The sequence below is a fragment of the Balaenoptera borealis genome (genome assembly GCF_965194805.1).
Source record: "Balaenoptera borealis genome assembly, chromosome: 2".
Taxonomy (NCBI): Eukaryota; Metazoa; Chordata; class Mammalia; order Artiodactyla; family Balaenopteridae; genus Balaenoptera; species Balaenoptera borealis.
Genome location: NC_138867.1, coordinates 23974603 through 24046691, shown reverse-complemented (window position 1 = coordinate 24046691; position 72089 = coordinate 23974603).

Here is a 72089-nt window from a genome sequence, read left to right as displayed (position 1 = left end):
AATGCAAAATGCCTTTTTGTGGGATGAGTCACTTCAAGGAATATGACTAGAGACAACATATTAGCACTGCTTGACAAAGCACCTTATTATTCAAGCACTGAAAGGAACAAGAAATTGTATTTGAGTGAAAGGGAAAGGAGAGGCAGAGGAGGAAAAGCATCAGTACAAACTATAACAACCAGAAAATTGGATGAAAAGAATGAAGTCAAAGTTGTAGGAGGAATACCAAATGCAAGTATAGCCTGCTGCACTACTTATCAGCTGCACACAGGCCAAACTCCTCTAGGAAATCCAATTTGTTTAGAGGAAGTGACCAAAAAGGTAGAGCCAGGCAAATGATCCGATGTGCCCTGTAACAAAACATACCAGAGAAGCGGCTTTCCACAATTTGAAATGTTTCCCACTAGGCTTTGTCATAAGAAACCACCCACTTTAAAAAGGCACAAAGAATCCTTAATTTGGTCAGAGTTATTATTATATATATTTTAAAAAATTTATGTAGTGGGAAAAGGTACTAACCACTGAAATAGTGAATTCACATTTTCTTAAGTACTGAACTTTTTAAAACCTGCAGCATTTTATTCTAAAATATCTGAAAATATATTGATCATTTAAAGAAATCCAAACCTAATTAGGGAAAATACAAATTAAAAAGTTTGGCAAGAGTTATTTCAGATGAAGAGTCAAAAGTCAAAGTAGACAATATGGACCACAGGATAGCATAATCCTAAAAGACAAGTCCTATACTGATGGGAATGTGAGTGATACAGCAATAATCCATAAAGGAATTATCAAAGTTGAAGGAGATGCAAGAAACATTGTCCCAATCATCTTGAACATAAAAAATGAGGTACAACTAAACATGAAAAAATGCAGCCTTAAGGAAATAAAACAGTTTACATCAAGGTGGTAATTAACATAGTACAATAATCTCCAAACTTTGTCATGGAATCACCAAATTTCAAGGCAAGTTCAGCTACAGATATGACACTGGGTTAGTATAACTACTGCAATCCTAGACTGGTATTTATGTGTTGTATAAGCTTTTATCTCTAATTTTATTATTTTGGAAACAAAGGGAATTTGTGCTGTGGATTCACAGTTCGGTCTTCATATATTTACATGCAAACCAGAATGATTTTCCTTTACTCCAAGTTTCTTTCAATTCTAATTTACTTGTTCACCATTTCTGTATTTGCTGTATAACTGCCTGAATGTTGCCACTATGGTTACTAGCTGCCTGTATGCACAGTAGAAATTAATTGCATCACAGTTGTTTAAAAGTACTGCAGCATCAAAAATTCTTGAAAGCATTTGCAGGCTTAATGTTGTGCAAAATGATCTATTAGCTGTAACTATATCTAAGCCTATGTTGTCTTTATGCTGAAATAGTACATATTTCCATCAAGCTGAAAAATTGTTCTAAGTATCCTTAAAGTATCATTTTTTAATGTGTATGAATATTCTGACAATTTTCCTTTATAGCAATTACATAATTTTTCATGGTTTCTTTCATCTATATTTCTACTTAGTCTCATTTCAAATGTGGGAGTGTGTAAAACTACTGAATTTCTCCCCATATAATAGAAATATATTTATAATTTCTAATGTAATGCATTCCTAAGATACTTGAAGTGGTTAGATGGATAAAATAGGTAGGTGTTAGTTTACATGGAGTCCTTCAGTTGTTTCAAAATATTTAGAAACAATTGATTTTATGTGCATGTATCTAATCTACCCTTGTTTATTTGGTTCTATTATATGCCAATCACAGTTTGAAGGTCTGGGAATGCATCTCTGAACAAGACATACAGGTCTCTCTTCCTAGAATGCTGGCATTCTTCTTAGAAGAAGGGACAAATAAAATGAATAACTGATCAAATACCCAATTGAAAAATATGAGTATGATTCATATTCTGCAAATAATATATGGTAAAATGTGGTAAGAGGTAAATGACAAATGTAGATTGGTTGGCAATGGGAGGGGTCTCTGACAACATCACACATATGCTAAGATATAAATAATAAAAATTTTAAAAGCGGTCATAAAAATACCAGAGAGGAGGGCATCTCAAGAAGAAGAAATAGAGACCGCATTCTGTGACCAATATGCCAAGTTGTCTCCAAATCTCAGTTCTGCCTTTCTCCAGAGAACCCCTTATAGGGTATATTCCTTCTCTGAGTAAGAGTCACGTCTCCTCATTTCCTTCTCCCTGAGGCATACACATGTGTCTAAATTTGGGCCAAATATATGTAAATAGAAGTGGTATGTAGTTGATGCCAAGAAACCTCCTTATAAGTAATCAGCTTGTGCCCTTTGCCATATCTTTGTCTCTTCCAGTATCTTTTTGCCAAAAAGATAGAATTTAATTTCAGACATCTCCTCTAACTACCATGCTGTACCATGAAGTTGAGGCTCTATATCTTCATGGTAAAGCATTTAGTAGAAGGAGTTGATCACATCCTCATGAGGACCATAAGAATTTCATGAAACACAAGGCATCATGTCAGCTATGGGCTGGTCACCAAGGAAGTGTTGCAAGAAAAGAGAAGGGGTCATGGTTATCTCAGCTTTTTTCTCAGCAAATTCCTAGTTTATTGTTATATATAGGATTGTTCAACTATAATAGAGAAAATAACTTAGATAATTTTGCATTGAAAAGAGTAAATTAAAAAAAAAAATATTACCTGGCAAAATTAGCAAAGACACTGTACTTCTGGATAAATCACTTAGACAATGTGTCATTGAACCTGCCTTCCATGTAAAAACAAAGAACCCATGCAGCCCAAAATAGGTGGTATTCCTGTTATACCTTTTTTAATTATAGCTGATTTACAATATTATATTAGTTTCAGTTGTACAATATAGTGATTCAGTATTTTTATGCTTTATATCCCATTTAAAGTTATCTATAAACTATTGGCTATATTCCCTGTGCTGCACAATATACCCTTGTATCTTATTTTATACATAGGGGTAGGGATTTAAGAGGCACAAACTATTATCTTGTCTCCCGCCCCCCATCCATTGCCCCATCTGTAACTACTAGTTTGTTCTCTGTATCTGTGAGTCTGTTTGTGTTTTGTTATATTCATTCATTTTACTTTTTAGATTCCACTTGTAAGTGGTAACATACAGTATTTGTCTTCCTCTGCCTTATTTCACTAAGCACAATGCCCTCCAGGTCCATCCATTTTGTTGCAAATGGCAGGACTGCAGTCTTTTTATGGCTGAATAACATTCTATTGTATATATATCCACCACATCTTTATTTATTCATCTGTTGTTGGACACTTAAGTTGCTTTCATTTCTTGGCTATTGTAAATAATGCTGCTATGAAAATTGCGGTGCATGTATCTTTTCAAATTAGTGTTTTCATCTTCTTCCGATATATACCAAGGAGTGGAATTGCTGGATAATATTGTAGCTCTATTTTTAGTTTGAGGAACTTCCATAATGTCTTCCATAGTGGCTGCACCAATTTACATTCCCACCAACAGTTCTCTTTTCTCCATATCCTCGCCAATGTTTGCTATTTGTGGTCTTTTTGACAATAGCCATTCTGACAGGTGTGAGGTGATAGCTCCTAAACTGGAGACAGATGATCTTAAAAATAGAATATTATTTGATTTCAGAGCATAATTTTATGACTACCTTGCAATGAAACTAGTTACTTGTGGGAGTAGATGGTATTGATGACATATTAAGAGGGAAGAAACTGACATTTATTGATCACCTAAAATGTTATAAGAGCATTCATATATTTTATGATACATCAAACATTCTGAGATGTTTCATTTAACCTATTTGTAGCCAAAGTAATCTAAGACAATTTAAGTAAATTTCCCAAAGTGAAAGATTCGGGAACCAGAAAAGAAATTGGAACTGTTTCACATGACTTATTATATACTCCCTATCTGCATAAAACTAACCACAAAATGGTAGTAACCCAGTTCTTTTTCTAGACAATCCAACTACTCTCAGTGAAAAAAAAAAATCATAGTAGTGAAGACTAGTTAGTCAAAGATATATGTGGATATTAAAGAATAGAATGCATACCTGTGATATCAATCACCTACCATGAAAGAATATTCCAATGTGAAATATGTATTTCTTAGTTTCAATGATTCAAAATTTCCTTATCTATAAAATTTAGAAGATAATAGGTTTATTATTATAAGACTAAAGTTTTTAATAAGATTAAATGAAATGTTGAATATACATCAGAATTTGACAAGTATTAACCGTTATTAATTTTATGTAAATAATAAACAATGAATATATACTATTTTAGTTCACTCATAAGGACATAATCATGAAATCAGAATAATCATTTTTCCATTACTGAAATCACTAAGCTAATTATATATTGTATGCATTTATGCAAAAAATTGTTTCATTATTTGTGATCACGTTAAAAATGTATACTGCAATGTTAAACACATGATCCAGCAACCCCACTCCTGGGCATATATCTGGAGAAAAACATAGTTTGAAAGGATACATGCACCCTAATGTTCATTGCAGCACTGTTTACAGTAGCCAAGACATGGAAGCAACCTGAATGTCCATCAACAGATGAATGGATAAAGAAGATGTGGTACATATATACAATGGAATATTACTTAGCCATTAAAAAGAATGAAATAATGCCATTTGCAGCAACATGGATGGACCCCGAGATTATCACATTAAACGAAGTAAGTTAGACAGAGAAAGACAAATATCACATGATATCTCTTATATGCAGAATCTAAAAAAAAATGATACAAATGAACTTATTCACAAAACAGAGAGATTTACAGACTTAGAGAATGAATTTATGATTACCAGGGGTGACTGGTGGGGCAGAGAGACAGATTGGGAGTTTGGGATTGACATGTACACACTGCTATATTTAAAATAGATAACCAACAAGGACCTACTGTAAAACACAGGGAACTCTGCTCAATATTCTGTAATAATCTAAATGGGAAAAGAATTTGAAAAAAAGAATAGATACAAGTATAAGGATAACTGAATCACTTTGTTGTACACTTGAAACACAACATTGTTAATCAACTATACTCCAATATAAAATAAAATCTTAAAAATTTTTAAAAAAATAAAATAAATTCAAAATTGGACAACCTAAAAAAAAAAAGAGAATATATGTAATGGATTGTACCTATCTGGCTATATAAACAGGGTAAGATTTCTTTTGGTCTTTGGAATCTCTTCAGCAGATTACCTGTGATGCACTTTATAATCTACTTTAATGCTTATTAAGGGCTAAAACTCTTTTATTCTTTTTTAAATTTTGTGGATAGGTTTACTTGGTTGGCAGGGTATTTTATTTTTAATTGTATTTTTCTGACAATTTAACAATGAGGACAGGATTAGTGTGGCAGTTCCTGAATTGAGCAGACACAGCTGACGGTCTAGTGGCAACACAAATATCAGGCAAGAGACCCCAACTTACAAAAAGTCTCCCTTCCGGCTCTCCACTTTTTTTTTTTTTTTGGTATAGAGCCAGACAAAACATTCTCTCCAAATTCAAGAGCTTATGGTAGAGTAAGCATTGGCAATGGGCTCTTACATCCTGTAAAGATCACTGTTAGTTTTGATGACATAAAAATATGTAAGCCAGGAATGTATCCTGCAGGTCTTTCTCATAAATGGCTTATATCGCTCCATTATATTTGGAATAGGTATACATACATGAATCTAGTCTTCCAGTAAACCAGAGGATAGTGTCTTAGATGAATAAATAAGGTATTTATAGGGGTTCTTAGAAGGAATTTGTCACAAGTAAATGGAATGTTGCTATTTGTGGAGTGAATATCACTCTAAGAGGAAAGTTAAAAATACATAGCCAGAAGAAAATATTGAGAAAAAATTGAAGAGGAAATATGACTACAGTTACTTTCTTGTTCACAGAACCCTTCTTTCCCTACTGTTTCCTTCCTCTTTCATCCTTCTACATCTCTTAGTCTCTCTATTCCTCAAAATCAACTCCTGGGAAGAGGGAAAGAATGGTCTTTTAGATGCGTGGTCCCCTTCATGTGTGGATTTCCATGCAAAGAGGGACAGGTGCACAATATCTTTAGCTGGTAATGAACCACTTTCTTTGTTGGAGGACACAAGTTTGTGAATCTCATGACCTAGCTGGGATCACTTCATGTATTAGCCTGGATTTAACCTCCAAGAATCCTTTATCATCCACATACCATGTAGCTAGGAAGCAGAAATGAGAGGATAATTGAGAACTTGGATAAAAGGCTGTGTCCCTATGTGAAGGCAATAAGTTGGTCAGTCATTGCATTAGTCACTTGGAAAAAGGCAAACAGAAGTATTAGGTGGAAAAATACCAAAGGGAAAAATCAAAATGCCATAAATTCTACATTTTTATCTCAATAGGAGGAAAATCAGCCCGCCCTTCCTATACAGACTGCCAGTGGAGCTGATGACGTTGCAAAGCTACCCAGGCCTCCTATGTAATCCACCTGTTTTCCTTACCTGCTGTTATTACTCATTTAAAGTTTTTTTTTTTTTTCTTTTACGCCTGTGCTCTCTTGCTGACTGTTCAAACTCATGTGAGCAAAAAGTGAGGTAGGGTGGCAAAGATAGACTATTACTTAAATCTTAGCAGCAGCTACTCAGTTTAGGGACAACATAGAGACAAGACAAAGAAAAGAAGAAATAATTTAAAGAATACAGTGTCTGCTGCTGCTGAGTTAGAACTATTTACTCAATATAACCCTTACTCTGTACATCCTCTGAAGGGAGCTACGAAAGAAACACTGTGTATCATTACTGCAAGAGGCCAGGACACTAGAAGATGGATTGTAGACAGAGACTCTGAGAAACACAGAAATTGCAGGAACAGGGCTTCAGGAAATCCCAGAAGGACAAAGTCCTCAGCTACGGAATAATTGGCAAATGGCTTAAAATTGATGGATTGAGGGAATCTCAGAGGTAATAACTGGTGAAATATGTTTCAATACATTTCCTTTATGCTATCTTATTCCTTGCCTTTTCTAGTACATACTGGTGATATTTATTCCATACAAGTTTCTTTCTTTCGAACTGATGAAAAATCAATATCAGCTGTTGGTATTTTTAGTCAGCCTTTCACTCTTTACTTTTCCCTTTCTTCAGTATTTTTCAATACAAATGTGTTCTTCTAACTGAGGAACATGCTTTTTTCCCCCTCCCAATTCACCTGTAAATCAACTGTGGAGACATAGGTTATGCAAATTAAAGGCCTCCATATTCTGTACTCCAGATGGAATGATTTTAGAGCTTCCTGGGGGAATAAAAGGCATTTTATTTGGTTATTTTGTCCTTTCTGAAAGAAAAGGGGGTATGACAGAGTGTCAGTCTCACAGTATGTTGGAAAAATATCCTCAATGGAAACAAATAAATGTATCACTTTGGGCCCTGGAGAATAATGATACTGGTTTAATTTGATATGTAAAACTAATAAATATAGCTAATAAAATAATAAGCCATGACCAGGAAGAAAATAATATCTTTTGTCAAGCACTCAATTAGGAGGAAAACAGTCATACAAGAATTAGAAAATGAGGGATAGGTAAAAAGGGAAGTCATTCTGCAATACTCCCATACTTTCAGTAAAGAGGAAGATAAATTTGATCAAGGTGTCACCACTCCACTGATGCCTTTTTCCCCCTATTCCTCTAGTGAATGAGTATTGAAGTTTTGTTGGTGCTTGCTTATAAATGAGTCCAGTATTTATGGCAAAGGAGTTCACAAGATTTCAGGTTTCTTCTTATTTTCTCTTGTTATTTACAGGAAAACTTGAAGAAATTTGTCCCACCAGAGAGATTTATGAATTATTTACAATGTAGATTATTTGCTGGTACTCTTGGAAACTAGACAGCAAAGGAAAACTGATACTTGTATTTGGCTAAGTATCCTTGCTTCACAGGGGCATAAGACCTCAGTAGACAAATTACAATACTGCCAAAATGAAATAAAGTATTTAGGGCATCTGTTGTCAGCTGAAGCCAGCAAGTGTTACAATCTAGGAGTCAGCTAATTGAGCATGAGACGGGCTACTAAAAACCAAAGAAGCAAACAACACCCAAATTGACAATTTGGGGACAAGTAGGATATCACAGACAGTGGGTCTCAGCTTTTGCAAAAGCCACAAAAACCACCAATGGAGCAATTATGTGGTAATTCTCTAGATCAGCAGTCCCCAACCTTTTTGGTACCCGGGACCTGTTCCATGGAAGACAATTTTTCCACAGGGGTGAGGGGGAGATGGTTCAGGTGGTAATGCGAGCGATGGGGAGCGACAGATGCTCGCCTGACACTCACCTCCTGCTGTGCGGCCCGGTTCCTAACAGGCTGTGGACCTCTACTGGTCCGCGGCCTGGGGGTTGGGGACCCCTGCTCTAGATCGTCTGGGTTTGCTCCTAGGAGCTGTAGAGATTTGTGAAAAATTGAAATGGGCTACAGTCTCTCTTTCTGCTTTGGGGATTCCAGACTTTGGGAAGCTTTTCCACTTGCTTTGTTATGAGAATAAATGTGCTGATAGTGAAATTTTAACTTAAAACTTGTGAGTAGACTAGAGATCAATAACATATTTCTCCATTCTTCTGCAAGTAGTGGCACTGGGGATGCCTGGATGCCTCCAAAAAGGTAAACAGAAGCCACACTTTTTTTTGTGTGAGGGGGGGTTAATTTTTACTGGAATATAGTTGATTTACAATGTTGTGTTAGTTTCTACTGTACGGCAAAGTGAATCAGCTATACATATACATATATATATATCCCCTCTTTTTTTAGATTTTCTTCCCACTAAGGTCACCACAGAGCATTGAGTACAGTTCCCTGAGCTATACAGTAGGTTCTCATTAGATATCTATTTTATACATGGAATCTAGAAGCCACACTTTTGACAGAGCTCAAGCCCTACCTTGGGTTACCTGACAGCTACCTTACAGGTGCATAAGACCTGTAAACATTCATCAATGCACTGTCAAACTAGCTATGAATGAGTGCTATTTTCTAATCATGATATTACTTAGGAAATGCAGTTCCCTAAACCTTACTTTTAAAAAAAAATAAGATAAAATCAGATCCTGAGGAAACAGATGATCATGATTGCACAGTGATAATAGAGGACATTAGTCCCTGACTGGAATAACAGATATTCCTGTTCCGAATACATATGATTATATATAATTAGTGTGTGAAAGGGAGTAGGTGCACATAAGTGCATGTGTGTGAGTATTTGGTCTTTATCAAGCAATAGGGAACATTTGGAAAAATAGGGAATTCTTGATTTTGATGGGAACTAAAATGTCTCATGGAAAATTCATAGCCAATTTGTCAAAGGCTTTACAACGAGTTGCCTGCTTAGGTATCAGTAATCCATTGTAGAGCTTACACAAGGCAGAACAACAGAATTTCTAAAGGCAATGATTTTTTTGACAAAGCTGGAAAAAAAGCATTGTTAAAACGTGGCAGACTCCAAACTCAGAAGCCCCACTTTTAATACAATAAGAGATTTTCAAAGAATAGATACATGTATATGTGTAACTGAATCAGTTTGCTGTATACCTGAAACTAACACAATATTGTTAATCAATTATACTCCAATATAAAATAAAAATTTAAAACATCAAGTAATCCTATCTGGAATTGGACATGCAGATAGCTAGTATCAGTGTTGCCATGTACTCAAATACAATTTTGATTTTTTTTTATTCTAACAAGTCCTAATATCTTATATAATTCTCTGCAATAAACCCTCAGTGTATGAAGAAACAATTCTGAATGACATAGTTTTGTGAATAATGAAAATGCTGGAGGCAGAAGTTAAACTCATGATTACAAAGGAAAGAAAGTCTTATTGAAGTTAAATCATTCAAATATATTGAAACTTTATGATTTTTGCAACATGATTATCACTGTAAAGTGCTCAAAATTTCTCTTAGGAATAAAAATGTGAGTTGTACCTGACACCTGCCCCCCACAAAAGAAATTTTCATTCATTGAAAAAAGGCTTCACAGAGGAATTACATGTATTTAGAATGATAAAAACTCAGTAAGTAATGGGAATTATCTGATGAAATAATTCCTGTATCAGTCTTTATTTGCTTTGGTAAAATTGTTGTGTCACCAATAAAGCCATGTGAGTAACTAGACTCTTAGTACACCTACCAAAAAAGATGAAATTATTCAAAACATATTATAGAGACATGCTCTTTGTCAGAGTTCTTTATAGGCCACTTCCAAGATATATGCAGAAGTTTCCCCATTAACTTTATAAGGAATCTGGTGGCAGTTGGGTTTCATAAAATCAACACCTGTGGAATGTAAGAGATTTGGTATAATTATGGTATGTATGATATCTGGATCACCTAAAATCTTTTCCTTCTAAAAAGTTGATTATCAGACAGGAGTAATAGCTCTTATAATACACAAAATTCCTACTTTGGGGTATCAGAGCATATTGAATCATATAGGAATTAATTTTGTTTTCACTGCCATGTAGAAGTTACACAAACGTTTGTGGATATCTATTAGATATCACATTTCTTTACCCTCAGCCCTTTGAACAAATAGAATGGATGAACTGAACTCTAAAAAGAAAACAAAACCCAACAAAACAATTCAACAATTCATTGGCTAAGATTCAACAGTCTACCAGGTTAAAACGGCCTGGAGCTTTACTATTATACTAGCCTTGGTAAAAAGTACAGTAATCCTGCAAGCAAGAAATACCTTTCCCTTTGAACTTACGTTTGACAGGTCTACAGACTTGGGTCCATGATCCTGTCCTGTGCCTGATTTCACTGAATCCTCCATAATTGTTTTCAACATTTAAAAAAGGGCTTCTCATCAGGCTCCCAGACTTCAGATTTTACTACAAAGCTACAGTAATCAAGACAGTATGGTACTGGCACAAAAACAGAAATATAGATCAATGGAACAGGATAGAAAGGCCAGAGATAAACCCACCCACATATGGTCACCTTATTTTTGATAAAGGAGGCAAGAATATACAGTGGAGAAAAGACAGCCTCTTCAGTAAGTGGTGCTGGGAAGACAGGACAGCTACATGTAAAAGAATGAAATTAGAACACTCCCTAACACCATACACAAAAATAAACTCAAAATGGATTAAAGACCTAAATGTAAGACCAGACACTATCAAACTCTTAGAGGAAAACATAGGCAGAACACTATGACATAAACCACAGCAAGATCCTTTTTGACCCACCTCCTAGAGAAATGCAAATAAAAACAAAAATAAACAAATGGGACCTAATGAAACTTAAAAGCTTTTGCACAGCAAAGGAAACCATAAACAAGACGAAAAGACAACCCTCAGAATGGGAGAAAATCTTTGCAAATGAAGCAACTGACAAAGGATTAATCTCCAAAATTTACAAGCAGCTCATGCAGCTCAATATCAAAAAAACAAACAACCCAATCCAAAAATGGACAGAAGACCTAAATAGACATTTCTCCAAAGAAGATATACAGATTGCCAACAAACACATGAAAGAATGCTCAACATCATTAATCATTAGAGAAATGCAAATCAAAACTACAATGAGGTATCACCTCACACCAGTCAGAATGGCCATCATCAAAAAATCTACAAACAATAAATGCTGGAGAGAGTGTGGAGGAAAGGGAACCCTCTTGCACTGTTGGCGGGAATGTAAATTGATACAGCCATTATGGAGAACAGTATGGAGGGTCCTTAAAAAACTAAAAACAGAACTACCATATGACCCAGCAATCCCACTACTGGGCATATACCCTGAGAAAACCATAATTCAAAAAGAGTCATGTACCACAATGTTCATTGCAGCTCTATTTACAATAGTCAGGACATGGAGGCAACCTAAGTGTCCATCGACAGATCAATGGATAAAGAAGATGTGACACGTATATACAATGAAATATTACTCAGCCACAAAAAGAAATGAAATTGAGTTATTTGTAGTGAGGTGGATGGACCTAGAGTCTGTCATACAGAATAAGTCAGAAAGAGAAAAACAAATACCGTATGCTAACACATATATATGGAATCTAAAAAAAAAAAAAAAAAGATGGTTCTGAAGAACCTAGGAGCAGGACAGCAGTAAAGATGCAGACATAGAGAATGAAATTGAGGACACAGGGAGGGGGAAGGGTAAGCTGGGGCGAAGTGAGAGAGTAGCATTGACATATATACACTACCAAATGTAATATAGATAGCTAGTGGGAAGCAGTCGCATAGCACAGGGAGATCAGCTTGGTGCTTTGTGACCACCTAGAGGGGTGGGATAGGGAGGATGGGAGGGAGATGCAAGAGGGAGGAGATATGGGGATTATATGTATATGTATAGCTGATTCACTTTGTTATAAAGCAGAAACTAACCAAAAATATCCTTTCTATTTGATTTATAAATAAATAAATAAATAAATAAATAAATTGCTGAGATGAAAGAGGAGGCTCATAAAGAAGTTTTGAAGTATATTTCTCTTTTCCTCCTCTGGGCAGGACAGTTGTGTTAAAAAACAGTTTAGCAAAAGAAATAGGATCAATCTGAAAGGGTCTGTGGAAAGAAAAAAAATGTAATGAAGCCTGTATTCTGTCACTGTCGCTGTTGTTATGATATAAGCGAGAAAGGATTGTATTCTTAAAGTGGGGAGGGAGGAAAGGCGGGGGTCCAGGAAGGCTAAATACGAAAAGTTAAGTGTCAACTGGGATGAGAACTTTAGATCCAAGTACTTAGTCATTGATAGCATCCTGGTGTGAGAGAAGTCATCTTACCTTTGACTGTGGTTTTTGCTTAACTCATTTATTACAACAAGTGACTGGAAACCCAGAGAGTTTGAATCATTTATCTATCAACTTGCTCAAGCCCAGGCTAACCCAGAGAGAAAATAGCGATGAGAAAACCATCTATCATTTTGAATTAAACACTTGTTACTAAATCATGAAAATTTGTCCTTTATCCAACCTATGTCCAAGATCAATAACAAAAGGTCATGTCTTGGAAACAAGGTGACTTGAAGGCTTCCACTAAATCTCTAGCCTTCCATGAACTTGAGCTTAAACCTTCAAAGACAACAGGGCATGGACTTTGGCAGCAAATGATCAATTACTTTAATTCTGATGTGAAAATAGTGACTCTCTTCATTTAAAACATAGTTTCACTGTGGATATTTCAAATTTTGTTTTGATTCTGGCTTTTAATAATTACTGATAAGTATGCAGAAAGGGATACTTTGGGACTTTTTATTTCCATATTGCCTATTACTGCCTCTGTTTAAAAAATCTGCTTATTCCAAGTAGGGTACAGTCAATTTGTGCATATTGGATTTAATTTTCTACTAAGCAAATAAAAATGTCTAAATGCAAAAAATACCAAAAAAACAAAAAAAAGGGCTTCTCCCTTCCCTGGAAACCAAAGTCATAAGGACCTAGGAGGACTGACATAGAGAAGTCTGTCCTTTCTATTGGGAGGTTTCATCTACATAAGTGTTCCAGAGGAAAGATGGGTTGTCCCATGCTGAAAGGGATCCTTTCAAGGACTGCTGATCATTCAGAAAACTATTACAGTGAAATGAATACCCAGTGGGATTCATGCTTCCCATGTGAAGCAGCACCTCAGGAGTACTGAATTGTGGCTTCAATAAAATAAATACCTGAAATCTAAGCTTTCCAGAGTAACTGATACTGGTACTAAACTCCGTTGAAAGGAGGTGTTCTAGAGAACTTACTATTCTAATATTTTACCTTACTATATACTATTCTTATATTTTATCTTAATGTCATATTCATTATTTCAACGACTTGAAGGATCAAATTGACAAAATTTAACTTGCAATACTACTTTTCTTCCTGTACTTCTCGTAAAGCATGCAGAAGGGAACAGCTGGGTACTGAGACTATGAGGCTACCCCAGAAAAGAGTGAAAGATGTAGAAAAGGAAAGCTTTTAATTAATAGACAAAATCTGGCATTTACAGACAGAGGGCTGCAAAAGACAGGTCTAATGTCACTCAGTTAATATTGGAACGTAAGTTCTTGCTGGTAAAAGTGAAGATAAACAAAGGTGGATGCCTATTATTCGTGGAGACATAATTAATTTATCATAATATACCTATTGATTTTGACCAATGTGAAAAATGGCCCACTGGTTGTATTTGTTCTAATGACTTAAAACAATTAGAGCTATGTACATTAAACACTAGAATTGCAATCTGAACACTTCAGTGAGCACCTCGTAATAAGACTTTGAAACCTTCTAATGGCCATGGGCATCATTGTGTTTCACATCCAGGAAAAATTATCTGTGAAGGCAGAATAATTACCAAAGCACCTAGATTAGTGTGTAAATGTAATGTTACTTATGTGATTGATGAAAACTCAAGAAAATTTATTGGCTTTACAACAAAAACTCAGATAAAAAAATTATCAAGCTAAAGAGTCAAGCAGTAAAGATATAACAAGTTGTGTAATTAATGTATGATAAGGAACAATTTTATCATATTGCTAATCAAGAATCTGCCTTAACCATTCATTATTAGTATGATATATTGAAAGGTAATTCCCCCAAGACAAACACTGTACTTGATTTAAAAAATTCATCCTATTGTAATTCTGATAATTGCTTTTTTAAAAATTTTATTAGGGACTTCATAGATATTTAGACAGCCAGATTTCTCTGTAGCTGCCTAGAGAAAGGTGGAACTAGAAATGGGGATAATGGAAAAATTGTAGTGTTAGCAACAAATATGAACAAAACAGGAGACAACATAAAGGTAAACACAAATCTAATAATAAATCTTAGATTTTCCTAGTGCCAAAAGGGAAACTGAACTAAACCCCTCTTTTAGCATTTTCCATAAAAAAAAAAAAAAGTGTTTGTAAATAATTTCTCTGTATCTTTGAGATGTATGCAATTTTTCAAAAAGATAAATGAGCCTCTTGCATTCCAGGGGTTTCTTTCTTGAGGATCTTGGAATATTAACATCAAGGAGGGGGGCAACCTGTAATCTATTCTCTGTGGGAGTTTAGCCAAGGCACTTGGCTCCAAGTTACAACTTCCACTTGTCAAAAAGATACAAGAAGTGAATGCAGTAGCAAAATTAAACTCATTTTCTGAAACTGAAACCAATAAGTGTAATATTGCCTTTTGGAACACTAAACATGTCTATAAGAATAAAATCCACAGCACAATATTTTTCTTCTTTACATATCTACCCTCATTATTCATTATTGTACTCACTTCCACTACTGGGCTTCTCATATACCCATAAATACTAATAAGGTATACATACCATTTTATTTCTCGTCTTGGTAGGACATATCATCAGTGTCTGTGTGAATAACCCCTACCTTGTACACTTGGAATTTAAAAAAATTATCCACATTGATGCTATAATTTTTATATTTTATAAACTATTGTTTGCTAAATGTTGTCAAACATCTTGGGAAAAATTAATTTTGGTGAAGTTCCGACCATTAGATGATTTCTCAAAGCTTCAACTTTTAAAAACATGGCTTCAAATGATTTAGGATGCCTTCAGTAGTATTTTTCTTTGCCCACTTTTTAGTGAATCCCTATAGTTCATAATAAAATACTACTGTACCAGTGTGAATACAATATAATATAGTTTTTAAGAAAAAGTAAATGTTTAATTTAGTTCCTGAACAGGTTTTCAAATGGCTATATATTTAAAATTTCTACATCTACTTCTAAATATTCCTAAAAGAAAATGTTTACAACTGTTGCCTAGAGAAGTAGTAACTGCTAAAATTGTGTCCATAGCATCTAGTGTGTACCTGTTCATATTTTCTTTTGATAAAACTACACATTAAACTTGAGAAGATCTTAATTTTCATGCCACTGGATGTGAAAAATAATTTTCCATGAACTGACTGTCTCCTATGACATACTACTGGATAGACGTTATCAATATTTCTTTTGAATATAAAAAAATATAATGGATCTAATAAAGTAAGAGGAGAGAGGCAGCAACAATTGGGCTATGGAAAAATGAATAGTTCATTAGTATAGAGACTTTCATTTCATCTGCATCTTTCAGAATTAGACTACAGTCTAGGAGTTTGTGTATTGCCATTTTTGACTGTTATTTATGAGTTTCTGGAGATAATATATCTGAATATTTGGTAAATTCAGATAACTTGATTTACATATAATTTATACAAATAGCATTTTGATATGCTAAATTTTGATTAGTCAAAGGGTCTGACTTCCTTTAGAAACAATAAAATAGCGGTTCATTAAATTGGTTAGGTCAAAAACAATAAATTGTTTTAATTATACTATGGTACTCTTTGTCAAGAAATAAAAAGTTTCTCTATTTTCACTTAGCTAGAAAGAGTCAATGCAGAGGGGAGAAAAAGAGTTCATATTTTACAATAAGAAACTCAGTTATACAGATATAAAATGTCAATTTGAAAAAAAAAATTAGAACATGGTGCAGCATTAGTCATACAACAGATAAGATTTTACTTTACATTGAAACTTCTACATTGTTTCACAGAGTTCATTCTAACTCCAGTATAACCTGAATCAAGATGGACAGTATATAATTTCGAAGGTATACCTAATTCTAGAGGGGAAAAAACATGATATTTAGTAATTGCCAACTATCCAATTTGCAGTAGTGTCCTTTCGGATATGAGCAACTGGAGATGTTTACCTTGAAATTACTGGTCTGTTTTAAAGAATTTTAGGAACCTCACCCCATCAGTTTCTGTAGCACCATGGATTCCAGGATATGAATAGATAGTTCCTGCAGTTGAGCTTTATCTTGAGTTTCACATTCACTTAATTGCCTAATTTGTATTTCCATCTGAATTTGTCAATACACTTCAATGATTCCAGTGACTTTGTATGACACGATATCAAAAGTGAAGAATTGGAATGATAGAAAGCAAACAGGCAATTGCTTGGGGTAGAAACATAGTGAATGATATGCCTAGAAGTGAAAATGGACATGGAAATTATTATGACAAAAGTAGGAAAGGCTGCAGTTATGTTTAGAGTTCTATGAGGCCACAGATATGGGAGAAATATATTCCCTCTCGCAGTCAGAGAACTCCGAGAGAAGAGAAACAAGGATAAGTCCCTAAGGAACACATTTAATGAACAAGTATTAAATACAGTTAGAAAATAAAAATATAGTTGGAGAATCAGATTTCCTGGTCATAGAAAAGAAGAAACCGAAAAGAAGTCAGGATGCCAAGATCTCCATGCAGAAAACTGTCAGCCAAACAGATGAGTGTTATTAAAGACTGGGTGCTCAAGTTGTGACTGAAAATAAATCTGTTGAAGCTCTGCCTGAATGGGGTAAACTTAATGTAAAGAGTAAATGAGTTAAAGCGATGCCAAAGGTGCCATGCCAAGATCCATTTAAGAGTCTGGGACACCCATCCTAGAACTGTTTTAACTATTGGATACTGCTGATGGTAACTAATTGTAAGACAGGCTGGGACCTGGGACCCTTTGCTGCAGTGCTTGCACCTAGACAAATGTCTCCTAGAGCAAAAAATACAAAGAAACTATAAGGGACTAAAAAATGAGTGCATGCGCAGTAGGGGTAAATTATGAACAACAAGATACAAAAAGACCGAAAACCCAGCAAAAGCAGAGCGTTGGGAGCAAAAGCAGGGTACTGAACATGCATGCACCCTGCACACAACATCTGCCACCTAAGCCACCCCTCCGGCCCAACCCCTGGACCCACCCCTACTCTCACCCCATATAAGAAACCAGCTCCCCACGCCTCCTCCAGGGAGGGGAGCAGGGGGACCTGTTACTTGTTTTCACTCTCTCCTGCTGCAGCATGAGTCCCAGTAAAGGCTTGCCTGAATTTCTTGTCTGCCCTCTTATCAAATTCTCTTAACAACTGAAAAATTGCTCCCTTCTCCAGAACGAATAACCCTAAATAGCGGCTATCTGGCCTGGGAGATTATGCACCACCACGCAGCCAGTATTTCATGAGTGAATGAATGGCATAATGTCATGAAAGTACAAAAGATCCACATTAAAAATGGGTAAATATGCAAGTATGTAAAATCATTATTGTCTGGGACATATTAAGTACTCTATTATTTCTCTACTACACCATCATTAAATATAGAAAGGTGAAATATTATTAAAGACAATCACCAAACACATCAACCATAACTTTGCTCACCTTGAAGGACATAGTTCATTGGGTTTCCCAGATGGGTTTCTATGCATAACCCTCATCCAACACACACTTGTTTTTAATTGCCTGAAAATACTAGTGATCAAATTGATTTTATATTAAAAAACTGAATTATTTAAAATAAAAGCTATTAAAAAGACCTACGGAATAGCACTATAAATAGCATAATGGATTGCAATTTTAAAATTTCTGTCATTTAGGTTTATTTCATATATTAACAGCAGATTGGCTAAAGCCAAAATATATTATAAAAGTGCAAATTAACCTTATGTATTAATGGAGATTTTATATACCCAGAAAAACACTATTAGTATTAGAATAGAAGAAATAATGAAGTAGACTCTCTAGAGTTTTAGGAAGAAAATGAGATGTCAGGGTCAAATCAACTTTAGCTTCCTCCTGAGAAAATTTTGTATCTTTTGATTTTATATAGTATAAATATCAAACTCAGAATTTAGAAAAAAACAATATTTAGGCTACTATCACAAAACATTAAATTATATAAGCACTGAATTGGGACATTCATCTGAATAGAAGAAACACATGGCTATTTATTATGTAAATATTTTGTGAGGTTATAAATGTAAAATTTGTATCTTACATAAAATGGCAACATTATAAATTTCAATCTTAAAAGTATAAAATTAAGTTAGAGAATGTAAAATTATTTTGGTATATAACAAATACTGATTTTTAAAAATTTTTACAAAATTATGTAAACAGAAATTAGCATAAAATGAACAAATCAAACACTAACATATTAGTTTAGTTCATATATATAATCAAGTTAAAGCATAATTAGCATAAAGCTAAATATTTTCAGATTCCTCACATCTCCCTGATATTTTAATCTATTTGAAATACTTATTGAGTAAACAAATACATTCAAATAATTATTATTGAGTTTGTGATCTGGAGAATTTTTGAAAAGTACATTCACCACAAGATATAAATTAATTTAAAAACAATGTCAAGTACATTAGAAACAGTATATTAAATTAGGAGTTTAAAAGGAGAAAGGTGTAAAAATTAGTTGGAAGATGCAATGAACAGGAAAGACACTTATTCTATTAAACACCAGGATCACTGGAACGTTCATTCATCCTTCATCCAAGAAGTATTCGTTGAACTGTTACGTGTGCTAATAACGTAGTCATATGAGTTGTTAAGTTTGTAGTCATGGATAGATTATTTATTAGCCACTATCCTAACCTTCCCACTAGCACTACTCTCCTACACCCTGACCTTTACTTCAGAACCCCTAAACTCCCTGCAGTTAAAGACTCGAATCCAAGGAGAACTGGTGGTCTCATGGACACTACTTCAACTCTGACTCCAATCTACTGTGAATAGCCAATACTAGCATCATATGGCTTTAAACATTCTATTGTGGATACTATTGTGGATTTGTATTGAGTCAACTACATTTCCCAGAATTCTCCTCCCTGTAGGGAAGGGAACAGAGATACTTTGAGATGTTGAAGATGGAAGTGAAGCAGCAGACATATTCTTCTTTCAATCTCAAAGAGTCAGTGCAGGGCATGAAAGATTATAGCTCGTCACATAATTGTCTCTTCTGCCATTGGTATGAGGCAGCAACTAGGCTTCTCTACTTCCTGATGGATTTCTTAAGATTGTCCAACTACTGGACCAGGTGTATGTTTTGCTTCATGATGAAGGGCATCATCCTCTCCTGTGGAACATCTCTATCATCGAAGGTGAAGATGTCCTGGTATTGAGAGACTGAGGAGGGTTCTAGGCTATCCTTGTGGGTTCCAGCACATCCTCACTGGTTCAAGTTTTTCCTTGCTTCCCCAAATTTGTGTTTATTTCTCCTTGCCGATGGCCCTACTGACTTCAGGGTCTAACTGCAGATGTAAAAAAAATAAAAAAATAAAAAAAAATAAAAAATCAGCCTCACCTAGACTTTTTAATTATCCCCAATGATGCCTGTAAAAAATGCTTCTATACATATTCTTTAGTGAGTTCTGCTGCTCTAATTTTCTGATACAGAATTTAGTACAGGAAGTGTTTCCAGTGGAACAGAACCTTAAAATGGATTATTTGAACTGTGTAGTTTATCCACAGTGATCTTATATGATTACAGACATTAATGACAGTATTTCCAATAGTAAAGACAATGCTAGTACATCATATAATGTGGAAAAACATGGAAAGTGACAAAACAATGACTTAACATATCAGCTGTAATCCAGTGATTAAAGAACAAAACGTATTAGGTGACAGATTATTTGCTGCCATAAGAAATATAGTGGAAATAAACAGTATAAGGGTTAGGTGATTGTTTCAAAATATACTGGAGAACTTAGGGAATAAAACATGATTTTAACTACAAAACCCAAGGTCTTGCTTCTTTGAATACTCTAAATTCTTATAGCTCCAAGGTTAAGATTTCTGAAAACAAAACCCTAAACCTAATCCTCCTTGTGATCGAGTTATACCACAAAAGAAATTCCAAAATTTTCAAGGTCCATTATTTTAAAGTAGGGAATCAATTTAGTAGTAGAATTTTGAAAATTGGGATGCATCTATAACTAAATTCCAAGGAACTTACACTTTGAAATTGTTCTGATCCTCCTTCAACAGAAGTGTCTTTTCACACCTTCTGCAGGGAGGGTAATCTTCCCTTGCCTGAAAAAACTATAACTTCCTATGAAATAATGGCTTTATAAGACATATGACCCTCTTCAGGATTTATCCCCTTGTATTAGTTTCCTATTGCTTTTGTAAACAAACTATAACAAATTTTGACAGTACTTCTGCCAAGTACTAGAGAATATGTTTCCTTATCTTTTCCACCTTGTAGAGGATTCTTACATTCCTTGGCTTGGGTCCTCTTTCTCCATTTTCAGAGACAGCAGTGTAGCATCTTCCAATCTCCTACTCTTTCATCATCACCATGTCTCCTTATCTGACTCTGGCCTTCCTATCTTACTCGTAGACCCACCCAGGTAACCAAGGATAAAATTTCATCTCTTCTCTTAACTTAATCATAATTTGCAAAGTCCCTTTTGCCATAACAGGTAACATATTCAGAGGTTCCAGGGATTAAGACAGGGACATTTTAGGGCGACTATTATTTGGTTTATTACACTCTTCCACTTTCTATCATTAGACTCAAGTTAAAAAGGACTTAGAGTGTGAGTGACAAAGTATGACCCCTTAGGAGATGTGATACACAATATAATCACTTGATTTTAGCAATTGATATCAACAGAAACTTGGGAACATGTGGAGATATATTTTAAAACTGGGGATCATTGTGGAAAGAACGTTGGCTGGATCAGTTTGAGTTTATTAAAATGATCTCTCTAAACAGATTTACGACTAGTTACAACAATGCGACCCAATTTAGAAGAGAATTTTAATATGTATAAGTATTTACTTGGTTTGAAATAATTTCTATATAATCATTTTTTTCTCCTTTCCTGTTTCCTAGCCCATGGATAATAGTTTAAGAGTAGTTAACCACATATCTCAGTATTAAGTTATGGGATATTAAAGGAGGAATTCCACAGCTTGAAGAGGAAAAGATCTCAAGATCGGTAAAAGTACTTTCCATCCAATTTGGAAACGGTTGCTGTTTAGAATATTTTATGAGTGAGAAGCATGATTTTGTCAATATTACTTGTATATTAAATTTGGTTGAAAGTAGTATGTATGAATACCAAGTTGATAATGTTAATTTGTGGTGGGTTTTGGATGGCATCAACCTAATTAAACTAGAACTCCATTTCCTAGCATTCCTTTTTTTGCATTGTTCCAAATTATTGTGGGCCATAAGATATTTTACAAGACTTGAAAGACAGAAGTTAGGGAAACAATTTTTTTTAAAGACATAGAGATTATCTGCATAAAAAAAAGAGGACTAAAATAGTCATTAAAACAAGGAATAAAGAAAAAAGGAGTTAATTTAGGAAGACAGCATAAGAGGCAAGAGGTAGTAAGTGCCAAACAGAGGAAGTGAAGGCTAGTTAAAAGAAAACAATTTACCCTGTGGTAGCAGTGATGAAGTCTTCATTAGATTTAGAAGAGAAAAATTCTACAGCACTTTGAAAAAAGAATGAGTAGAATATTGTTACATTATAGGTAATAACAGAAATACAGAAATTAGAACTGGAATTATTAAAATCTCTGCTTGATTCTAGATTTTGTTGGAGTTTTCTAAACTACAGAGATAAATTTACAGTAACAGAGTCAATCTCAATAATTTAAAACTCCGCACATTGTAATCTCATTTCCCACTTACTGAGAGAGATTAATCTTTGGGATTCAGAAACTAGAAATCAGAATTCTTAGGAATTCTATAAAATTTCAGAACCATGAGTTATTTTTTTAAATATTTTAAACATTTTCACACTTTTTATCATTATTATATATATATCTAAAAATTAAAGCATGAGAAATATAGGCTTACAATGGACTGCAGCCCGTGTTGAATAATGATGCACTGAGAAATTCCAGCAAATGTTATCAAGTAGTATTCAAGTAAACATAACCTTCGAATTTCCTTGAAAATTACCAAAGTTAGGGCACAATTTGCTCCAAAAGCAATTGTTTGTATTACCACTCATAGGGTTTGTATAACATGTACTATGTATATAAACAATATTTATGTTGTTTGCACAATGGCTCACTTTTTACAGAAGACAGGGCCATGAACACACACTTATAACACTTCAGTGAATACAAGCAGGACTCACTGACTAGATCATGACCACTTCTTGTCCTGTCTGGTCCTTCTCTGGGTCTCAGAAATGTTCAACTTATCCCTTGACAGCACAGCAGCATATCCTGATCTTGCTTTTGAACTGATGTCAGTGGATCCCTTTGAACCAGTAACATCTGTTGACTGTTATAAACCTAGTTCTCACAGGCGTAAGTTCCTAACCCATTTTCCCTAGAAGATAAGATTCAGAAAAAAATAAAAAACAAAAATTTCTTAAGAATGCCAAGAAAATTCCTACCTGGGACCTATTCTAACTAGACTTGTTAGGGTTTTTACATCAGTTCCCCAGGATCAAGGAAGAAAAGCTGTCCCACTTCTATCTATATACAAGAAGCAGAAAACTCTTAACGTCCCCTCTTTTATTTGACTGTGCTGAGGTATGTAGGCATTTTGACTTTCCTCATTCTACTCGACCCTACCTTGTAGTTTCCTGGCCTATTAAGCAAAGTAATTTTTTAAACTTATCTAAATGTTCTGTTATATAACCCATTTTTCCTGTGGGTATGTGGTATTTTATACCCTATTTCTTATCCAAATTAAAGCCAATTGTACTTTGTCTTTTCAGAAGATAAAGATCTGAATGTGTATTGAGATCCTTATAAATATATTGACTTTTCTAAAAAGTCGTTTGATCTTCCTATAAAAAAAAAAAACAGTGCTTTGGCACAAATATCAGCTGACAAAATAGATGTAAAGTGATTTTATACATAATAAATGAATACATATATCTCATATGAGAGGTACAAAGGAAAAGAACAGGCAAAAGAAGTCTCTTTCTGGAGAAAGAAGGTGAAAGAGATCATTCTGTGGATTTTAAGAAGTAAAATATAGAAAAGGACTTATTCTAATGGTAGAGGTGGGGTATAAAATAAATTCAACTTTATATATGTTGTTTCAAGACAGTTGTGACATCTGAGTAGTCATGTGTTACATTAGCTAGAAATGTAGAGTCAAATTTAACATGAAGACCCGTTTTATTTAGAGAAATAAAAGCACATTGATGCTAGAGAGAAATTTCTCAGGTATTTAGTGAATGCAAATAGGAGATGTGACTAAAAGAAACACAAGAAAGTGACAGTGAGATACAGGGAAATTAAAGATGGTATTAATATAGAGGGTGATAAAGGATTAGCTGAGATGACTAATGAGCATCATTGAATGTTGAAAAAAAGTTAAAGGGAGTGAGGCCTGAGGAAAGAAATTATATTTGCCCTTGAAGATAGCACAGGTGATGCTATAGGATGGGTTTTAAAAAGAAGCCAGTTCACTAAATATAGATAAGAGCACACCCGAGCTTTGAGGACCTTCACTATGGAGAAAACAAGTGAAACCCAAATGCCCACTAAGTCCTTCTGATATATTAGTCAATAATTCTTGTGTAACAACAGGAAGAAAATAGACATATTTGGTAGATGATCATACTATTTATTTCTCTGCAAAAAAATTTTATTAGAATTGTTGATATTAGCAAAGAAAAAATATCCAATTAGGTTGGTCAATATTTCTAAATGTACTAGCCTAGAAATCAGCTGAAAATTCTGTTCATAATTTTTGTCATTAAAAACCCCTCCCTACTAAGAACCAACGAATGCATGATAAACTCATACTAATTCCTTTAAAGAAAAATAAATCATAAAAAATACTTCTCAAACCCATCTCTCATTGCCTTTATATTTTTCCTATTTTCTTCCCTCCCAGAAAAAAAAATCTGAGTGGATGGATTTATTTTCTTCTATTGTAAAAATCGCTGCAAAGAAATAAACCACATGAGAATTGCCTTTATTCCCAAAATCTGCAAAAGGCTGAAAAATAGGAAAAAGCTATTTTTTATTTATTTACCCTAAGAATAGTCACTGAAACTACAGTTTTTAGTATAAAAGTTCTTACTTCTAATACCAAAATAATTTTTATTTGTTTTTAGTGACATATATTCATAAGATAATCTGGGACTGGACAAATAACAATAAATCAGTTGGACAATTTTCCCATGAATGCCACTTGAATCAACAAAGATCGAGGCCTCTCAGCACCTCCGTGACTCACTGCTGCAGGATGCTACACTTATTCAGAAAGCTCAGTCATGCGTGCACCAAGCACTGCTTGCTCAGCAGGAAAGAAGCCCTTTTAGAACTATGGACTCAGCAGGATCACTAGATATAAGCTCCATAACAGACTCAGAAAGCTATAAACACTCCTTTCTTGTCTCCATATAGCAGTTTTCACTCTACATTTACAATGATGTACCATCTATATAAATATATATGTTGTATATATAAATGCCATATATGCATATGTATATATACATATATTTATGTAATCCATGATAATATACTGGAGAAGCAGACACTTTTCTCCAGTTGAACATGTTAGATGCCAAATATTCATTATATTACTTTTGCTACTGTTCTATAGTAATTTGAATTTATAAGCCACTTCATTAACTCTTAATTTACATCGAGCACTGTAAATTGAGCTCCATGCTAAAGGCTCTAAGATTTGAAGAGTAATTAAAGGATACATTGTTTTAAAACTGTAGGTGCTCAAAATTTGTATGGCATATGGATAAGAACATTAATAATTAATATATAGCAGCAGAATGTGGTACCATAGTATTATAAAGATTTTTGATTAAAGTATACCTGTGAATTTATATCAGGCGCCCACCTCTACCATCAGAATACTATAGCTCCCTTTCTAAATTTTAACTCTTCTGAAAATTCACAGAATGCTATACTACTTCATATTTGTCCAGAAAAAAAAAGTCATTTCTTGTTACTTTCTAGTAATAAAATCTTGGGAAATAAACTTGGAAAGTAATGAGAACTTTCTAAGCCTTGGATTATTCAAATAAGATTTTATCATACAAAAATTATTTAATTTTTAAAAGTATATAATTGTGACATTTCTAACACATAAAAATGGGTATTGGGCCATTGGTCAGGTATTCCTTACAACAGCCCTTTTATACATCACCACTTTACAGTTAAGAAACAAAATATTTAACATTATCCAATTATAATGTTCAGGAGCTTTGTTTTCTTATTCACTTATTTTGATAGTTCAATAGTCTTCCTATTATAGTTTCATAATGAAAGTGTTTCATGAACTGATACAGAACATGAAGGAGCAAGATACTACTTTTCACTGCCCCAGAAAGTGGGAAGAAGGAAATGTGAACTAAGCTTGGCCACCAATTTGATGCTTCCACATAAAACCTCAAATCTTCCAGGTGACAATACAAGACAATGAGACAACTGAAAATTATAGTTCATGTGTTGCAACTGGAACTCTCATCGATGGTGGAAATGCAAAATGGTTCAAACACTTAAGAAATTTTGGCAGTTTCTTACAAAACTAGACATACCAATCCAGAAATCGTGCTCGTTGGTATTTGCCCAAATGTGCTGAAAACTTATGTCTACACAAAAGCCTGCACACGAATGTTTATAGCAGCTTTATTAATAATTGCCAAAACTTAGAAGAAACCAAGATATCCTTTAGCGGGTGAATGGATAAATTGTCTTACATGCAGACAGTAAAATATTATCCAGCTCTAAAAAGAAATGAGCTATCAAGCTATGAAAACACATGGAGGAACTTTAATACCTACTACTAAGTAAAAAAAGCCAATCTAAGAAGGATACACACTGCTTGATTCCAACTACTTAATGCTACGAAAAAGGAGATATTACAGAGATAGTAAAAAAAACTCTCTCTCATTGCTTTCCTAATGAGTATAGTGGAATGTCATTGTGGTTTGTAGAAATTTGCATTTCTCTAACGATTAGTGATGTTAAGCATCTTTTTCTGTGCTACAGGCCATATGTATGTCATGGTCAGAGAAATGTTTATTCAAGCACTTTGCCTATTTTTGATTTTTTTTTTTTTTTTTTTTTGCTGTTGTTATTGTGTTATAGGAGTTCTTTACATGTTCTGGATATTAACCTATCATCAGATATGATTTGCAAACATTTCCTACTATTTGGTTTGCTGCCCTTTCACTGTTAATAGTGTCATTCGAGGCACAAATATTGTTAATTTTTATGTAGTTCAACATATCTACTATGAAGGAGCCTAAACGCCGCTCTTTCCACTTTCATTGGCTACCTGGCTGCTGGTTTTCAAAGCCACTACAGAGGTGGGTCTTGGAGAATAGGAACAGGGCAAGTTAAAACATACAAAATGCTGTTAATGCTGGAATTCCATTGTTTTTGAAATAAACATTTCCTACTTTATGCAAGACTTTGGTTGATTTCCAGAGTTCTGGAAGAGTTGTCTGACTTTTTTTTGCCAGTTTTCCCATTGTTGTTATGGAAGAGAATTTTCAGATGTCTTTACTATTTTCACTGACATCACTCCTAGCATGTATACTAGTGACACATTTGTCAATGAATTATGAGAAATAAAAACTCAGGGGAAAGAATGGAGTAAAATAACATTTACAGGCTGAAGAAAATCATCTTATATAGCTCAACCTGAAACTTAATGAGTACGTTGAAAAATTACAACAATTCCTATTTTCTGTAAATTCAGCTTTACTTAATGTTTTATAACAGTCTGATATTTTTGATGTAACAATCTAAATAGGAATAGAATTTGAAAAAGAATAGATACAGGTACATGTATAACTGAATCACTTTGCTGTACACACCTGAAACTATCACAACATTGTTAATCAACTATAATCCAATATAAAATAAAAAGTTAAAAATAGGTGAACTATTTTAGGAAACTCACGTACTTTATCTAGACTGAAATGAGACACCATAATTATCCTGTTTATTCCAGCCCTAGCTTCTTTCTCTATTTCACATATTCTTGATTCAGTAAATCATTTATTTAAAAATTTGAAACATTTTTAAAGCTATATTAAATTAATGCTTATTGTCTATTTTCCTGTTGATTTTGTTTCTCTCAAACTTTTTTTTCCCCTGTGGTAGATAAGAAGAGTCCTTGGGAAGTAATTTTTTATTAACTTTTTTATCCTTGTAGTGGAGATATTAGTATCTATTTCATTTTTATGCCCCTTAAGATAGTCTACCTTTTCTAAAAATGGGTGTTTAATGTTAATACGGTCTAAATTAAACATAATAACCACTGAATTTCTTATTTCTTCAGGATATGCTTCCATAGTACACAGCATTTTGGTGTTTCTATTTCTTATTTACAGCACACTGTACCCCAAAGAACAGAATTTGCATATAATTTGTGTCCTAATCTTCTCTTCATATTGGCATATAACACTGCTACTATTTGGAATTAAATTAAAGGAAGGGTGATTTCCTTGTAGAAATCAAACCTCATTACTCACCTGCCTGATTGTTTCATTAATTTCCACACATTTAATGTTAAATTCAAAAGTAGTTTTGTGCTTTTTGGGATTTATCCAAGTAATTTTTATGCATAAATTCTTTCACCTTTGTTTTTCATATCTGATTTTTTCCCCCCACATACATATTTTTCATGTGAAACAGAGCAAAGCGAACACTAAAATTAACACCTAAGTGTCAGAGATAGTGTGTGTGAGCAAGCATGCGTGTCTGTGCTTGCATGCATGGGGGGCAAGAAGAGAGAGGGAATCATGCAGTTGTTCATTCGTTCTTTCCTTCACTCTCTCCCAGCCAACAGTACATTTTTTAGTTGTTGTTTAATATTTAAGAAATCAGTTTGTAAACTATTTATGTTTATACTAAAAAAGAATCCAATAATATGTAAGAATTTATTCCATGATATCACAAAAAACTTGAGTATAAATTCTGCTTTCACCATTTATTAGCTTTGTGGCCTTAAGGGAATAAAACATCGTCTCTAAACCTCTACTCCATAATCTACCAAGACGTTACATTTGTTATACATATTTGTAAAGGGTTCAGAGAACTAGATAAAAGTTTTACTTCTAAGATTTATTGGAAATTTTAAACTTATGTCATTTAAAAATTATGATAACTTTTCCTCTGTATTGACGTAAAAATGAGTTGTTTCCAGAGTCTTTAAAAAGGCAACCTCCATGAAAGTTTGCATTAATACACATTTTATACATTAATATGTATGTTGAACATAACAATACACTACTGAATATCTAGTTGTTGTATTTAATATCTTCAATTAAAAGATGATGTTAAGTTTTATCTTTGCCACTCAGTCCTTCTGAAAACACATCTAGAAGTTTGAGTGTGCTAAGATGGCCCTAGATCAAACATTAAAGGTTCTAAACTCCATAGCAAAGAGCCATTTCATTCTAAGAGGTCAATGTGTCAACTTTCTAATGGAAAGTATAAGTAAACATAAGTTTATCTAGGCAAATTTGGAACCAAATCAATGGAAACAAAATGTTGCTGGCACTGGAGATTTTTGTGAGAATACAGTTCATAATAGACCAATAAATGTTCTGTACATCAATAATATAAATGAATGAAAAAGAATCTATTTTCACCATTTGTTTCTTTAGAATCAGGTGAACCAAAAGAATGATTCACATTATACTGCAGGAAAGATGAATCTCATTGATATTAACTAATTTTGGACACAGAAAATGTTATTAGTTATCTAAATGTGATAGAGACACATTTTTACTTAAAAACTAAAGAAACTTTGCATATATACCCTTTTATAAATTTTCCTTAGTAACGAATGAAATGAGCCTATCTGCTCACATTTTTTCTTCAACAGAAAAGATAAAGAGTTTATCTTAGAAGTAAATCCATACTGAATATACATATTATATGAAGCATTTTTTAAATTTATTCTACAGAAAACATTGGTAGATTTCTTTCTTTACTTAGGGGGAGGAGGTGTATCAGAAAACCTCCTCCAGGGACTTCCCTAGCGGTCAGTGGTTAAGACTCTGCGCTTCCATTGCAGGGGGCATGGGTTCAATCCCTGGTTGGGGAATTACGATCCTGCATGCTGCACGGTGCAGCCAAAAATTTAAAACAATGAAAACAAAACAAAAAAAACCCCAAAAACCTCTTCTGCCTCGTAAAGATGTACTAAATAACACATAACTTAAACATTTACATTTTTTCCTACCAGAGTTTATTGTTCATTATCACATCTATAACTAAAGAGAAAGGATATGAATCAATCCAGGATATGAATCAATCCATAACAATTTATTAAACTATTACAGTTAAATGTTTCCATCAGTTCTGACAAATCTAACATACTAAAAGGCTGTTTCTAAATTTTTTCATGAGTTTTATGTCATTTAAATATTAATAGGCAATTAGGTAAAACTCTTTACAGTACATTAGAAACACAAGCAAAACTGATTTATAAAGATCTCACTAATTTGCTTAAGGGATTAAACACATACCTGCACAAAGGGAAAACTTGCTTTGAAAATAGAAATAGCTTGAGTAATTTAATAATATAGAAATAAATCAGCAGTATATTTTTCTATTCCTTTTGCCTATTAGAAATTGTAGATAATGCTACACGTAATGTATTTAAGGAAGTTAGGAAGTTATTTTAATATACATTGCTTCAGATTTCAGAGTGATGGGAAATCATGTTCTAAATTGTCAGTTTGTTTTTAATTAGCATATGTGCTCAGATATAATTGTTGGTTACTTTCCTTCTATATATTACTTGGATATTATACCAATTTTGGTATCAAAATTTGAAAAACCATGAAGTTCTCTTGGTATATAGTACAACACTGTGGCTAACACTTTGTTCCTTCCCCTTTATGGCCTTTTAGGATTTGTTAATAGGATTTATTACTGGTCTAGAAACAAAGAAGGGTGATTGGGGTAGGTTCTGAAGAGGATTATCAATTCCTTGAATGGCAGCTAATTCAGTGGAGACCATCACAGGTTCTTTGGGAAAAGAAGGGTTAAACTCCATAGCCAATGGTGGAAGAGCCATTTCTATAGGCGAAGACAACTTGGTAACATCTAGATGTCAATGTCCCTAGGTTCATCAGGATCTAACCATATGTTCCCATTTCACTTTTCAGGATGCCATTTTCCCCCCGTAAGTGCCATAACTTTAACAGAAGTTTCACTGCTAAGTTGAGAATTCAATCTGTGTTGTAATTTAGCTTCTCTAAGAACTTGACTTTCAGAAAGCATGGCCCTGTGGCTCCAGGACATAGGATTTATTTGACAAAAGATATAAAAGATTCTCAGGTCATTTATGTGTAACTTAAGCTGGTAATTTGAAGCCCAGAGATCATGTCTTTCTTTCCTTATTTTCTCTAGCTCGATTATGAGCAACTAGCCAACCTCATCATAGAATATTTTCCACATTAAAATAAATGCACACAAATCTTGCCTCAAGCTCTTTCTTGGAGAAGCCAAAGCTAATACAATAATACAATCAGTACCATCGGTAGTCCTAGAAAGAACTTCAGGATGGAATTTTAGAATATGACCTCCATCTCTGGTTGAGTGGTGATAAGACCCCATTGATGCTGGTATGTTGGGTGATGAGGACCCCTGGCGTATAGGGTAGTATTGCAGTTATTGACGTTTTATCGTGAGGGACAACAAGGAGCATTGCTATATGTGGAAGCAGTGGCACCTGAATGCAATCTAGTTGTAACTGGGCCAGGGGAAAATAATGAAATTCCAGCTCAACTGTAAAACACACTGAAGCTGTGGATACAGCTGGTGGTTATTTCCCATACTCAGTTGCATTAACAAGACAGAAAAAGCAGCAGGCAAAACAGTCACATTGGTTCTGTGACCTGTGGAGTTCTAGCCATTATTTTAGAAGGAGCGAAGTCTGGAGGTACCCCCTCCACATCACTTAGAGTTAAAATATAATTCTAAATATTACATGAATCAAGAGAATTCATAAAATAGAGAAACAAGTGTTATATTTCAAAACATGTATCTGAGTCTAAAAGCTCAGAGGGAAATTTATGGTTAGATATATGAAAGAAAAGGGATAAATCTGAGATATGTGATATATTCTTCATATTAAAGTTTAGGGGAAAATACAAATCAAACTAAAAGAAAATACGAGGAACTAAATAAGGACAACAGCAGAAAATTAATGAGCTAGTATATAATGGAGAAAAAAAAGTGGATATCAGCAACAGCTTTACTGTAAAACATAAAATTGGATTTAAATAAAAATTCTTCAAAAGCACAACTAAATAAGACTGAATGAATAATTATAATTTTGTCTGATTCACAGTAATTGTTAAAAATCACTCACACCCCAAAAAAACCTACACAACTTTATAGCTTCACTAATGAAACATTTGAAACATTTAACGAATAAATAACACCAAATTTACATAAACTCTCAATACGAATAAAGGAAACATCCCCAATATTTTTATGAGTCCAGAGTAACCTACCTAGTAAAAACCACTAACAAGGACAGTACAGGAAAAGAAAGTTATCTCCTGAATATAGATGCAAAAACATAATATATTGGAAGGTCAAATCCAACAATACATAAAAAGATAAATCAAAGGTAAGTTGTTTTCATACCAGGAATGTCTATTAGAATAATATTCAGAACTCAATCAATGTAACAATAATAGAAGCAGAAAAATCATGATAAAAGCCAACATATTACCCAGATATGTTATAGTAAAAATGCTGAGAGCCAAAGACAATGAAATCTTGAAAGGAGCAGAGTAAAGCTACTCATAACATATAAACACCCAATGCAAATAAAGGCTGACTACTCAACAGAAACAACGCAGTTCAGAGGGCAATGCAAAGACAGAGTCACAGTCTTAAAGTATTGGTCAACCAAGAATCTTATAAATGGCAAAACTGTCTTTCCAAAACAGGATTGTAGTTTTGGCCCTGACTTGGGTGTTCTCAATCCCATTCTTACAACAAGAAAAATTCTGAACAAACTGAGAATCAGTAACTTTTCTTGAACCCATCGGAGAAAGGAGAGCACAGGCCAAACTGACATTGAAATCTGGAGAGATAGACAAACACAAAATATTGCAGATAAAGCTCACCTGGAGCAGAAACTGCTGGAGCCATAAACTGGTTGGAATACATAAATGTTAATTTTGACAAATTGCCGGAGGATGTGTGTGAAATAGAGAGTGTGAATCTCATGGGGTTTGCCGTTTTAGGGGAGCCCCATGTTTTTGCGAGTTTTTCCTATGAGAAACCCACAAGGTTCTAAACTTTAAAAATCAAGAACAAGAAAAAAACTCACCTCATACCTCTGGCAGGAAGAGAGGAAAGTAACCATTCTGAAATAAGCTGAAAGTGTTTTCCATAACAGAGGCTTACTTTCCAGCAAAACAGACTTCTCAAGAGCCTTAGTTCCCTGGTGGAAGGGCATCTCCCTGATTCCACCTTCTTCTAGCCTTCCTTTTTCACCTATAGAAGAGAGAGGATGAACAGACACTTTGAAGGTTGCAGTCCAGAAATACAGGCTCACCAAAATACTGAAACTTAATCATAATACCATAGAAGGTTTTTTTCCTCTGCGTCTACTTACCACCGCACCATCAGGACTCAACAATGGAGGAAAGCTGAAAGAGCTGCAGGGGTCAGCCTCTATTTAAGAGGCGGTCTTAGAGAAAAGGATACACCTGGGAAGACAAAACCAGAACACCTGAGAATTTTGAAGCCCTTTGCATTTAAAGTTACAGCAAACATTAAAAACATCCCAGTGTTCATCAGATTAACATAAAGTCTCACATGAAAGGTTTACTTACATCAATTTCTATTACCCAATGTTGTGACTTGAATTGTATCTCCCAAATATATGTTGAATTTCTAACTCCTGGTACCTGGGAATATGACCTCATCTGTAAATAGGGTCTTTGCCAGTGTAATCAAGTTAATATGGGGTCATACTGTATTACAGTGGGCCCTAATCCAATGACTGATGCCTTCATAAGAACAGGGAAATTTGAACATAGAGACACACAGAAATAATACTGTGTGACAAGGAAGGCAGATATTGGAGTGATACATCTGCAAGCCAAGGAATACGAGCGGTTTCTGGCAACCACACGAAGCTAGAGAAAGGCAAAGAAAGATACTTCACTAGAGCCTTCAGAGAGAATGGCCTTTTCAACAACTTTATTTTGGACTTCTAGGTTACAAAACTGAAAGAACAAATAAATTTCTGTTGTTTAAAGCCACCTGGATTATCACTCGTTACGGCATACTGAGGATACTAATAAAGATTTTGGTAATGATTGTGCGGTGCTAGTGTAACAATTACTTGAAAACTTTGAAGTTGATTTGGAATTGAGTAATCACTAGAGTCTGGAAGTGTCTTGAGGTTCATGATAGAAACTTAGTCTGAAGTTTATATGGAAAGAAAAAAGATGTAGAATAGTGATAATAACAATGAAAACGAACAACAAATTTGGAGGACTGACACTACCCAACATCAAAATTAACTATAAAGCAACGATAATAGAGACAGTGGGGTCTTGGCAAAAAATGGACATCTAGATTAAAGGGAAAGAAAAGAAAGCCCAGAAATAAGTCTACAAATATATTCTACAAATTTTTGACTAAGGCACAAAGAGAATGGGGGAAAAATAGTCTATTCAACAAATGGCTGGAAAAATTGTACAACAAAATGCAAAAAAGATGTTAATCTTGACAAAGAATTTATAAATCTCACAAAAATTACCTCAAGATGAATCATAAACCTAAATGTAAAATGCAAAATTATCAAAATTCTAGAAGAAAACATAGTAGAAAATTTGGTGTACCTTAGGTTTGCAAATAAGCTCTTAGACACAACACGAAAATCATGATCTATGAAAAAAACAAAAACAGAAAAATTAAATTTTATTAATTTAAAACCTACTCTGTGAAAAACACTATTAAAAGAAGGAAAAACAAACCCCATGTAAGGCAAAACTTGCAAAGCCCTTATCTGATAAAAAAAACTTGTATTCAAAGCTTCTAAAGAACTTTTCAATCTCATGATAAGAAAATAAAACAGCCTAATTTTAAAACACAAGAAAGGTCCTCCAGAAAAATAAGGTGGAATCTAGGAGATAATGTAAGGTCTAATCTCTTCTTTTGTGCTTGGTCTAGTTTTGCTAGCCTCCAGGGGGACGTGTGCAGAGGTCTTGCACCTAACATGTAGGAATAGAGTTCCCAGCACAGAACCACTGTGCTCGCCCAACACCCCAACTTGGCGGGACCTTGTGCAGAAACACTGCTCAGGACTGCAATTCCAGACAGCGACGGCATACTGTGTACAGAGATGCTGCACCCCACACTTCAGACTGAAGCAACAGGACTGCAAGAACTCCCTCCTCCCTCTGCAGACTAAAGGAGGGCTAACAAAGGTCAGCAAAAACTTTTTATAAGGGAAATTTGCACAAGCAAGGGAAAATGATCAGTGGAGTCTGACAGGAACAGTGTCTTCCTGCAGCCAGCCAGTTCCCAGGATGAGCTGACAAGGGGCATGATCCACTCTTGCAGCTCCTGCTCAGACTTGAGAGAAGTTAAAATTCAGGAACTTGTAGGGAGGAGAAAAGCCAGACTAATTGTTTGGTCAAGACAAAGCAGAGTGTATGAAATGGGCAACTGAGAACATTCATCAGTGGAGATGAAAAATTTTCTCTACTCCAGGAAATGTGGTTTCTCTGTTCAGAACTGGACCGTGATGGGCAGGGGCTACTTGGTTTATGGACAAACCCAATTCCGCTAACACCAGCTCCTCCAATAACCCAACCCTTTCCCTATGGGGAAACACTCCCTTGGGAACATCGTCACAGGCAAAGCCCATTAACAATTCCCGGGAACTGAAAATAGAATCCGGGTAATAAAGTCTAAACTTTTTTTTTTTCCTTTGTGCTTACTCGTTTCAATTGCTGGTGGGGTGTCACGTGCAGAGGCCCTGCCCCCGGCACTTCAGACCCGAGTTCCCAGTGCAAAACAGCCCCACCCGCGCCTCAGCTCGGCGCGCCTCTTGCAGAGGCACTGCGTGCCACACTGCAATCCGGAGCCTGCGAGCAGCACAATGGCCTGTGCGTCTGGGAGTTTGTGCTCTAGAGTACAAGCTCATCCCTCTCCATTCTTTTATCAAAGAATAAAACTTTCCTTTGCCCTGTCATATATACACTACCAAATGTAAAATAGAAAGCTAGTGGGAAGCAGCCGCATAGCACAGGGAGATCAGCTCGGTGCTTTGTGACCACCTACAGGGGTGGGATAGGGAGGGTGGGAGGGAGGGAGATGCAAGAGGGAAGAGACATGGGAACATATGTATATGTATAACTGATTCACTTTGTTATAAAGCAGAAGCTAACACACCATTGTAAAGCAATTATACTTCAATAAAGATGTTAAAAAACAAAAAAAAACAAAAAACTTTCCTTTGCTTTTGAACCAGACTCGGCAGGAGGCTCCTTGTTCGGGACCAGCCAGGGCCTTTTCGCCTGCATCCGTCCATTCACTGCTCTGGGCTCACCTGGCTCCAGGGGGAAGATGGCAGAGGCTTTGGGAGGTTGGCGTGAAGGTGACTGCCTCCGGCCTCTGAGGACACTCTGATGGGGTACGATGGTGGCATCGCTGGGCATCAGAGACTGACACTCACGCGTGTCTGCCCGCTGGCCCTGGCCTCCCTCCCCTTGGTGCTGGACGCCCGGGGACGGTGGGCACCTGTGGACAAGAGGGAGCCGCGGCAGTGTGCCCACTGTCTTGCCAGCAGTGCTGCCCTCCTGACCCCTGTACAAGGCGGCAGCAGCTGCTCCAGGGCTTTTTGCCCTCCTTGCCGACTTCCGGGAGTTAACAGCAGATTTTTCCGTCGTCACTTCTGGTTTGGTAAAGGAAACGGGCAGCCCCGTGAGTCAGGAGGCGATACCGGAAAAGATCCAGGTCGTGCGGACCGCCTGACAAAATGGGTGAGGACGCTCAATCCGGGGTCAGGAAAAGGCACCGGGGATGCCCGAGTGTGAAAGGGTCCCAATGTTCGTACGCGACCCGACCTGGGACTGACCTCTTCTGGTCAGAGGTAATTTCTCTGAAGTGGGCTGGGGAACCCTGTGAGTTGCTCTCAAGACCAGGAACCCCATTATCTGGAAACCTCGTGAGCTGTTGGCGAGAACGGGAAACACCCACCGCCCCACCTCTCCTCCCCTTCTGCTTGTGAAGCGAACTTTAGGTGATTCTTCATCCACCAGGGTTCTCCCAGCTCTCCTCCAGGATCAGCACAGGATACCAGCTGCCCCGGTGATATGGTGAGTACCCCATGGGAATCCTGCGTGCTTTTAGCTCTCACCCGGCTGGAAGTCTGAAAACTCCTCCTGTTTGTCTGAAAGGGGGAAAGAGAAGACCCCCCACCTCAGAGAGCTGTGCCATCCCCTAAGAGACCAGGTTGGTCAGGAACTAGCATGGCTAAGCTGCTCTGGCCCGAGGCGGTCCCGTCTAACCTCCTGTGAGACGTTCTGACTGAGGAGAGACTAATGGGCCATTACACATTCAAGGGGGACCCCCAGTTAAATCAGAGTCCATGCCATTTGGACTCCTCTTATTTTGGCCTTTTGAGGAATGTATTAACAGTTTGGTGCTGGTTCCAAATTTCCGAACTGGAATTCTTATTTGGGTCATTTCCCAAAGTGCCCCCGACGTTAGGTGTAAACTTGGAAACTAGAAACCCAGTGGTTACCATAAAAAACTGTCACGCACAAAATTCTGCCACTGTACTACCTACAGAAACAGGGCCCTTAGTACATGATTGTATAGAAACAATAGACACAGTCTATTACAGTTGCCCTGACCCAGGAATTGAGCCTCTCCTGAACACTGAAGAGGAATGGCTTATAGATAGGAGTAGTTTTATGAGGAAAGGAAAAAGGATGGTGGGATACTCAGTAAGCTCCCTCAGTAAGTTCCCAGACTCAAGTCATAGAAACAAGAAGATACCCCCAGGGGCTTCTGGGAGCTGACAACCCTCACCCAAGCCTTAGAGCTCGGGACAGGAAAGATATTAAATGTTTATACAGATTCCCAGTATGCATATGCCATCCTACACACACACACACACACACACACACACACACACACACACACACACACACGGCTATTTGGAAGGAAAGAGGTATGCTTACTGCAGAGAATAAACAGGTGAAACATGGCTTAAGCATATTGAAGACTGCTTCTAAAAAAGGGGGCAGTGATTCATTGCAGTGGTAACCAAAAGGGGGAATGCAGAGGTAATAAAAGGAAACAACTGCCGAAAGAGTGACTCTAGAACCAGTAATTTGTCAAGTAAACCCCAATAACCAAGGAGGAAGCACTACCATCAGACACATTTAAGAGGAAATACCACCTCCTCCCAGCAGGTGATAAACTGTAAATAAATTGAAGTGTTAGCTGGTCCCAGTTGTGACACTTACGGACCAACAGCACCAACAATATGTGAATAAGGCAGTCCAATGAGGGAAGACACAGTTGAGTTTGGCACATGAGTGCCCCAATAGGACTCTAAATATACTTACGTGGATGAAAAACCAGAGCACCAACCCATCGAGGACTCCAGCCAATGGTACAAGGCCCATGTATTTGCAAAGAGGGTACATGTTCTTGGATAAGCCCCTAAACTCAGTGAGGGGCTGGGCATCCTAATGTTTAGAATTGCCCTAGATTATCTATTAGCCGATCAAGGAGAGGTTTGTGGGCTGGCCGGTATGTCATGTTGCTTTTACGTCAATGCAGGTGGCCTGATTGAGGAAAGTGCAGACAGGCTACCAGGAAAAGCAACTCAACTAACAGAAGCCAGCCAGCCTCATCTGGCCGAACAAATTCGCAATGGGATAAAACAGGCCCTCCCTAGCGCTGCTTGGTTTCTACCTTTTCTGAGCTCCTTAATAACCATTGCTCTCTGGCTAATATTTGGGAATCCATAAAACTTCAAATGGTGGTCACTCAGGGATATGAACAATTTGGGCTAAGGCCTGGTGACAATCAAAATATCTAAAGGTAGCTAGGGAAAAGTTCTGCTCCTCAACATCTTTGGATGTTGTGTTATGACAACATCCAAATTTGTCAGAAAGCAGCTACAGAAGAAAGACAATTGCCCCTCAGCAGGGTAAAGAATGAGGAGCAGGACAAAAGACAGGGGAGGGATGTGTTAGTGGCAAAGCCCACTGGGGTCCCTGGGGGGAAAAATAAGATGGTAGGTGATAAGGTCTAATCTCTTCTTTTGTGCTTAGTCTAGATTTACTTGCCTATTATAGGGGGCTGTGTGCAGAGACCTTGCACCTAACACGTAGGATTAGAGTTCCCAGTGCAGAACCACTGCACCCAACACACCAACTTGGCAGACTGTGTGTAGAAGAGCTGCACACAACACCTCAATTCAAGATGTTGACCTGTAAGAACTGCGCCCCTCCCTCCCCATTGACGAGAACCCTATAAAGCAACCCTGCCAATGGCCTGTTGGTGAAAGTATGTACTCTAGAGCAAGAGCTCGCACTTCTCCATTCTTTAATCAAAGGATAAAACTTTCCTTTGCTTCTGAACCAAACTCCTTCTATTGACATGAGTGACACTGGGCAGGAGAACCCTTTTTGGAGCCCGACTTTAAAGGGTTGGTAACAGAAAGTAGACTCTGAGGATCTACCTGTATGATAAATGTATGAAACAACTTCACTGCCTGGGATTGGAGAAAAAGGTGCTGACCTAAGTAACTCTGGAAATAAATGGAATCTTTTGGACTAAGAACAAAAGAAACTTCCCATCATCATTCTATCTAGTTGATAAAGTTGCTTCCCATGGAGTATGGGTCAACATTTCTGATGCTGCTATACATGTATGCTGAAATTAAATAAATGGCTGGTGAATAATGGAAGCCATGTTTCTCACTCCTGTGGTGGAAATTTATAGATAAGCAAGGGGGGATGCTAGAGTGATTCATTTGGTTGGTAACGGATTAGAGTTGAAGTCATTAGTCTGAACTCATGTTTAGGAGTACCAGAGTAGGAACACCTGAACTGTAATTGCTGAATTGCTAGCATCTCAATGGACAAGTCTGAGAGTTAAAAACTTCAGGGGGACCCAGAGACTTTTCTGAGACTTACCACCAGGAGCTTGACCAGGTTCCCACAGCAAATATTAGAGAAATGTTCCCTCCTAATTACTAAGAAGGGGGAGGGGAACAGGAACCATTTTGAAATAAGCCAGAGCATTCAGCTCTTCTTAACAAGCTTGTCCTTAGGGGAAACTAGTTAACCAGAAGCCTAACCTGCTGGGGTTTTATCAGAACCTAATTCACCTGGGGGAAAGGAAACAGCCAGCTCCAGTCACTGCCAGCCTTCCATATAGAAGGGAAGTACGCAACTTCAGCCGCTTTTAGCCATCCTGTCCCACCTAAGAAGGGAGAAGAAAAATAAAATCACTTGTGAAGTTCACAGTCCATAGGCATAGACTCACTAAAAAAAGTGAGACCTAATCATAGGACTATAGAAAGTTTCCCCTCCTCCCATGCCTCACCACCACATTACTAAAGGCTTATTTGCAGCAGTTCATTTTATGTAGTACATCGTGTCTGGTTATCAACATAAAAATAAAAGTATTACCAAAAGGTAAAAGGTACAATTTGGAAAACAAGAGCAAGCATCAAAACCAGACATGGCAGGGATGTTAGAATTATCAGACTGGGTATTTAAAACAACTATGATTAATATGCTAAGGGCCCTGATGGAGGAAGTAGACAGCATACAAGAATAAATGGGCCGGGGCTTTCCTGGTGGCGCAGTGGTTGAGAGTCTGCCTGCCAGTGCAGGGGACGCGGGTTCGAGCCCTGGTCTGGGAGGATCCCGCGTGCCGTGGAGCAACTAGGCCCGTGAGCCACAATTACTGAGCCTGCACGTCTGGAGCTTGTGTTCCGCAACGGGAGAGGCCGCGATGGTGAGAGGCCCAAGCACCGCAATGAAGAGTGGTCCCCGCTTGCCGTAACTAGAGAAAGCCCTTGCACAGAAGCGAAGACCCAACACAGCCATGAATAAATAAATAAATGGATCATCACTTTAAAAAAAGAAAAAAAGAACAAATGGGCCATGTAAGCAAAGAGATGAAAATCCTAAAAAACAAAACAAAACAAAAACAAAACAAAAAAATGCTACAGATCAAAACCATTGTAACACAAATAAAGGATGCCTTTGATAGGTTTTTAGTAGACTGGACACAGTTGCAGAAAGAATCTCTGAGGTGGAGGATATATCAACAGAATTCTTAAAAACTGAAAAGCAAAGAGAACAGACTGAAAAAACAAACAAACAAGCAAAAAAAGAAAAAAACCAGAACAGAATATCCAGGGACTGTGGGACAACAACAGGAGCTGTAGCATATTCATAATGAGAATACCAAAAGGAGAAGCAATAGAGAAAGGGACAGAAGAAATATTTTGAAAGAATAATAATGGAGGATATCCCCAAATTAATATCAGACACCAAACCAGAGATCTAGGAAGCTCAGAGAACACCCAGCAGGATAAATTCCAAAAACAATCAAACAAACCAACAAAAAAACACTACACCTAGACATAATCATTTTTAAGCTATAGAAAATCAAAGATAAAGAAAAAAATCCTGAAGGAAGCCTCGGGGCTGGGGGGTGGGGGAATACCTTACCTACAAAGGAGCAAAGAAGAATTACATCTGCTTCTCTTCAAAAACCATACAAGAAGAAGAGAGTGGAGTGAAATATTTAATATGTTGAAAGAAAAAAAAACATTGCCCTAGAATTCTGCACTTTGTGAAATTATCCTTCAAAAGTGAAGGAGAAATAAGGACTTTCTCAGACAAACATTGAGGAAATTTGTTTCCAGTAGAACTGCCCTGCAAAAAATTGTTAAATGAAGTTCTTTAGAGAGTGAGAAAATAATATAACTCAGAAACTATATCTATGTAAAGAAAGGAAGAACATAAAAATGAATAAAGTAAAAGAAAAACCTTTAATTTCTTATTTTTATTCTGAATTGAACTAATGGACAATAGTTTGTTCAAAATAATAATACAATCTAGATCTCAAAGAAGAAGTCTGGGTTGATTATGTGTGTATATATATATATATATATATATACACACATATATATATTTATATTTGAAATATTCCAACATGTATATGGTATTCAAAATCATTAAAATAATAATACCAATAATATATTTGTTTATGGAGATATATACATAAATTTCAGAAACAGAGACCTGATTGAAATAAAGAGGCATTTATTTGGGGTTTTTCAGGACTGCAGCCTAGGAGACATAGATTCAAGAACACTTGCCAATGTTGTGTTCCCACGAACTAGAAAATGCAGGAGGCTTATGAAGGTTACTGCAAGGTTACATTAAGTTGTTTGTCAAGAATTAGAACTGGAGCTGGCAAGAAGTAAAGGTGCTTGTTAAGCCAGGATTGGTTGGGGTTTGAAATTATTACAGAGTTGTGAAGCAGGGAGAACTTTGAAACTACAAGGTTGCAGCTAGCAGCTGCTTGCAGGTATTGTTTTGAACGTGGCTAGTGGTGTCCTTGAGTGTGATACAGTTCTCAGTGGTGCAGGGGTGTGTCTGAGGCCAGATCCTCGGTGGTTGCCTGACTCCATTTTTGTATGCCTGAATAATAATTACTTCATTAAAATTTCAATTGTCATATATATGTATATATGTACATATACCTGTATCTATCTGCCTATCTATCTATATATGTACATGCTTACATATATGCTTACACATGCTTAATTATAAGTGAAATGATTGACAACAATGATACAAAGGATGGGAGGGAAGAATTGGTATTATTTTATTATGTAAGGTACTCACATTACCTGTGAAGTAGTGCAGTGTTACTTGAAAGTGGACTTGGATTAGTCATAAAGGTATATTGCAAATTCTAGGGCAGCCAGTCAAAAAAAGTAGAAAGAAGTATAACTGATACTGTAAGAAAATAGAAAAAAATAGAATTATATAAAATGCTCAATTAAAAGCACAAAAAAGAAGAAAGAGTGAAAGACAACTAGGAAGAAAGAACAAGAGTAACAAATAGAAAAGAGTAACAAATATGGTAGATATTAATCTAACTATACCAATAATCATTCTGAATGTCAATGTTTTAAATGCACCAATTAAAAGAGATTGTCAGAGAGGATTGAAAACAAAGACCCAATTAAATGTTGACTACAGGAAACCTGCTTTAAATATAAATACACCTATAAAGAGAAATTTTTTTAAAAAGTAAAATATTTCATTCTTTCTTATGGCTGAGTAATATTGCATTGTGTATAAGTACCACATCTTCTTTATCCATTCATCTGTCGATGGACATTTAGGTTGCTTCCATGTCTTGGCTATTGTAAATAGTGCTGCTGTGAACATTGGGGTGCATGTATCTTTTTGAATTAGAGTTTTCTCTGGATATATGCTCAGGAGTGGTATTGCTGGATCATGTGGTAGTTCTATTGGATGGACCTAGAAATTATCATATTAAGTGAAGTAAGTCAGAGAGAGAAAGACAAATATCATATGATATCATTTATATGTGGAATCTAAAAAATGATACAAATAAACATATTTACAAAGCAGAAATAGGGTAAAAGATGTAGAAAACACACTTGTGGTTACCAGGAGGAAAGAGTGGGGAGGGAGATTGGGATTGAAATATACACACTACTATATATAAAATAGAAAACTAATAAGGACCTACTGTATAGCACAGAGAATTCTACTCAATACTGTGTAATGACCTATATGTGAAAATAATCTAAAAAAGAACGGATATATGCATATGTATAACTGATTCACTTTGCTATACAACAGAAACTAACACAACATTGTAAATAACTATACTCTAAAAAAAATAAATTAAATAAATATAAATACAGAAAGGTATACCATGTTTACAATAATCAAAAGAAAGAGGAGTAACTATGCTAATTTCAGACAGCAGACCTCAAGGTGAGGAAAGTTATCAGGGATAAAATATAATGGAATATCTCTAATACCTTAGTAAAGTGTTGAATAAAATATCCACTACCATGCTGCTTGTGAATTGTAAGACTGTAAGTTGAACACTTCATGTAAAACATGTTTACTTATTTATTTTTAGTTAATTTAATTTATTTATTTTTGGCTGCATTGGGTCTTCGCTGCTGCACGTGGGCTTTTCTCTAGTTGCAGAGAGCAGGGGCTACTCTTCGTTGCGGTGTGTGGACTTCTCACTGAGGTGGCTTCTCTTTTTGCAGAGCACGGGCTCTAGGTGCGCGGGCTTCAGTAGTTGTGGTTCATGGGCTCCAGAGCACAGGCTCAGTAGTTGTGGCACACGGGCTTAGTTGCTCCGCAGCATGTGCGATCTTCCCAGACGAGGGCTCGAACCCGTGTCCCCTGCATTGGCAGGCGGATTCTTAACCACTGCACCACCAATATGTATGCATGTGAATGTGTTTGTGTGTTTGCATGTGTAGACTGCACATTCCCAACATAGGTAGCAAACTAAGTAGCTTGTTACATCTCATCATTTTGACTGGGCAGTTTGTAAGAGAATTAGTCTTATTAGTCAATCATAATCTTGTGTGTGTTTTTAACTCATCCTAATCGTGCATTATTTTTACAATAGTAATTAGTTTCAATAATAGTCAATAACTAATAAAAATAGTTCCTAGACGTTTACAAATACTCTGAAAATTATAAAGTGGCTTTCAAAAGCAGGTTAGAGCAGAGAGATGAGATTAGGAACACTTAGAATACAAGGAAACTATGAAGAATAAGAAGAATAGAAAATTAAAGTAATAACAGTGGTTACTCCGTGGACTGAAATTACATCGTGATGCTTTGAAAGTTTTATTCTGTATCAACCAGGAAGTGATAGACTCACTTTGAAGTTTAGCTTCTGAGTCTTTGACTTCCGGAGAATTGAATACAGAGATTCTCCCCTGCACTTTTTCAGGTTGAATATGTGACTAACTGATTTGTAATCTGAAGTGTCTTATATATAGCAAATTAAAAATATGTCATGTCTATTCATTATAATTTACCTACCAAGCGCCAATGCCTTCCACACTCACTATTCCACTGCAAAGTCTGTCCTGTGTTTACCTGCATTTACGAGAATTTTCTTGTTGAATATATTATTTTTCATATACTATCATCACCTCCTGTTTTATTGCAAGACTACACTTTGCAGTTTTTTTGTATCTCTATTTCTCAACCTCATTAACATACTTATTCTTATCTCGTATTTTATTAGATGTTCCATTTCTTTTATGTTTTATAGAATAAAACAAGCAATTCTAAATTAAACTATTCTGCATCTTATGCAGCAATCACATGTCTATGCTTACCTATATAGCCAGCTTCTTCAAACAGTTGGTAAAGGTTGCCATACCTATTTTTTAATCACTCATTTTTCACCTCACTGTAATTTGGACTTCCCCCATCCCATTCCCTAAAATATATTTTGCTAAGATCAATAGTGATTATTATGACACTAAATCCTACAGCAGTTTATATTGCTGACCACTCTCTTCTTGAAACCCTCACCTTTTTTGGTTTCTTTGATTTTTTTTTTTTTTAACACTGGCCTCTTGATCTTCTCCCCCCCGCCCCACATCCTTTCTTGAATTTCTTCAAATCTTGTTTGTAGAACATCATTCTCCTTATTTCAGTTTTTCCCCAATAAAAAATATTCATGTCAGTGAATTCAATTGCCACTTTTATCAGATTTTTCTCACATTAATACTTTTAGCCCAACTCTGTCCTCTGAGCTTCATACCTATGTATTTATATTCCTCTATGACAGCTTTCTTTGAAGTCTCAATTCACCTTAAAAAGAACAAGTTTGAAATAAAACCCATGAACTCTCCTTCCACAATTTTATACTCTAGTAGGGTTCCTTATTTTAATACATGACACCACTATAAATTTTAAACTTGAAAACCTAGGAACCAAATTCAACATTTTCCAACATTTTTTAGTCATTTTATTACTTAAATATCCCTTGAATCTATCAGCTTTTCTTCTTTACGATCTGGCAATTTTCAGCCACCATAATCCTTAGTTGGAAATATTGCACATACCCAATGGGATAATTCAGTATATCTCAGTATATACAAAGCTGATTCTAACAAAGCCATTTCCTATGTGACAAGTAGAGTCCTCCTATCAAAATTCAGATGTGATTATATTGCCCTCTGCTTAAAATATCTCAATTATTTTCATTTGTTCTTAGATAAAAGACAAAATGTATTAAAATAGAAAACAAGCCTAGATATTCTGACTCTACCTACCTGTCTACCTTCATCTAAACATATTCCCATCTTGATCGTGGTGCTCCAGATGCACTACAATTATTTTATTTTATTATGTACTCCATGTTTGCTCCAGCACAAGGCCTTTGCTTATACTCTCTTCTCTCAGCCTAGAACATTTCCATTCATTCCTCCATTTGCCATGTTAATTTCAATTCTGTCTTCAATTTCAGCTCTATCATTTCATTAGATAATCCTTTGCTAACCTCCCTAACTATAAATTTTCTTCATGATGCATTTTCATAACACCAAGCGTCTATTTAGCACTTTATAAATAACTTTTAATTTTATATTTATTTGTGTGATTCATTGATTAATATCTGTCCTTTAGTAGAGTCTGTGCTAAAGAATTTGTCTTTTCATTTTTCTTTCATTATTTTATTCCCAGTGTCTAGAAAAAACCTGATAGATGGAAGGTGTCCCTTAAATATATGTAAAATGGATTAATAGGTAATGTATGAATAAAATAAGTTCCATGATTTTTACTAAATATCTTATTATTCTCATATACATGTTATTATGACACGCATTTTCATGGTATTCTTATAGAGTGTGAAGTGGTTTTGTATTTTGGAAAATAAAATATCTGTCAGACTTTCCTATTATTAAGAACACTTAATCCCAAGCATTATCCATGCCAACTCTATAGGAATTTGGGAGGGGAACATAGATCTGAAAGCTCTATATTTGTAGTTAGATATCCAGATGAATAGACTAGTCTAGATTTTTCCAGAAATAGAGCTCCTTAATGGAACCACACACTCAGTATTAGTTTAGTAGGGAAATTGTGACTTTTGCTTTAATTTATACCTAGTGGTTCACTCAGTTAAAATGCTATTTGCATAATGTAGACCCTTCCAGTGTTCATAATCAGCATAGGTAAAAAATTAAAATGTCAAAAGGTCAAAAGAAACTCCATAACTGACTGTATTGCTACTCAGTTAAAAGACATCTGGGGACATTATTCAGTAGGACCAACCACAGAATAAATTAGTGGATTAAAAATGGATATGGTTATTCAGGGAATTGTGTGAGATGATAATAAAATACCTGGGAAGGTTTAATGATGAAAATTTCCCTAAGGAAAACTGCTGAACAATCATTAAAAGTGTACTCTAACATCTCTTATATTTTTTATCATTCCTCCCAGTGATTCAAATGTTAATAATCACATTTCTAAAAAGGCATGTAATGACATCTATAAGAGAAACTGTAGGAGTAGTTATGCCTGAAAAGACATAGGTGGCATTTTAAGAGTCCTGCAAAGAGCAACCCTTTTTGAATTAAAAAGCATGCGACCTTATAATCTAATATTGGTTAAATCTAACATTTAATGAATACAGCTTATGCTCCAGACATTCTCTTAGGAGCTATCTTATTTAATTTTTATAATAACATTCTTTTAACTTATTCATACTTCACAAAAAGGAAACTGAGGCTCAGTGGAGTAAAATGCATTTGTGAGATTTTGTAGCCGAGATGGGGCTGAGCCAAGGTATAATTAATTGACTCCAAACTCTAGGTATGTTTCATTATGCCATATGATCCTTAGACTGCCAAGGCATTTTTCCCCTTAGAGAAAGATAAAATGTTAATACCCACAAGATTGTATCTCTGTTCTACACTGTGCATAATAACTAATAAAACTGCTTACATTTTAAATTATTCTCTGTCACAATGTTACCACTTACCCTGAGAAGAACACACTAATTTACATTCCAAAGGCAGTTTGCGATTTGAATTAAACATGAGTATACACAAGAAAGGCATCCTATGATGTTTTCCAGGAAGTTAACTTCTAAGCACTCATTAACTAATATATTTCCTTGGCAGATAAGTGGTAAACTAAAATATATTGTGCTGTCAGTGGAAAGACACTGAACTGAGGGCTATTCTGCCTTCTAGTCTCAGCTATCACAATAACTTGTATGACCTTGGAGAAGTCATTTCATGTTTCTGGGTCATTTTTTTTTTTTTTTTACTTTTAATATAAGGGAATTGACTAGATAATCTATATGCTTATTTTGAGCCTTAAAATAATTTTTTAAAAATAAAATGAATATAGAACCCTTCTTACAAATATGACAATCCTCCTAGTTCCCGCATCTTAATCAATCCCCTTGGACTGTCTTCAAACCAGAAAACATTTTCACTTCATTCCTTTCCCTTATCTCCAATGGAATAATGAGACATATGCACAAAGAAGGTTCCTATCACATGGACATACTGCAGATTGTTCTTCCATAAAGCCTTCCTATCCCACTGCTACCCAGCATTTTTCATAACAGATGTGTGAAGGCGGTGGATTTTGTTAGCATTCCAATGACCTGGCATACAGGATGGGGGCATTGGGAGCTTGGGTGCCAGCTGCTTAGGGAGCTACACACAACTCTGTACAAAGCAGCTACCAAGCAGAGTTGCATATTAGTGCCTGTACCTCTACAGCACTCTACAGCAACTGGGGGAGGTGAAGCTACTTGGGTATTTAGGAAGTGGGTTGACTTTGTGGCTTTTTATGCTGTAACTTCATGTATTTACACTCACCGAAAGTTTTTTGTTTTACACTTCCAAAATTTGGCCTGAATTTGATCACTTCTCTTCATATCTACAACTGTCACTCCAATCAAAGCCTACCTGATCATGAATACAATTTTGTTAATTGCTCCTTGGTATCATTCTTCATCTGATATGATCCATTTTCTTTATAAGGCAAAAATATCGATGCCAATTCATCCTTTCTGACTCAGACCATCCACACACTCCATTGCAATGCTAAATCCGCCTTTAACACCAACTCCTTTACCCGTTCTGAATTAGCCACTGTCGACTTGAAAAAATTCACAACATGAGAGTTGTGAGTGAAGTTTTACTTGGGGCAAAATGAGGACTGCAGCCCGGGAGACAGCATTTCAGATAGCTCTGACAAACTGCTCCAAAGAGGCAGGGGGGAAGGTCAGTAAATATGTGATTTTGGTGAAGGAGAAATACATGCAATCAAGCACATATTTTTTTACAGAAGGTCTCTGCTAGTCTCGTGCAGGTTACTGCTAGTCATGAGAAGCAGACGTCACCATGAAGGATTTTTTCTAGATATGAGGAGATACAAGAATTTAGCTCATAAAATTGGCTCCTGAAAAATATCGACTATCTGAAGACCTATTCTGCCAGTGTTTCCCAGAGCACAGAGTGCCTCATTTCTGCTCTTCACCTGAACTCCTTTCAGGGGGTGTTGAAAGTCAGCAGCTGCAACAGCACATGACTTAATCCTTGTAGAGGTAGATGGCAAGTGCCAATGGGAAAATGCCAATTTGTAGTTGACACCACACTGGCTTCTATGTGTTCCCAGATTAAGTTAAACCAGTTCTCACCTTAGTTTTTGGGCCCTGCTCATTCTCTTTTACCCCACATTTTACATGGTTACCTCCTGTAATTATTCATGCCTCAGCTTTCAGAAAATCCTTCTTGAATACCTGTTTAAAGTTTCCCAACTCTCTGCCCCTCGCTAATTATCACTCTGTTTTATTTTATTAATTTTACTAGTCACTCTCATATTATTACTTATTTTTTAACATTAATATTTTTTCTATTAGGTTGTATCTTTCATGAGAACACAAGATTGTCTTGTTTAATTGTGAATTCCTAGCAAAATCATTTTAATATATATTAGATTATATAATAAAGAAAATGAGAGACAGTAAGAGGTAAATGAATACAGGAGTAAAGACACACCAAAGTACAGCTAGAGATTTCTGTGGCACTTGGGACACAGCATTTTTCTTGCATGTGTTCACTGCATGTTTTCTTAGTGCATGTGTTCCTATTCATGTGTGATGTACATCTGATGTAAATTGTATGATCTCTATGATCTCTTCCCACTATAATAAGCTTTATGTATATTCATATATAGTTAAAAATCCTACCTTCAGAAGAAAATAATCTCATCAGGGTCAACATTATGAAAAAGTATAAAACACAGAATGCTGAACTTGTTCCTTTTAGATTAATATTTGCTTAATAAGAAGGTGAAAAATTCATATTTCCTCAAAATGCTACAGTTGTTTCTATACTTAGATAAAAATACTCAGATACTTAGATCTGGATTTACTTTATTATTAAACAAAAAGTTTTAGATAAGATAGTCTAGCTTGCCATGTTTTACACATCACACGCAGTTTATTTGCTGATGCAAGTTCATTTGGACTTTTTGTAACTTTATTTCTTGCTATAAAATAAAATATTGGAACTTGGCTCGTGAGTAGCAGAAATTCTTTAGAATTGCTCCCTCGAGAGAATGAGTCCTCAATAGAATGTTGTTCTGAAAAGATGAATAGTATTGCTGGAACATAGAAATCTTAATTGAGATATATTTTTGTTTTGTTGTATTATAGTGTTATTCTTTTTCTCCAAGCATCATTTGGAATATTAGTTTAAAAATGATTCTGAAACTTAGTTGAAATAAAGACAGAAAGAAGAGTAGCAAGGTAACAATGATAAAGTTCCAAAGACAGAAACTAAAAGTAGTCAAGGGGGAAAGATTAACTAAAATTGCTAAAAGAAAAAAATAAATTGATAAAAGAAACGTCACTTTAAGACATCAGAATAAAATGAAAGACAGATAGGTTCAATTTAACGACTACTTGGTGGCTTATATGAAACGGATTGATTTTCCCAGTCTAACATTTAATAGAAACTCATCTATATTCCAAGACAAGGCTAAAATTTGAGTTAAAGAAAACCTTATGCATTAAAGACTTCACATGATGTTTTCCACTGAAACAGCTATGAAAACTTCTTAGAAAATATTTTAAAAGACTAGAAGAAAATTCTAAGTTTTATTTGATAATTTTTATTGTTCTCAGCTCTAGATTGAACTTTATACATCAAAACCTATTAATGAAATTACCTGTATTTGTCTACAACATGTTTAAAGATTTCTGACTCATTTTATGATTGTTATAATTTAAGTCACTGGTAATGATGTCACCATTCATTACAAGAGAAATCTAATTTAAATTCATCTTACTTTAAAAAAAAAATATTCTTAGTAGTGGTATAATTGTGTCAGCCATAGTTTCAGAAAACTAGATAGAAGATGTTAAAACTTAAAGTATTATTATTATAATCTTTTCAAAAATGATGATAAAAATTTATTTAGTAATAACTTGCTTTCTTGACCAGTATTCACAACTTTTCCACCAGTAATCAATTTTAACATTTTCAATCCGATTCATTTTCAACAGCTTTATCAATATGAATTTTTTGGAGGGCTTAAAATTTGTCTAAGCTATGTGTCTTAAATGTTAATGAACATATAGAATCAGTGTTCTTATAATAAGGTAATATTTTAAGTTAAAAGCAAAGGCACATCTTTTATTAACTTAAATGACCTTGTTTTATGAATACTATAGAATTTCATTTTAGAAACTAATTCGGATATAGTGGGTTATCTGATAATCTTATATCCCATAAACCTAATGCTTTTAAAGTGATATTAATTATAAGGACACCAATGACATTGAATTTAGGACCCACTCTGGCCCAGTATATCTTATCTTAACTAGTTACATCTGCAGAAGACACTATTTCCAAACAAAAACACTTTCTAAGGTACCATTAGACATAAATTTTTGAGTACACTCCTCAACCCACTGCACACGGTGTAAGGAAAAAGAAAAGATCTACACAAATTGTATTAAACCTAACAATTTTACAGGCCAGTTTTAATAATCTTCAAGAAACAGATATTGTCTTATAGAAACTCGAGGGTCTAGAGCAGGAAATTTACTCATCTTATATGAGACCCATGTAACACTGCTCCAAAGTGGTAAGAACACCACTGCAAAGGAAATGGAGATCTATATGTATATGTCTATGTATATCTATCTATCTATCTATCTATCTAAATATGTAAATATATTATATATGAAAATATATTATATATATGTAAATATTAGGTTAATGAACAGCAATGCATTAAATATATATCTGTCTATATCAGGGAAAGTTTATCTTAGAAGAATTCCTTATATAACTGAATATGTTAACAGATTAAAGGAGATGAAGCCTATGCTTCTTTTAGTTGAAGTTAAAAAATTCTAACTTGATAAAAATTCATCGTCTATTCATAATAGTTTTATTCAAGCAACCAACTATAGAGACATTTCTCAATAGATGCTAGGTATATAGGGAAATATAAGCTTTAAAATGAAATAAAAGCTTTAACTTGAAGGCATATATCTAGCCAGCATCCATTTATTATCTTTTATTTTTCAAGAGGCACTTAAGCAAGTGTCTAAATGTTTTCTGTCTAGAAAGAGAAGACGTGTAATTTTATTATGGTAGAGTAATCAATGTAAGTTTAATAAGTTATCCATCAAAAGCAGAGATGTCCTATGAATGATTCACCTAAATTTCCCCTAATAAGCATCCTTGCAAACACTATTGACTGCAGCAAATTTGAAATTAAACACTGAAATAATTTTACCCTTGCAGGTGATGGCTGTTTTCCGTAGGATCTTTGTGTACATTTTTTGTAACTAATTGCAGAATATCACATGGAATCTATTTTTTTTTCCTGGAGAAACATCTTAAATGCAATTTAATTAGCACAGTTACAGAACATATATAAATTTAACTCAAGAAATTCATCTCATTTACAGTTACCCTTATGTAACCATCTTCTTACATTCTCCCCTACTTTTGCAACCAAGCACAATAATTAATCTGACACTTTTTATGTTAACAATATTGTATAAACAGTTTTATTTCCTCCCAAGTTTTGCTATTAAATGCAAAAGAGATTTGTGGTCTCTGGTTTCTTTTCATTTTAATCAAGAATGAATGAGGATATTTCGGTCTTATCATTTTCTAATTCCATTTTTCAGTTCTAGTGCTTCCTTTGAACCAATTTGCTTCACGATCAAATGTTTTGAGTAGAAACATTCTCCTGATTATGTCAGTCTTATTTCTAAATAAATATAATATTTCCATCAGTAAATATTTTTTCTTTTTATTAGTAATGTAGCCTAGGTAGCATTTTATCACCATTTCTACCACATTTAAGCCAGAGATATAATATACCATGCAATTTAGATTTTAATTTCCCTTATAATTTAAGGAACACAAGGACACAATCCTACTTTCTAATCTGGTGTGATATTGCCCTTCCCTTTCTAACAAAATTAGTAAACAATTTTGGATAATTTCTGAATTATCAGGAATGTATGTTAACTGGTCTTTAACAAAGAGAGGACATACTCCTTCATTATTCAACTGAATAATTCCAAGATATTAATTAAGAATTATCAACCATATATTTTATTTTAATTATGTCCTGAGAGTTAGATTTATTAACACTAAATTCCTTTAAATTGTTGCCCTTTCTTCCCTCCAAAGAGATCACACAATCCATATGTTGGGAGTGCCTGTATTTTTTGAAAGTTCCATGAGCCACAAAATCTCATGATATCCACAAATAGGTATATATCCTAGAAAACAAATACATTCCCTTATGAGTTGCTATACCTTCTTTTTTGGAGCACATGAACTCGGATTAGTTCAGCCGAGTCGGGAAAGGGCTTATTATCATTAAGGTGGCTCTATGATGGAGGTATGAATATAGTTAATTAGGAGAAGAAAATGCCTTTCCCCTTATTTGTGGCAAAGATAAGCATTCTGGGAGTGTTAAGCCTTGTATTTGTACTAGGCACATGAAAATTCATTATGTAATAATTAGCATCACATGAGAGACAGTTAGCAAGTCACTTCCACAAGGCATCAATTGCACAAAGATCTTGAACAAAATAATATATGATCTACAGCATTGTTTGATACAAAACTAGTTGTTTGATACAGTGTTTAAAACATTCAACAGATAATACATCTCCAAAAATACTAGCCTTCCCGACAGGTGGATTGCTCAGTCTATTTTGGAAAATCAAAAAGAAAACAAACCAAAACAAAACAAAAAGCTAATAATTTGGAGCAAGTGAAAAATAACACCTCTAACTCTCAGGTTATAATTAAAAATAATCACTAATAATAAGCAAAAGGTAATAGTAAATTATATGACAATATAATGATAATTTCTTTTTATCATTATCTCAATAATTTATCATTACCTCAATTATCTCAATTTCAAACATTTATCTCAGTGTTTTTTCCCATATGAAGTTTTAAGCATATGGGAAAAAACATTGAGAAATATCTAGTTGAGAACATTCTTGCAGCCTTTAATAGCTCATCAAAATGATCTTTATGAGAAAGAGTCTTTCTCGGGTTGAGAAAATTCTCCTCGTGTAATGAGGGAAGACAATTCCTAAATCAAGTACATATTATTCTGAAATTCTATAGTCATGTATCTGTTTTAAATAAGTTACTTCTGTCAATATTGGGGTTTCCAAATCTCAATTAATTGGATACTCCTTAGGGATATTTTTATAGACCAAATTAAAATGTACCGACCAAATAATCAGCTTCCTATAAAACAAAATGTATTTATAGTAGAAAATTAGATGCTACAGTAGCACATATATGTTTCCTAATGTTAACCCTACAAAATATAAATAGAATACATTTTAAGATTGTTTAAACATATATCAGGATTCACATATTTCCACAAGTGTAGTATCAAATATTCAATAAGTTTGCTATCAAATTTGTAATAAAGTGTTAAGGATATTACTGTTTCTTTCCTTGAATACATAGTGAGGCGTAAAATATACTGGCTCTAATTAGCAAAGCATCCGTGTATATACTTTACTCAAGAAAGACCTTTGAAGAGCCTCGTGTTAACCTTTTTTTTAAAATTAATTAATTAATTAATTTATTTATGGCTGTGTTGGGTCTTCGTTTCTGTGCGAGGGCTTTCTCTAGTTGTGGCAAGCGGGGGCCACTCTTCATCGCGGTGCGCGGGCCTCTCACTATCGTGGCCTCTCTTGTTGCGGAGCACAGGCTCCAGATGCACAGGCTCAGTAATTGTGGCTCACGGGCCTAGTTGCGCCGCGGCATGTGGGATCTTCCCAGACCAGGGCTCGAACCCGTGTCCCCTGCATTGGCAGGCAGATTCTCAACCACTGTGCCACCAGGGAAGCCCTCGTGTTAACTTTTAAAAGCATGTTTCTGTTGCAAACAAAAGACAGAAACTTCAGAATTTTTTCCTATCTTAGGAAGGTATTGCCCTTATCTATGCCAGGTTGGAGGAAAGATTATTCACATTTTTGGGAAAAAATAATTGCACCCTATTATATAGCCTGAGACCAATCATCTGATCTGAAATTAATTCCTCATGTGACATTTTTCGTAAATTAAATACATCCACAATGAAAATATGTGCCTTGGTATTTAAATCCAACTCTTCTCTGCACTCCCCTACCTCACTAGACCTCTGAATGCTTGAAGCCCATCTGTGCAAGGTCACCATTTAACGTGTCTTTGTGTCATAACTTCCATTCACATCAATACTCACGGTATTCAGTGTGCAACATAAATTACTTAAATATTGTTAATCCAAGTCCATACACTGTGTATGCTGTAGAAAGTATGCACTTAAAAATTTTTTTTCAATAAAGGGCTAACTTACTAGATAATACACATTTTCTGATTTGAGGTTTGGCATCATCATTTTTAAACGTCCATGGAAATGCAGAAGAGAATTGACAGAGTGCTGCTATCAGAATGCCTTCTAAAACTTTATCGAAAGTATAACAAAATTATAGAAAGTATTATATATCAAAGGGGAAATAAGGCAAGTATAGACCTTTCATTCATTTAAAAAAAATTGTTTCTCCAAGGAAACAATTTTGTGATTAAACTGTGTTTGGTTCTGATTCTTATTAGGTTATTATTTGTACTATAGTTATAAAAAAACATGCTATTTAAACACTTCGTGTATTATTATGGCTGACTAAACTCACAAGGGATTCCTGTCAAAACCCATGTTTTTATATGTTCTTGTAAATATTCCTAGGGACCCGGTAACTCTGTGTTGTTCAATCTACTAACAGCTAAAAATATATAAAATTGATTTTATATGTAAACAAAAAAGTAATTGGTCATAATCACTCAAAATACAAGTTACTTATATGTATAATGCTAAATATTGTTAAAAAATAAAAACACAACTATATTTATTTATTCTAGTACCTTAAGTTAGGTATGACCTCTAAACCTTTTATTCTTTTAAATCTCATATACTTTCATATGTTTAGTGATTCATATTACACTCAGTTCATGAAGGAGGAATTAATATGAAGCTGCATGCATGTTTAGTGTTACTTCAAAAAATTATTTTTGAAGAAAATAGTTTTCTTATCCATGAACATCCCAATAAGGCACAAAATTCATTGTGAATCTACCTTAGGTTTAAATTTTATTCAATGTTATTGATCACACCCTTTACATTTACATTATATTTGGCAAACCCAGTATATGCTCTGTGATTTTTATGGATTTCTGATACAATATATAAAGGGCTATCAAAAACTCTTCCAGATCAAAGCCCTCTAACAGAATTAGATATCACTAGCAGTATAATAGAAGTGTTCCTTTATGCAAACATCACATTAATATGAGATAAATGCAAGAAATGGTCACATAGGCACATATGTAAATATCACATGGCGAACTATTTTGAAGTAGGTATTAAGTACTCTGAGAGACCGTCGCTCTAAGAATAACCAGATTTTACATAAGCCACATTCTTTGAGGTGATGATGGTTACCCAAATGGTAGGGAAGTGCCAAGAAATGCCTCTTCATGAATGTTAAATACTATAGTTAGAGCTGGGGGCACCAAGAATCAAGCAGCAGGCAAACTTCTGGGAAAGGGAAACATGAGTCTCCTTTAGGGCAAACGTAAATAGACACTAAGAGAAGCAGGGACATCTAATACAAAACTTACAGCAGTAGTAAAGTGAAATCCCTGAGCCTGGATCTCTAGTTCTCCACTATCTGTCTTTTCTCTCTCTCTTTCTCCCTCACCCACCACACTCACTGAGCCAGGTCATCCATTGCATCCAAGAAATCCCCAGTTTGATGTTGCTTCTGGTTGCAATCCAAAGCAGAGGCAGATTTTCTATGGAAGAAAATGTTCCCATTTTAAGTTCATAGGACAAATATTGAAGGAATGAGTGCATGTGCAGAGAAAAAGCAAACTACTTTAAGTCTGGGTTATCAGAAACATACAAACAAAGCAAATAATAACAAAACAAATCTAGATCCTTGAAGACTGTAGACTTAAGTATCAATATCTATATTAGTCAGGGTTCTCCAGAAAAACACAACCAATAGGAGATTTTATACATATATTAAGTAAGGTGTTGGCTCACACAATTATGTAGGCTAAATCCCCACAATCTGCCATCTGCAAGCTGGAGACTGTGGTGTAGTCCGAAGGCCTGAGAGCCGGAGCCAATGGAAGGTATTTATGATGCCTGGATTAGCTGCTATGATGAAAGCCAACATACAAGAAAGGACAGAGTCAAGAAAACCACAAAGAAATTGTAGTAGGGCCTCCTTAACACCAGACTTGATATTTTTTGATTCATATATTTCCTTCATTGTTTAAGACAGTTTGAGTAAGTTTTCACCTCTTCGATATAAAATATTTCTAATGAATAGACATTAAATTGGCTCTCTTGTGTATAAATAATTTTATAACAAATTAATACCTTATTTGTGTAAGACTATACACTATGTGTTATGTTAGCTACTCATTCCTTGAGAATTATATGAATATAGCAGCAAAATGTTCTTTCTTCACCATGAAAGTTTATAAAAGGACAGTGTAGGATTGATCTTAATCAGTTAATTTTATATACTCGTGTACAAAATGGAAACAAGATATTCAGAAAACCATGATAGATTCCTCCATTCTGAGTCTCTCTAAGGAAAATCTCTAGTCCAATAGGCCAAGGGCATCATCACAAGCCCTTTAGATGTTAGTAACTAAGAAACTTTAAAAAACTGATAGCCATTCTTTACAAGTGCACACATACGGAGATTAGAGATGACTTTGCTGAATCAGCATAGTATTATGAACTGACAATCAGCCTGAAGAAGACAGCTCATTAGCAACCTAAACCATGAAAACACACCACAGAGAACTAAAGATCTCCATGGGTGACATGGAGCTGGAAGCTGTCAGTGAATACTGCTTCTTCTTCAGCACAATTGCCTTTAAAAGGAAAGTTAATGGGAAAAAATAGCAAACCAGATCGATAAAATCAGCATGACCTTCAAGATGGCAGGAGGCAGAACACATTATCCAACCAAGTTAATGGTTTCTCGAGCAGAGACTTCACTTATTTTGAGGATTTTGTTATTTGTATCTGACTTGAACATTATATACACAACCTTGAAACATAATTACTTAAAAATTGACCAAACATGTTCTATATTTGACAGGAAATCACAGGGAACTGTTATTAAGGCCATATAAAGATTAAAAAGGCAGAGAGTATTTGAAGCAGTTTTACAGAAGTATCAAATAAAACAAGAATTTTTAATGAAAGGAAAAGAATAGGTGGGGTATCTGTATAGTTTGTGTTAGAAAAATAAAGAAATGGGAGTATTTGTTCAAAAGCATAGATATAATTGGCAAGTTCACAGAGGAAAATGTCAAATAACTGAGAAATAGTTATACTTTATGATTAAAATGACTATATAAAACCAATAAGTAATTTCAGACTCTAATAACCTCTATGAAATAATTCTCCATTTTCTTTGAATTTGTAAAATTTAAACACAAGTGAAGAGTACAAATATAATCAGTAGTCATTAAGGTATAAATAAATATATAGAAATTAAAGATATATATAGAAACATATTTGTATAGATATAAAAACATCTAAGTTTTGTGAGCAAAATTAACACATATATACACATATACATACAGATAAAAGGAACATTATATGTAGATATGCACATATAAAGCATGTCTGTGTCTATATATATGTTTAGATGTATATATATGATATAAATAATATATCATTGGTTACTATACTTAAATATAAAATAGAATTTCTGTTAGCAGGGAAGTAAAAAAGTTACCTTAAATCTAAATCACAAATGTCAGAATAAGTATTACTTTTTAATCATTGTGCATCATAACAATTGACATACATTTACTTGAACAAAAATAATAAATAAAAATAAGTTAAAAAAATAAGTTCAAAATGCCACAAGTAGACTTACAGTAACACTTTGACACAAAAACCTTGTAGGCTTAGAAAAGAAAAATTACTGTTAAAAACAATATTTCATTTTATAGAAAGTAAAATGAAACAAAATTGAGTGAGATCTATGCTAATATTCTAAAGATGCATAAATGTATTTCATACTTTGGCTTTTCAAGGTAATGCTATGAGTAAAATATAATATGGCAATTAGAAAATATACAATTGCAGAATATAGCAGTTATTTTTGTAGGAAAAATGCATATTCATAAGAATATTATACACTTCAAAAATCACCATGTTTTCAAACTTTTTCTAAAATTAGAGTGAATTTCTTTGTTGAAACCTATTGCAAATCATAAATCTCTTTTTTTATGAATGTAGAAACAGAGATTATAGGCAAATGACAGATACTTGAATCAAAAGTAGTTTGAAACAAGTGATCCGCAGATGATTCATATTTGTAGGAAACAGTCTATCATTTGGCATTAAGAGAAAAGAAAAGCTGCATTGTTGAAAAAAATAATTCTTCAAGTCAGTTGGCTGGGGAGAAATAAAGACTAAAACTTTTTAAATAAGGAAGTTCTCAGTTAGTCAGGAATATTGCTCTAGCCTCTCTACAACACAAACTTCCCTTAAATAGTTGGTCCAGAAAAAAACCTTACCTCCTATAAATATTAATAACTTAAAAATGAGTCATATAAATTTAAAAAATAAAAAGGAAATGAAAGAAGTGAAATATGAAGTACTCTTATTAAGAAAAATAATATTGTTTGAGGTGCTGCATTAATGTTGTGAACAAACATTATTATTCAAAAATCATAAATCTGTGTCTTACATAAAGAGTTCAAAAATGTAAACTACAGTATATCAGGAAAGAGAGTGATAATATATGAGAGAAGATGAAACTTCCATTGGCATAATTAAGAAAAGAGAAAAAGAAGAATAGATTGTCCAAAAAAAAATGAAGGCAAGCCTCAAAAGATCCAATGGAAGAAGAGATTCCAAAAGAAAATTCAGTAAGGAACATTATATAATTCTGGGCTATGTTACTAAAACAGATACCATCTTTGGCTTCCAGGTCTAAAGGTTTTAATTATAAGACAGTGTTTCTCAAACTTTTTCAGCTCAGAAATCTTTTACTTTCTTAAAAACTGCTGAGAATCCGAAAAAGCTTTTGATGATGTGGGATATAGCCAATAATATTTACCATATTTGAAATTAAAACTGAGATATTTATATTTATTAAGTGATATTAAAATAATCTTAATAAGCCCAATTTATGTTAACATAAATAGCATATTTTTATTTAAAACACATTTCCATTATAAAAATTGTGAAAAGAATAGCATCATTTACATTGCTGTCTCCCTTAATTGAAGACAGGTGGATTCTCATATCTGCTTCTGCATTCAATATGTTATACCATGTTATTTTTGTTGAATGGCATTTAAAAAAAATCTATCCTCACAGAAATATGTAGTTGGAAGAGGGCAAACATTTTTAAAAGACTTTTCAGATAATTGTGGATTTTCTTCTTTGATACTACAGCAAACATGGTGTGGAATCTAATCAATGATAAAATCCATTGGTCTATCTTGTACTTTGAATGCATCGTTAATCAAATATGATTTTGTTTTTGTTATTGTATTTTCTTATCACCCATCTTTCCTAATCCTTACGACTTACGTTACATACTTGTGGTGTGACTGAGTGGTTATGATGCCTAGTCACTATCACATGAGTGGATAGTGTAGTGATATGACATTGATGTCATAGGAATTATTTCTACCCAAAACTGAGATGCTAGGTCTGGGTAAAATAGCTCACCACATAGAGATTTTTGAAAATATATATATAAGAAAATTATCCTGGAATTACTTGGGTATGTGGCTAGGCTACAAGAAGTCTGAAAGCTCGGCCCCAACCTGAGATTGTGGACTCCACCCTACTCATGCTGGCAACCATTGGCAAACAGAGTGATTGCTCATAAGAGTAAGGAGTAGGGAGACACAGCAGGTATGTTCATGAATATTCCTCAGGCTGAAACCTATGAATAATAAAAGTAACATTTATTTTGTGCACATTTTGTGTGTGTGTTGGGATGTCTATTTTTGCCAATCCTTAAATCCAGTTCTCTATGGAACTGATTCAAATAGTAAGGGATGGCACGGTATAATTACAACCCAAGGAGAAAAGCCACTTATGGTGTAAAACCTAAGTGTGTACCTCTCTTAAATTTCTTGTGTACATTGATATATGACATTTGGAATATTTTTTGAAACGGCATAAAACCTTTTATGAAATCTGTCAGGATGTATACATGGGAAGAGTTATCTCCATCATTCTATAATATAACAGTTTTGTAATTATTTAGAAAAGTAAATCAAATAGTTATTTATGCTTTTTAAAACCCACTCATAGCTTAATAACAGTAAACACTGCTACTGCTTTTCTCCCTCAGATGTGATTTTATCTGTTTATAAATATATAAACTAGATAAAATATATGGGAAATGTAGTTTCTTCTAGAGAAAATTCTAAAACCTCTTTCTTGGGTTGGAAATTCAAATGGGTAGTTAGTGATATTCAATATTCTGGGATATTATTATAAACGATAATCTAAAAGATACAGTGAAATTGAATTTTGACCCCTTATTCACCTCTGGGTAAAAATGATAAAAGTCCACAGGGACTAGAGAATTTTAAACTGAAGGAAAAAAAAAATCAATAAAATTAGGTAGACTTTCCTCAGTAGCCTGGAGTGTATTTTTATGTCTGTGCTAAACTGCATTTAAAAATCGTTTTTTTCCTTTTGCTTTGACAAACAGCTCTTTACATTATTGTAAAAATTAAAACTTTTCATAACCATTTCAGGTTAATATCTTTAAAAGAAATTATTTAGCTTTCCAAAGTTTTTGCTCTGTTTTTTAGTTTAAGTCACTTCAATAATTCTTGAAATAACTAAAGAAAAATTATACTTTAAGAGAGAATTTTTATTTGTTATTTTCTAATCTAGTTCAAAAAATTTCTTTTCATGAGTCTTAGTGATTGTTTATTTTTTCAAATTTCTTAAGCATTCCAGTTGCTTATTTCTCCATGTCAGAAACATTGGTATGAATATTCTTAAACAACTTGCTACAGTCACTTCAAACTAAAGCAGTTCTCATTTTTGATGCTCTTTATTATATCCTAGGTCATGGAACATATATGTGTGTATACACATTAATATGCGACAGATGCATTTTTGCACACTAAATGTACATATTTCAGTTTGAAAGCTATATGTGCTTAAATTTTGAAGACTGAATTTGATGTGTAAACGAGAATAAGTTATAAAAGCATGCCGTCCAAATGATACTGTAGCTCAAAAAGTCATATTGGCTCATGTGCTGTCTTCATCTCATGTATATATTTTGTTTGATTTAGTTATTAACATTTTAAATGGGAAGATTTTACTTGCATACCCCATAGGCTGAAGTTTTGACTTTTGTTCTCCTATGGCACATTGATGAGAAAAGTTGAGGAGGTGGGGAAGAAGTAGTTTTCACATTATTAAAAAATTAAATATTTCAATGTGTCAGTATGAGACAGGCTGGGACCTCGGACTCTTTGCTACAGTGCTGCAATGCTTGTACCTGGACAAACATCTCCTGGAGCAACAAAATACTAAGAAACTATATGGGACTAAAAATAACTGCATGCATGTGCAGTTGGGGCAAATTCTGGACCAAAGATACAGAAGACCAATAAAAAACTCAACTGCCGCTTCTGAAAAGCTGGGGGAGCAAAAACTGGGTGTTGGGAGCAAAAGCAGGGTACTGCACATGCTCCCTGCACACAACACCACCTAAGGGATGGGCAAACCACCTAAGTCACACTTCCAGCCCGACCCGTAGACACACCACTACCCTCACCCCATATAAAGGACAAGCTCGCCCCCACTGACCTAGTGGGCAAACAAGGGAACTGTTGTTTGTTCTCACTCCTCCCTGCTGCAGCAGGGACCCCAGTAAAGCCTTGTCTGAATTTGTTGTCTGACCTCTGATCAATTTCTATTGATTAAAGAGGCCAAGAACCCTAGCCAGCAACAAGTAGAGAAAGTTTCCATACGTAATTCATGGCTGTTAAAAAAAAAAAAAAAAAAGCTTAAGAATTGTTATATACCTCTCTTAGCTCATGCTGCTATATATTATAGAGTGTTTGGCTTAAACAACAGACGTTTATTTCTCACAATTCTGAAGGTTGGGAAGTCCAAGTCAAGGGGCAGGCCAAATCACTTCCTGGTGAGAACTCTCTTCCTGACTTGCACAGGACAGTCTTCTCTGATGAGTATTCACATCCCAGAAAGATCTCTCTTATATCTTTTCTTGTCAGGGTATTAATTCCATTCTGGGGACTCTACCCTGATGACTTCATCTAGACGTAACTACCTTCCGCTTCCTAAAACTGTTACATTGTGGACTAGGGCTTCAACATATAAATATGGGGGGCACACATTCAGTCCATAGCAATACCCATAAAAACCTACCTCCTTTTCTCTCTTTTAATATAAAAGCAATATAAAAGGATTTTCTAATAAACCTTCAGAATAGGAGATTCTTAATATCACTCAAAATGACTGTGAAGATATGATCTTATATAAAACAACTTATTTAGAACATTGAAATTTCCTCTTACCTTCTCTGCAGTTCTGTATGCTATATAGAATCAATGAGCACAATATCACCCTCTAAATCAGGTTTAAAAATAAAGTAAGCAAGGGAATGAAAAGTAACTGAAGTCAGATTTCATTAAGTGCAGAACCACAAAAGTGAGAGGTAAAGGAAAATGCCCCCCCTAAATTGAATGATTTACAATTACCATATTTTTCTAAGATGGTATAAATTCTAGTCCCTCCCAGCAAGGAGGGATTAGACATCAACATCATATTTCCATATTATTCCAAAGTTTAGCTGCTTCTAAACTTGGAGGAAATTATAGAATCTGCTCTTCCTATCATTTATCAATCTGTTCTTTGGAGAAAAAGCTGGTATGGAGCAGTGCCAGGAATGGTGTCAGAAGAGGGTCTTCACACTTGCCCCACCTTACTTCACCCCCCACAGTGCATTCAGAATGAGAATTCTCATAAAATCTCGTCTCATTATGTTGAGCCTACACATTGCTCTCAGAGTAAAGAAGAGATTCTTCTGCTGACCCTACCAACACTCTGTAGATTCTCCTATGGAGATGGCATCATTTTGTATGTCACATATTGTTGTCACTAACTCGGCAAGGCCCAGAAATCACTTGCATCAAGAAGCAGAATCAGGAAGGAACATTTGTAAATGCACATAGTCACACTGGTTTTTGGAAAGTCATTTTCATTTGCTGAAATTACATTTAAAACTCGTTTGCCCATATTAGAGACTATGCTTCTGAGAAATAGCCAGAGGGTAAATCCCCATGACTTTACCAAATGTCACACTATAGAGGGTAGGATTACAGAAGCAGCAATAAATAACATAAACAATGGAAAAGCATTTTATATGTACAGTCTGATTTAATCTTCTCAACCAGTTTGTAAACTGAAAATTAGATTCTCCTTTTTCAAGGATGAAAACAGACTTTATGGTTATGTAAGTAACTTCAACAGGAGTATGAATCTAGTAAGGACTGAGATAAAAATCCGGTTTTATTTCATTTCAAAAGCATATTCTCTTAGTGACTTTACTATTCTTCTTTCTAGAAAATGCAGAGTTGATGATACAGAATCACATATGTAATCATTCACAATCCCTCTTTCATTTCCCCCCAATGACCTGTCTAAAAATAAAACAGAAAACAAAAACACGCATATACAAACATATCTATATTTCAGAATCTCTCTATTTCACATCACTCTATTAAACTAGAATCAGAATAAGAATCAGAAATCTATATTTCTCTTAATCTTCAGGTGTGATGATTTATTTATATTGCCTCATATATAGCTAACTATTTTATGTATAATTATAGAAATTTGTCATTTTAAATCATAATTTACCATTTCCAACTTTGCACCTTAAACAGTATTTTAAGGTGATGCTAGAACATTGTCTTTCATGAACAAAGTATTTCATTTCTACATGAATTAATTCAAAACATTTTTACATTTCTGGGAAAATCATAATATGCAGCCAAAATAGAGAATGACTGATACCTCAAGTGACCAGAAAGAGCAATTTATCTGAAGCCTTATTCCTAAGTGCCTGGTATCTTTCTTTGATAACAGAAAAGTACCTAGGTTTTCTGATACTCATTTCCTTCAAGCTGCGCCATTCATATATAAAACAAAAGTCTCATTTAGCCCAAATCTCTACCATTCCACCTCTGTAAGAAGAGAGGAAATTGAGAGTTTAACCCAAATGTCTCCGTCCACAAAGCTAAAAGGTTTTTCTCAAATTGTACCACAAAAAGTTAGTGTGGTAGAAGGAGATTTATATAAAATTCCTTTTCACATCTCACCATCTTATTTTCTTTATAACTCTAACCTTGAAATGAAGCACGTCTGGATTGGGAATAGTTTTGAAAATAGTGCATATGTATAGGGATTTTTCCTTAGTAATTTATCTGTATTAAATTGGAGGCCAATAAACTGTGACAGAGCTAAGTCCATCTCATCACCTGTTTCCTGCCCCTCATCTATGTGACCCATGGGTACCTGAGTGAGATATAGTTGGCCTGACTAGATGTTTAAGTAAAAGGATTATATACTTTTATAATCATTAAGATGCATAGAATTAATACTTAAAATCCAATTTCCAGAGGTTTGTACTTAGACTCCTGCAAAATTTTGTGCATCAGTACTTTCTTATTATTACTATTTTATCACTGGAGTCTCATAAAAAATAGAGTGTCTAAAACTCTGCATAAGTACATTCTTGCCAATCTTTTATAATAAGTTTAATATGCATTCGATCAAAACTCTAAATGGCTTTATTCAAATGAATTTTAACTTGCCTTCTTATAAAATAGTTGCGATTAACTAATGTGTAATTATTATAATGACAAACACAGCTAACATTAATAAAGTTTTAACAACAAAGACTTCAGTAACAAAGTAGCAAGCCTTCAGCAAATATTAAAAGTCATTGACTCATAAAAGCAAAATGTCATGTGAGAGCCTAAATTAGATCATGAAACAGAAAAAAGAATTCAGTGGAAAATGGAGGTGACTTCTAAATAAAATCTGTAGTTTAGTTCATAATATTATATCAATATTACTTACTTATTTATTTTTAGTTTTGATCATTATACTGTAGTTATGTAAGATGTTAACATTAGGAAATCTGGGTGAAGAATGTGTGCAACTCTGTACATTTTTGCAACTTCTTCCATAAATCTAAAATTATTTCACACTAACAAGTTAAACAAAAAAGTCATCACAGTTTGATTCCATTTTTGGACAGTTCTAAAAGTAAAGAAAAAGAATTTTTATACTGAGCCATTATTTGTCTTCCTGAAGCTTCCACCCATACTTTCTAACCTTATCTCTTGAGAAACTATAGAACACAGTTAATCCCTTGTCTGTGACGGGTAGTTTCAGATATTTGAATGGACTTACCACATCGCCAAAACTTTAACTTTTCCACGTTAAACACTCTCTAGTCCTTCAGCTTTATATCATGTAAAAGGTTTTTAATACCTTCACCATCCAGTTACTTTCTCTCTAAAAGTGAAGGTACAGGATCTGCCTTGTCCTCAGGGCTGTACTGACAGCAGTGCCTCTTGGCAGATGAAGAGACACTTGACAGAAACATTTCCTGATGCAGACCCTCAATAGCTAGGCCTACCAGCAGTGTCTCCCTCAGCTGTCAAACCTTGCTAGAGACAGGAGTTCCTGGCTGCTTGTGAAACTAACAGTGACAGTTCTTGTTAATGTTAGCTAGTAATGTAAGTAGCAATTTATAGCAGTATTCAGGGCTTTTCAAAATTTCCTTGGGGTGACTGGTATTTTTGAAGCATCCTTCTACTCGTCACCATAGCTATATTATATCTAGTCAGAGGCTTCTTGGATACCAGGGGAGTGGATTCATGTGGCTATAAAACTCATTGTTTTATTCTACTCAGGCTGCCTTAACAAAATACTATAGACTGGGTGGCTTAAACAACAAATTAATTTCTCACAGTACTGGAGACTAGGAAGTCCAGGGTCAAGGTGCCAGCCAGTTCAGTTTCTGGTGATAGCTCTCTTCCTGCCTTGTAGATAGCTGGCTTCTTTACAGTGTTCTCATGTGGCCTTTCATAGGTCCTTGCACATGGAGAGAGAGCTCAGGTGTCTCTTTGCCTTAGTAAAAGTGCAGTTCTATCAGATTAGAGCTCCAATTTATGACCTCACCTGAATCACCTCTTTAAATCCCTAATCTCCAATAAGGTTCATGGGGAGCTGGGGAGGAGGGAGGGCTACAACATATGAATCTGGCCGGGGGCTGGGGGGGGGGGCACCACAGTTCAGTCCATAGCATTCTTACCCTGAACAACCAAAATTCAGGTCCTTCTGGCATTCCATCCTAACATCTCCAAAAGGTTTTAACTCATTCCAGCATCAACTCTAAAATGTGTCATCTAAATCGAAGTATGATTTGTCCTGAGGAAAAATTTCTCTCCAGCTGTGAACCTGTGAAACCAGACAAGTTATGTGCTTCCAAAATACAATGGTGGACATGTATAAGATAGACCTTCTCATTCAAGAGGAAGGGGTGATGAGTCCCATGCAAGTCCAAGTCCTAGCAAGGCAAATTCCATTAGATTTAAGGCTTGAGAATAATCCTCTCGAGTTCAATACTTTGCCCTCCAGGCTTAGGGCAGTGCAGAGTCACCCCTAAGGCTCTGTGGGTGGTGTTGGCCCTTCAGCTCTTACAAGGGCAGTCCTACCCCTGAGGCACTGGGCAGGATCATCCTGGCTCCTTGAAACCACAGAGGTAGCCCTACGCTCTGATACAAGCAAGGAAAAAACCTTGCCCACTAGGCCAATGGGGAGAGTGCAGATATGATGATCTCTGAATCACCTTCTGGGTCATTCTTTACTTTCCTTAAAGAATAACACACATTTGTAGCAAAATAGCTCTATGGTCTGGTCCTTCAGAATTCAAGAAGTCCAACAGCCTTCCTTCACTTCATCCTGCTATTTCTGTCTCCTATAATTCAAACTGTCTGTGTCCCTGTTGGTATAAGCTCATCTTTATTCCTGATTTCTGCAGAGATTGCTAATTAAGTCCATAATTCATACCCCTGATCTGTTAATCAAATGGTTATTCAGCCACAACCTTAGTAAAGAACAAGCTTTTTCATTTTTTTCCGGTATGGATTGGATGAGAATTTTCCAAAATTTCAAGCTGTATTTACTTTTTGCTTAACAATTCCTTATTAAATTTTTCTCTCTTTTTGCATTTTACTATAAACAGGAAGAACCAAGCCACTCCTGCAGCATTTTACTTACAAATCTCCTCAGCTAAATATCAAATTTCATCACTCACAAGTTCTACCTTCCACAAGACACTAGAACACAGTTCAGCCAAGTTCTTTGCCACTTAATAACAGGAGTTACCTTTCCCCCAGTTTCCAAATAAGGTGTTCCTCATTTCTGTGTAAGACCTCACTAGAATTGTCTTTAGTGTCCCTATTCCTAACATGCATCTCAAAATTCTTTTAGCCTCTACCTATTACCCAGTTCCAAAGCTGCTCCCGTATTTTTAGGTATTGCACCCCACTTCTCAGCTCCAAAATTAATGTTAGTCAGGATTCTCCAGAGAAACCGTCCCAATGGAATATGCTTATGTGCACACACACATACACACACATTTATTTATTTATTATAAAGAATTGGCTCATGAGATCATGGGGAGATCTCTTTTGGCAAGCTGGAGACCCAAAAAGCTGATGATATAAATTCAAATGTGAAAGCTGGCAGTCTTAAAATCCAAGAAGAACCAGTTTTTTGGTTTGAGTCCAAAGGCAGGAGAACAGTAATGTCCCATCTCAAACAGTTAGGCAGGAGGAGTTCCCTCTTATTTTTAGGAGGACCAGCCTTTTCTTTCCTATTCAGACCTTCAGCTGATTCCATGAAGGCCAACCATATTAGGGAGGGAAATCTGATTTACTCAATCTGTGAATTCAAATGTTAATCTCACCCCAAAACACTTTCACAGACACTCCCAGAATAATGTTCGATCAAGTATCTGGATATCTCATGGCCCAGTCAAGTTGAAACATAAAATTAACCATCACGCCCACGTAGTCAAAATTCTGCTTATAAGATACATATTTCTTTAGATAGCATGGCCATGGTTTACCATTAGCTCTTTCTCAGAAAAAAAAAAAAAAAAACACAAATATTACAAAAAACTTGTAAATGGCTCCAATTTAAAAGGCTCCTTCCAGTAGAGTTCCTGCTGTGTTTTCTAGTGGCAACCACAGTGAGGCTCATTTGTTTCTAAGAAATTGCATTAGGAAAGCAATGTTCTCTGTATAACAGAATCTTAGCTGCCATTTTAGTATTCTTTGAAACGGATCATTGAATCACCCTGGGCTCAGCTGAGCAAGTGTTCCCAAATTGGTGCCCTTCTAAAGTTTGTAGTAAAGTATATTAAAAAACTCTCATGGAGAGTTTGAACTCAGGTAACTAAAGGAATTGGTAGGAATCCCATTTTCTTTCTACATGGTTGCTTCTAAATAAAAAGAATTACATTTAAGCATTAAATCATATTCTAAATAACATTTCAGGACATATTATAGTTCTCCAATTTAGATACACAAACTGTCACATAGTAATCATTCCTGTGTTGCATAGTTATTAAAAATAATATTTTTCATAATTTTGCCACATTTGAAAATAACTTTTATTTTTATTTTATAATCAGTACATATCCATTACAGAATATTTCAAAATGAAAAAATAGAAGGTAGAAAAAAAATTTCCTGCCACCAGAGACAGGAAGTACTAATAACACTTTGTGTTATGTACTTACACACACATGCACACACACACAATCTGGTGTAATTCTTTTTTTTAAATTAATTAATTAATTAATTATTTATTTGGCTGCTCCGGGTCTTAGTTGTGGCACACGGGATTGTTAGTTGCTGCGGCATGCGGGATCTAGTTCCCTGGCCAGGGATCAAACCCAGGGCCCCTGGCATTGGGAGTGCAGAGTCTTAACCATGGAAGTCCATTCTGATGTAATTTTTTTAAAAAAATTTAATTCTTTCAACTGAGTATTTTGTTCTGTTTCATGTGTATTACTCATGCCATTTAATGATTCCTTTTAATTTTAGATGCTTCACTAATTTCCTTTAAATACATTATGAAACATTTTAGGCTTACAAAAAGTTGTAAAGAAGAGGGTAATAAGTACCCAACACTCTGATTATTTCTGTAAAATTTTTTAAAAATATCAAATAGTTGATTATCACTCTTCAATCATATCACTTTTCCCTCATCTGAGAAGTAAACCCTATCCTTAATTATCATCAATAATCACAGTGGTTTTCCTTATACTGTTATTAGTGCATGCATTCTTAACTATAAATATTTCTCTCTTTTTATGTCTTTTTTGGGAAGAAGGGAAATTTTTCATACTCTTCATGTCTTCAGCTGGTTTTGAAGATATACTCTTTATTGCTGTTTACCTCTTTTACCCACAAAATTTTAAAATGCGCATTAACCTTGTAAAGACTAAAAAAGTTCCAAAAATTTAGCTCTCATTATGCTTCTCACATTCTGATGTAGATAATATTGCTGTCCAGTATTTAGGTTCTATCTTGTGTTTTGTATTTCACCCTAAAATATTACATCGCTCTTACTGCTTTTAATGATATTACAGTGCCAACTTAGACTTACCTACATAGCCCTTAGTGTTGTAAGTCAACTGACCTTATACTTCAAACTTCCCTTCTAAGCTAATTCATATCCCATATTAAGTACAACTATTTTTGTTTGAGGCCTCTGGAATCAGAGCTTGAAATCAGGATGAAGATGCTGGCAGTTTTGGAGACTGTCCCAGAAAACAGGCCTGAAGGAGCTGAGAGAGTTAGAAAAGGGTCAAGATGGTAAAAGTCCTCCCAGAATCGTCTGGTTTTTTGTCTACCAGCTACTATTCCTCTTATTTGAGAGGGGGCTCTGGAGCTATTTGTTTCTAGGCTTGTTTGCCGGGACATCCAGAGAACTCTGTAGAGAATGCCTGGAGGAAGAAAGCAGAAAGCAACAAGGCTGGTATTAATTCTGGCAGCTGTGAAGAGAACGTGAGTGCACAGGGTACTGTTCAATACGGGTCTGGCTGAAATCACAGGTGGGCTAACCTTCTGTCAAGAACCACTGAAAATACTTCAACAACATGATTTAGAAGTTCCGCTTGTCACTGTTAAGGGGTCACAGTTAAATTTTTGTTTTTCTGAAAATATCTATTTATATTCATGATTAAAAGTAACTTTGCTGAAAATTCAATTCAATGTACAATAGTTTGTCTCAAAACTGTAAAGGTAAGGAGAAGTCATTTATCTTTCATTGTCGAGGTGAGCAATCTACCAGTAGTATACTTGGCATTCCATTTGATGTGATCCTCCTTTCTCTTTGGCTGTTTTTAAGATATTCTCTTTTATAGGATGATTTTGACACCCATTTCCATGCATCTAAGTGTGTGTTTCTTGTACTTGCTTGTCTGAAATTCATTGTGATTCTGGAATTGGAAGACACCTGACTTTAACATTTTTGGAATTTTATCAGATATA